This window comes from Melanerpes formicivorus, unplaced genomic scaffold (genome assembly GCF_026170545.1).
Source record: "Melanerpes formicivorus ecotype bairdi unplaced genomic scaffold, bMelFor1.0.p_v2 SCAF_278, whole genome shotgun sequence".
Lineage (NCBI taxonomy): Eukaryota > Metazoa > Chordata > Aves > Piciformes > Picidae > Melanerpes > Melanerpes formicivorus.
The window spans coordinates 189,486-256,362 of record NW_027142630.1 but is presented as its reverse complement, the minus strand read 5'-3'; the positions used below and the strand labels follow the sequence as shown (position 1 = coordinate 256,362).

At 59.8% G+C, this 66,877-nt stretch overlaps 3 protein-coding genes and 1 long non-coding RNA gene across 4 annotated transcripts; all 4 read right to left on the bottom strand.

Moving 5' to 3' along the window:
• Positions 1-9,784: 9,784 nt before the first annotated feature.
• LOC137458796 (hydrocephalus-inducing protein-like) lies at positions 9,785-26,120 on the bottom strand. The gene is made up of 16 exons (XM_068170059.1): positions 25,953-26,120; positions 25,264-25,505; positions 24,394-24,576; positions 24,054-24,173; positions 20,721-20,889; positions 19,888-20,126; positions 18,687-18,789; positions 17,882-18,086; positions 17,295-17,533; positions 16,261-16,412; positions 14,715-14,907; positions 13,946-14,051; positions 13,102-13,362; positions 12,345-12,487; positions 11,443-11,660; positions 9,785-9,974 (listed from the first exon to the last, which is right to left on the bottom strand). Exons 1-16 carry the CDS (start codon positions 26,118-26,120, stop codon positions 9,785-9,787), a joined length of 2,931 nt encoding a protein of 976 aa, XP_068026160.1.
• Positions 24,530-32,120, bottom strand: LOC137458789 (hydrocephalus-inducing protein-like). The gene is made up of 8 exons (XM_068170051.1): positions 32,051-32,120; positions 31,041-31,184; positions 30,629-30,766; positions 27,163-27,340; positions 25,953-26,083; positions 25,302-25,505; positions 24,714-24,890; positions 24,530-24,576 (listed from the first exon to the last, which is right to left on the bottom strand). Exons 1-4 carry the CDS (start codon positions 32,084-32,086, stop codon positions 27,296-27,298), a joined length of 363 nt encoding a protein of 120 aa, XP_068026152.1. The 5' UTR covers positions 32,087-32,120; the 3' UTR covers positions 24,530-24,576; positions 24,714-24,890; positions 25,302-25,505; positions 25,953-26,083; positions 27,163-27,295.
• A 15,106-nt stretch (positions 32,121-47,226) lies between these two features.
• On the bottom strand, positions 47,227-50,058 carry LOC137458791 (uncharacterized). The gene is made up of 3 exons (XR_010991962.1): positions 49,907-50,058; positions 48,485-49,077; positions 47,227-47,395 (listed from the first exon to the last, which is right to left on the bottom strand). It is a non-coding gene; the product is annotated as an uncharacterized lncRNA (long non-coding RNA).
• Positions 50,059-50,505: 447 nt separating this feature from the next.
• Positions 50,506-57,839, bottom strand: LOC137458795 (ubiquitin carboxyl-terminal hydrolase 36-like). Its single transcript, XM_068170057.1, has 14 exons — positions 57,578-57,839; positions 57,286-57,507; positions 56,471-56,581; positions 55,365-55,467; positions 54,712-54,779; positions 54,479-54,549; positions 54,033-54,115; positions 53,609-53,720; positions 53,168-53,308; positions 52,762-52,865; positions 52,387-52,474; positions 51,797-52,096; positions 51,305-51,430; positions 50,506-50,754 (listed from the first exon to the last, which is right to left on the bottom strand). Exons 1-14 carry the CDS (start codon positions 57,837-57,839, stop codon positions 50,506-50,508), a joined length of 2,040 nt encoding a protein of 679 aa, XP_068026158.1.
• Positions 57,840-66,877: the final 9,038 nt, after the last annotated feature.

The window sequence follows — 66,877 nt, the reverse complement described above, 5'->3', positions numbered from 1 at the left end:
GGAGACGGTGAGAGATCTGCGCGCCTTTCTGGGGATGACAGGGTGGTGTCGGCTATGGATCTACCAGTACGGGATACTCGCTAAACCACTGTATGATTTGTTGAAGGAGACTAAGAACGTCCTAGTTTGGACTCCCGAGGCAGAAGGGGCCTTCAAGAAGTTGAAGCTGGAGCTAATGAGAGCACCGGCCTTAGGTCTCCCAGATGTATCAAAACCATTCTGGCTGTTCTCCCATGAGCGGCAAGGGATGGCCCTAGGAGTCCTAGCACAGCAATTGGGACCACACAAGAGAGCTGTGGCCTACTTCTCCAAGCGATTGGATGAAGTAAGTAAAGGATGGCCAGGCTGTCTGAGGGCAGTGGCCGCAGTAATAATTAACATAGAAGAGGCCAGGAAGCTCACGTTGGGTCAAGAGATGACTGTGTTAGTGTTTCACACTGTGTCAGCTGTGCTGGAACAGAAAGGCAACCATTGGCTGTCGCCTTCCAGATTCCTAAAATACCAGGCCATCCTGGCTGAATCAGATGACATAACCATTCAGGTGACTAACATTGTGAACCCAGCTTCATTTCTAGAAGGAAGAGACCCAGCAGAACCCATCGAACATGACTGCCTGGAAACAATTGAAGCAGTCTACTCCAGTCGCCCGGATCTCAAAGAAGAGCCGTTCGAAGATGCAGACAACTGGTTCTCAGATGGCAGCAGCTTCGTGAAGCGAGGAGTAAGAATGGCTGGCTATGCAGTCACTACTACAGAAAGGGTAATTGAGTCGAACTCCTTGCCTGCAGGGACCTCAGCTCAAAAGGCAGAACTGATAGCTCTGACTCGAGCCCTGGAATTGGCGGAGAACATGCAAATTAATATATGGACAGACTCTAAATATGCCTTTTCCATTGTACATGCTCATGGAGCCATCTGGAAAGAAAGAGGACTGTTGACTACACAAGGAAAAACGGTCAAACATGCAGAGGAGGTTCTGCGATTGCTAGAGGCGGTCCAGCTCCCAGCACAAGTGGCCATAATGCATTGTAAGGGACATTTGAAAGGTAACACTATTCCAGAAATAGGAAACAGGAAGGCAGATACAGAAGCTAAATTGGCTGCCACGAGGACTAGGGAAGTGAAAATAACGGCCCTAATACCAGGAGAGCTGGATACCAACATCCAGCCAGATTACCAGGAATCAGATCATAGGTGGATACGAAGAAGGAAGGGCAAAATATTAGAAAATGGTTGGGGTCAATTGGAAACAGGACAGTTAGTAATACCAGGAAACGTGATGTGGCAGTTTGTAAAGGCAGAACATGAGAAGGCCCATTGGGGTCTAGATTCGCTTCACCAATATTTGCAAACCAGGATAGCAGGACCAAAATTATTTACTACTATAAAACACGTTACATCCCAGTGCGAGCAGTGTCTGAAAAACAACCCGAATACGGGAACCAAGGTACACCAAGGAGCCATAAATCGAGGTAAATTCCCAGGTGAAGTATGGCAAATTGATTTTTCTGAACTCCCAAGAAAAGGGGGGTTTCGGTATTTGTTGGTATTAACTGATACGTTTTCTGGGTGGCCTGAAGCATTCCCTTGCAGGACAAATAAGGAAAGAGAAGTAACTAAAGTACTGTTGAATGAAATTATTCCACGGTTTGGGGTACCGAAGAGCATTTCTTCGGATAGGGGTACACATTTCTGTGCAAAAGCAGTGAGAGCAATAAGCAAAGCATTACAAATCAAATGGCAATTACACACGCCTTACCGTCCACAGGCCAGTGGGCAAGTGGAAAATATGAATCATCTTATTAAACAGCAAATTGCCAAAATATGTCAGGAGACTAATTTGCAGTGGTATCAAGCTCTGCCTATTGCTCTACTGAGGCTGAGAGTCAAACCAAGATCAAAAGAAAAGTTAAGCCCATTTGAAATTTTGTACGGTAGACCTTATGCTATGCAAGTTGTGAATGGGGACGCTATAGGCCAAATCGGTGATCAGTACATTTATGATTATGTAATTACGGTGGGAAAACAGTTTGACAAAAATGCTACTGTGGTGATAGAGCACCAACCTAAACAACCTGATTGCAAATTGCATTCGTTTAATCCCGGTGATTGGGTGAATGTTAAGAATCTTTTAGTGAAACCCCTACAAGAGAAGTGGGAAGGACCTTTCCAAGTGCTGCTGACTACCTTCACTGCGGTTCGGATCAAGAAGCGACCTACGTGGATCCATTATTCACGAGTCAAGAAAGCTCTGGAGAACAAACCAGAGGAGCAGACGCCATGATCCTGACTCCACCTCAAACATTTACAACTCTGATCATTGGACTCTCGATAAGTATAGCTCTTCCCCAAGGCTCTGCCCCAATAGACCCATGGTCTCATGCACACCAGTGTATCCACCCGGAGAGGGGAAAGAAGCGACCCTATTTCGAGGTTTATGCCTTACGTAACAATCAGCCATACATGAGTAAAGTATGGCATCAGCCCTCCATGGTAGCATATAAGGGTGATCAAATCCAAATTGGGTGTCGAGAGCTTGACCCAGTGGAAGGAAACACAAGGCGGCTAGTATTAACAATTCGACCCTTGATGCCAGACTCTAAACATAACCTAATTACCTTTAGTCCAGTGAAAATGGGCAAGCCCACCATCTGGGTCCAGCAAAAGGGTCCAATTTCATGCCAGTGGAGTGACTTCAGGGAAGATCCACCCGGATTACAACCCCATAACTCGGTAATTTATAGAGAAGATTCGCTTGGGGAACTACATCCCCAAAACCTAACCCTTGACCTACACCCTCTTCTCTTTCCTGCGGGAAAGATCGTAGCATCTAATGGTCCTGAGGAAGGGAAAGCACGGTGTGAAATGGCATTTAGATTGGATCAATCAATGTCCTTCGTATGCGAAAGACAGTTGAAAATGCTGGAACAGGGTTTAGGCTTCCCTGGGCATGCTGTCGAATATATGGTGCAATTACCGGGGGACGTGATCCCATTTTATCCAGATTTAGACTTGCCCCAAGAAACCACTCTACCAATAGGATGTAAAATAGTACATAACCTAACCTTTATAGGGCCTCAAGTGATAAGAAGATCTAACGAACTAAAATTATTGTTAGACCCCACTTATTCCCTGCAAAAGGTGCAGATGAACATTCACACCGATGTTACACATTTGCAGAAGGATTGCCGACCATTTATACAGCAAAGCCTTAAGGGATGGAATGCATGGCTGGCAACTAGGTCTTATCACAGACGGGCGCAAAGAGATATAAGTGGATGGGTCGGCACTGGATTTGGAATACTAAATGCAGTGGATCAAGAGGTATTGGTGAACAAATTAAGTACTGTCACCACCAACTTAGGAAAACTCAAAGTGCCCCTGAGTTCATCTGTGCTTACATTAGCAGAAACGCAATCGCTAGCAGTAAAATTACTAACCATGGTAGCAAACCATACTGCAGAGGATTTTGTGAAGCTCGCTGATTATACAGGGGAACTTAGTAGAGACATTGCACTCGCTATCCAATGCTCTCAGACACAACAATGGGTACAATCAGTAGCGGCAGGAATAATGAGAGAGGGAATGTCAGGTACATTACCTCAAGAAATAAGGGAAACAATATTAAAGGACAATCACACTACACAATTTGAGAAGGACCACCAAGCCTGGTGGCAATTAGTAAATTTCACTTATGAGCCTCAACGAGATCACATTGAAGCTTATGTCCTCACCATCAGTACGGCAGAAGAAAGAGCTATCTTTCCTATCCTCACTCTAGGGACAATACATCAAGATGTCATTGTCAGACCAATAGACCACAATGTCTGGGCCAGTTATGATTATACCAAAAATAGGTGGCAATCAGTTAGCACAGAGGCATGTATTCCTAGAGGACAATTAGGCTATGTTTGCGAAAACGCTGTAGTAGAAGCAGAAGATTTATGCTTAGATGTCGAAAACAGTATATGTACCTTTGAAATGCTTTCACATAATAGAACACAATCACAAGTTTACTATATAGGGAATGGGTGTGCTTGCGTGAGGACAGCTTGTGACAACGTCACTATAGATAATTGCCAAGAGGAGACTAACAATACTAACTTCTGTGTGTGCAACTTCACCAAGATAGTGGGTTGTGATTTTCATTATACTGTCCCAATAACTACTCAACAGCTAATTAACGCAGATTTTAACCTATATCAAGAGATACCGAAATTACAAATAGGGATGGACGTCAAAATTCTTAAAGCGATGCTCGCACATCCTAAAGTGAAGAAATTGGTGCAAAAGGTGAATCAAACGACTAAACGAATGGTATGGCAGGTAGAACATAATTCAGAAAAAATAAAAGATGTCCTGACCGAAGTAGAACAAGTAGGCCAGCATCATTGGTGGGACATCTTTACAGGATACTCCCCAACAGCTACACAGGTCTTCAACTATCTGGTGCACCCAATGCTAATAGTAATTGTAGTTCTGTTACTATTAACTCTCACAAATATTTGTATGTGGTGGAGACTAAGAATCATAATGAAAAGGACCCAAATGGTTTGGGCTATGGTACGAGCGTATCAGCGCCCTATAGGATTAGAATTTGACGAAAGAATTCGTAAGTAATAAGAAAAAGGGGGGAAATGAAGCCCCAAAACAGATAGCTTTCGAGAAATAATGGGTTAAAACATAGAATGTGGAGCATTTGAAGAAAGCATAAACCAGATAGAGCAATAAATCGGCTAAGGCATGGGACACTGTGACAGAAAAAGGAGATAAGGAATAAAGACTGATAAGAACTGTTAGGGCAAGCATGATTCAGAGCCAACAAGGTCAAACTGACCCTAAGAGCCTTGTTAAGTCAGCAGAACCAAGCCAGGCACACCGGGAATTGACCAAATTAGGAAAGGAGTTCAAAAGTTTAAGGAAGAAGACTCATCAGGAGACCCCTGCCCATGATGAAGGCCACCGGAATGACCACCAAGAAGATCCTCAAAAGAGACGTCCCCGCCCACGCTCCGCCTACACCACGCCCCATATGAATATGTATGCAAAGATATGATTATGTATATGATCTGATGTAATACTACATCCAAAACTGTATAAAAGACATGCTTTTGTTACGGGAAAGGGAGAAATCCATTTAGTGATTTCTCCAACGCGTTGCCAATAAAAATACCTCCTGTCTATCTGACTTAAACTGAGTCTCTTAGGCAGTTATTCTCGCCTTTTGGGGCAAAATTCGGCATCAGAGGTGTCCCACAAAGTGTCACCTCTGGATTCCATGCCCAGAAGTCCTGCCCCCCTGGAACACTGCCTGCAAAGGTCCTTTCTTCCCTTTTCCCTTCCTCTCTCCTCCTGGGAAGATGTGCAGGTTCTTAGCTGAGGCCTGCTCAGCATTGGTGATTCTGCCAAGCAGGCCTGGAGCCGCTGAATTGGGGCCTGGAGCTGCCAGGCTGAATCTTGTGCTGCGGCACAAGCGGTGGGGGAAGGGAGGGGAGAGAGGCAATGGCAGGGAGGGGGCCGTGGAAGCCTGGGGGTGGGTGGCCTGGTAGAGAGAGAGGTCTGTGTGAAGCTTTGGCTTCATGAGCTTCTGTGTGGAGTCCAGAGCAGGGATTTCTGTGTATTTGCTCTGCACTACAGCCCTGGAGCAGTGGAGTTTGTGAGCAGCCTCTCCAGTGTAACTTCCCCATCCTATCCCCTCCTCTCTGGGAGCCCAAGCCCTTCTCTTGCCCCTTGTGCAGCAACAGAGCAACCTTCCTGCTCGTGAAAGCACCCCAGGCTCTCTCCAGCAGATCCCTGTCCCTCCTGACCTGGGCAGAGGCAAACCCACACCTGGGAACAAAACTCCCTGAGCAATGCTGCTGGCTTGGCTCAGGCCCTGAGGCCTGGCAGCACAGGAACAAGGGCACTCCTGAGCCACACAGGAGGAGGTTGCTAAGAGGATGTTTGGGGGGGCTGCACAGCTGCCTCCAGAGGAAGTCAGCCTTGGCTCAGAGCAGTTGAAGTGTAAAAACACCAGAGGGGGAAAAGCAGCCAGGCAGAAACTGCTGGGAAAGTCTGCCCTGGAGTCAGCTCTCCTGCTCCAGGCACCAGGGCATGGCAGTGATCACCGCTCCCTTGGCAGCTGAGATCTGGCCCAGCAGCAGCCTTTAGCAGGCCAGGCTTACCTAGCTTGTGTCCAAGGGAAAACTAAGCCCATGGCTGCTCCCCCTTAAGCCCAGGAGGGGCAGGAAGAAGCCAAAGGAACCCTGCCTGCTGTGGGCACTTGAGAAGCAAAGCCAGAGAGCCAAAGAGAAACCCCTGTGGAAAGAGAGCAGGAGAAAGCTGGAAGGCAGCTGAAGGCAGAGCTGAGAGAACACAGCCCAGGCAGTGCCAGCTGAATACCTCTTGGCAGGATGTCCTGGGTGGACAGGACTAGGCCCAAAACAGGTTTCAGTCAGAGCCCTAAGAAGCTGGGGGAGACAGACCAAAGGAAAGATGTCCCAGTACAAAGCTAGCCAAAGCTGTTTGGCAGGGATCCTGACCACTCAGCGCTGTGCTGATGCCCAGCAGGGGATGGGCTAAGTTTCCAATCGCTTTTCTGCCAGGGGTCAGTTGTGTTTCACAGCAGCAGCTCAACAGAGAGGTTCTTCAGTCACCCGGCCCCTGTTTGCCTTTGGCTCTGGCTCCTCTTCAGCCAGCCAGGTGTGTGCCACTCGCCCATCCCCCTCCACCAGCATCCCCCACCTGTACTACAGTTTCACTTTCAGTGTCAGGCACCGTGCTTATAGTTTCATAGTTTCATTCAGGGTTGGAAGGGACCACAAGGATCATCTAGTTCCAAGCCCCCTGCCATGGGCAGGGACACCCCACACTAGATCAGGCTGGACAGAGCCTCAGCCAGCCTGCTCTTAAACACCCCCAGGGACGGGGCCTCGACCACCTCCCTGGACAACCCATTCCAGGGTTTCACCACTCTCATGGTGAAGAACCTCCTCCTCACATCCAGCCTCAATCTCCCCACCTCCAGCTTCATTCCATTCCCCCTAGTCCTATCACTACCTGAGATCCTGAGAAGTCCTTCCCCAGCCTTCCTGTAGGCCCCTTTCAGATACTGGAAGGCGACAATTAGGTCACCTCGGAGCCTTCTCTTCTGCAGACTGAACAGCCCCAACTCCTTCAGTCTGTCCTCATAGGAGAGGTGCTCCAGCCCTCTGATCATCCTTGTGGCCCTTCTCTGGACACGTTCCAGCACCTCCACATCCCTCTTGTAATAGGGGCTCCAGAACTGGACACAGTACTCCAGGTGGGGTCTCACCAGGGCTGAGTAGAGGGGGAGGATCACCTCCCTCGACCTGCTAGCCACACTTGGGTCCTATTTGTACTGTTCCTTGGCTTTACAAAATTATACCCAGCACAGAGTTCTGGGTGATAAACATTCCTGCCCGCTGCTTCCAACCCCAGGTCTGGGACTGACTCACAATCTCCGGCCTGAATGTTGATTCACAGTGTCACAGGATCACCAAGGTTGGAAGAGACCTCAAAGATCATCCAGTCCAGCCTGTCACCACAGACCCCATGACTAGACCATGGCACCAAGTGCCACATCCAATCCCCTCTTACTATGGTAGAGCCAAACACTACATGGTTGGAAACTCATCCTGTACCTCCTGCTACTGCACCGAACACCATTCTTGGTCTGGAGAGACAAATCCTGTGGAGACATGGAACTCCAGAGAGGATTGAGTCAGACAACAGAACTCACTTCAAAAACAATCTTGTGAAGAACTGGGCCACAGAGCAGGCATGGGGTGGATATTCCACATCCCCTACTATGCACCAGCTGCAGGGAAGATTGAGCACTACAATAGTTTGCTGAAGACCACTCTGGGAGAAACATCTAGCAGCAGCAACCTGGCTGGTAAATAGCAGAGGCTCAGTGAATGGAGCTGGACCTGCACACTCAGGTTTGTCCCGAAAGGTAGAAGGTGATAGAGTTCCTGCTGTTAGAGAAAAGGATCTGTTAGGCAAAACTCTTTGGATATTTTCTCCTTCAGGAGAGGCCAAACCTGTCTAAGGGCTGGTTTCTGCTGAAGGTCCTGGTCACACTTATTGGGTAATGCAAGAGAATGGAGAAATTCAGTGCATTCCCCAAAGAAATCCAACTTTAGCTGAGAGAGTTTCAATTCAGAGTGTTGTACAGATACAACCTTGTGCCCAAAGGAGTAATCCATGAGGCATCTACGGAGCACGAACCCTAAGATCCCTGAGAGCCCTGAGTCACCTGAGAGTCCCTGCTCCTTTTCTTTGCTGCAATGCAGAGAGACAAACTGTTTTCTGTTTTCTTGGTGCCTGGTTTTTGGACTCCTGAATCATCTCCATCTGAAAGTATCCAGAATGGACTGTGAACTTTATTTACTCATTGTAGCTATTGTTTTAGATGAGATGGATAGTATTAGCAGCCACTGGAATTGTTTAGAAGGGGTGGAGCTCAGTGTGGTGAAGGCACATTATGCCCAGAATTATGCCCAGATATCGATACCTGTCCCAGCATGTGGACAAGTTCCCTCTCCTTTCATGAGGGGAACAAAGGCCGAGGCAGCACAGCCCACCGCACACACCCATGGCAGGGGATGCTGGTGCTAATACCAAGTATGGCATCATTCTAGCTTCACGCTTCCTGTAGGCTGCAGCCGATTGTTTACGGCATGCCCATTGGCCAAGTCTAGCCGCAAGAAACCTGTAAGTATTACCCCAACTTGTAAATACGTTGCCCTCTTTCACTTTGCTCTCTCTCCTTGCTCCAGCCTAACCTCATGCCATAGCCTTGCTCTTAAGCCTGCATCCAGGCAGGCCTGTTGAGCCTTGGGCCTAAGAGTATCTCCTGAGGAGTGACATACGCTGAGCGCCTGAGAAGCTACAGCCTTGTATTACCAGTCTCACAGGCCGGAAGACCCTGCCATGTCTTCAAGAGGACTGGACCCCTGAGGGTAAGATCTGCCCAGTTGCCAGGGAAGAGACTAGCCGAGTCCAGCAGTCCAAACATCTGCCTCAGCCTTAAGCAGCAGACTAACAAGCTGCACAACCCTGGGTGTCAGCTCAGAAAGCGGGACCAGTGCTTCATCGCATGCCTGCATGATGTCACTGTTGTGGGAGAGAAGAGGAGTCCATGCCCTGTGCTCCAAAGCTGGGACCACTCCGATAGGGTCCCGTCCACACCTTTGAGCCAAGCAAAGGGGAAGTCGCTGCTTCATGCAGCCGCACTTCCTCCCCAGGGCTGTCCACGCCGGCCCCGAAGGTCGTTGCCACAGGGCCGACCCCATCCTGGGACCAGCCCTACCGGCCCTGCCAGGCCGATCCCACAGGACCGCTCCCTGCCATCTGAAGGGAGCTGCCACAGTCCTGCCAAGGGAACCTGCCTGCCAGCTAGCCTACATTCCATCTCTTCTCTGCTGCCGTGGGAGGGAGAAGGCTGCCCCCCACTGTCACCATCTGGACCAGTCAGGAGCCAGCCCGGTGACAGCAGACTGCTACAACAAAGGACACAGTGAATCTTCCCCCGTGCTTTCCACTTACTCATTAACATTTGGTTCAAAGCACCCGCGTCTAGCAAAGTAACCTCTGATGCATTGTAATGTCTCTCTATATAGTTAGGCAGCTGCCAATGTCCCATGAACTCGCCATCTGGTGGACAAGCAGTGGAATTGCACCCTTCTTGAGATTCATAGAAATTAATTCTGTAAATATTCCAATGGAGTCCAAATGATAAATACTAAACCACTTATGGGATGTATTGCACAACTGTGCACTAGAATATGTACATCAAATAGTGGTTATTAATTATTTTAATAATTAATACTATTAATATTTCTGTGTTCCATATTAATAACCTCTTCATCACACCCCGAGCCAGTGACAACAGCGCTGAGGAAAATCTGCACCTCACGGCTGCTGCTCTCCAAGACAGTGTGAGCTGGTTCTGCCTCTGGCTCCAGCACCTGCAAAGAGATGAGAAGAGTCACTGAGCAGGGCCCTGAGTGCCAGGCTGATCAGGGAGCCTCCAACAGCAGCCACACAGAGGGGCTAGGAAGGACATTCCCATGGCTCATCCCATGAAGACAGCAGCAGGAGACCCTTCTGCTGTAGGCTGTGTGTCACCTGCTGGCCAAAGCCAGCAGCGCCAGCACTGCAAGCACACACGTGGGAACTGCCACTGGGTACCAGTGCCTGACCTTGCTTTTCCTGGCCCCTATAAACCTAGCAGCCTCCAGTTTCCCTCCTGGACGCTGTGGGTGGAGAACCCCAAGAATGAACAGCTCTGGAAACTCTTTTTAGGACAAAGGACTTTCCAGAGAGATGTCTGGTGTGGGGCAGCCACCACACTGCTGGGGGCTGGGAAGGGGCATTCGGGGGTGGGAGTGAACTCATTTGGAAAGTCTCTGACTGCTCTGCCTCTGCTAGGCAAAATGATTTGGCTTCCAGGTCTTGCAGTGGTTCAGCAGCTGGGGCAGAGTCATCACCCAAGAGAAGTGTGTTGGGCAAGGAAAGTCAAAGCAGAAGCTGCTGCTGAGATCCCCACAGCCAACAGCAGAGGGTGTTGGAGTTGGAAAAGACCTGGATGATTGTCGAGTCCAACCATCAGCCCTGCTCTCCAGACCCTTGGCCAGCTTTGCTGCCTTGCTCAGTGCAGACAACGCTCAAAGCTCAGCCCCAAGGTGCTGGGGGGCTCCGCAGCACACACAGCAGAGTGCTGCTACTGCTGCTCTGCACCCAAAACAAGAAGCAGGGGATTGAACTCCTTGGGAGTTCAAAGGCACTGAATCTAAACCAGATCTGAACTCCAGGGAATGGAGATCTGTTCAGTGCTGACCAACAGCTCAAGTGGGGGGCAGGAGGTTGGGGGGCAAGAGGATGAGGCCAGACTCTTTTCTCAGTCATGCCCAGTGACAGGACAAGAAGCAAGGGGCACAAACTGGAGCCCAGGAGGTTCCATCTGACCAGGAAGAGAAGATTCTTTGCTGTGGGGGTGCTGGAGGCCTGGAGCAGGCTGCCCAGAGAGGCTGTGGAGTCTCCTTCTCTGCAGAGATCTCAACCCCCCCTGGTTATTGTGATCCGGGCAAGCTGCTGTGGGTGTCCCTGCTTTAGCAGGGGGTTGAGACTGGATGACTTACAGAGGTCCCTTCCAACCCCCACCATGCTGTGCAAGTGGGTTCAAAACTGTGAGCTCCCATCCAACACAGACTGCAACACTTCAGCTCTTGGTTTAGGGTTTGCCTTCTTGTCCAAGAGACTTCCCCATCTTGTCTGAGCCCTCAGATCCCTGAGCAGCATCCTTTCCTCTAACACATCCTGCTGGTTCCCATTCAGGGGTGGATTCACTGTCAGGAGGAGCAGAGATGGAGATCTGCTGCCATCAGCAGACCTTCCTGTGGCAGCTCAGGGAGCTTTTGCTGTTGTGCTTCTTACCTTCTTCTTGACAGGCCAGGTGGCACCTGGGGCCCTTGTGGTATGCACCCACTTGATGGCATGCAGGCTGTCATCCCAGTCAGGGACCTCCTCTGGTGGCAGCGGAAGGAGATCCTGGACACCTGACACTTCACTGGGTGCTTTTTAAAGGTGACCTCAACTTCTGATCGCAAGGTCACTGTGATGTCCTTTGCACAGCCAGCATGGAGGTGTCCCACCTAGGGAGAAGCAGAGAGCCAAGACCAACCTGGGATCACTGGCAAGGACAGGAGAGGTTGTGGGCGTGGGGAGCAGCTGTGCCAGCAACACCTCTGTGAGGAGAGGCTGAGAGCCTGGGGAAGAGCAGCCTGGGAGACAATCTCTCAAAGCTTATCAAGAGCTAGAAGGTGGGGCACAAGAGGATGGGGCCAGACTCCTCTCAGTGGTGCCCAGGGACAGGGCAAGGGGCACAAACTGGAACCAAGGAGGTTCCATCTGAGCCAGAGGAGAAAATTCCTTGCTGTGAGGGTGCTGGAGCCCTGGAGCAGGCTGCCCAAAGAGGTTGTGGAGTCTCCTTCTCTGCAGAGATTCAAACACACCTCCCCGGCCATTGTGATCCTGGGCAAGCTGCTGTGGGTGCCCTGCTTTGGCAGGGGGGTTGCACTAGATGACTCCCAGAGGTCCCTTCCAACTCCCACCATGCTGGGATTGTGTCAAACTGCATCTTACTGAGGATTTATCTGGGTTTTGATGGAGAAGAACACCACCAAAAGATGCCATGTCCCACAACATGGCCCCAGCAAAGCCAGGGGTGGCATCTCCTAGGTGGCACTGAAAGGGGTTCTCACTGCTCCATGGTGGCTCCCAGAAAGCTGCCAGGCAGGGTCTGAGCAGCAGGGAAAAGCAGAGACAACCAAGCTCACCTGGGGGCAGAAGTGGAAGGGAGGCTCAGGCAGCCACTGGAAGCGCAGGGCCTGCCCCCTGCTGCGGTTGGCGATGGTGAAGGTCACGGTGCAGGGGGTGCCAACGGGACAGAACCCAAACTGGATGTGATCCCCTGGGTCAGCTGTTGGCAATGAGAGAGAGAGCTCTCAGCATGAGGGGAGAGCCCTCTGCCCCCCACAGACACACAGGACTCCAGCTCTACCTTCTCCAAGCCTTCCTTCCCCTGGGACATGCAGCCCAGGACATGTCTGGGCCTGGGCTGAGATCACAGCGCCAGCTCACCTCCAGATCTGCACCTTCCAGCACCCCCAAGTCCTTCTCTGCAGGGCTGCTCTGGGCCCAGCATGGACCCCTGAGGGACACCAGTCTCCATCTGGACATTGAGCTGTTGATCACTATCCTCTGGCTGTGACTATCCAACCAATTCCTTAGCCACCAAGCAGTCCACCCAGAGAGGACACAAATGATCAGATGTGCTCTTCACAGCACCCCATGGGCTGGCAGACCTCCTTTTAGAGCTCCTCAATCAAAAGCTGCTTCCTTTGAGCCCTCCCTGCTGGCCTGCAAACTTCTCCCTTGACAGGGCACCTTCCCTGGGGCTCCCAAGCAAGGCTGCTCTGCAGGCTACAAAAGGTGACAGCAGCTGGCTGCTAAATCTGGGCCAGCCCTGTGCTGCCACAAGGTGTGCCCAGCCCTGGAGGTTCCTTGCTACACCCTGGCAGCCTCTCCTCTTACCCTCCAGGCTGTCCTCCTCCAGGCTGCTCTCAGGGAGGTTCTGCTCCTCCCTGTCTGCCACTAGTCCCTGGATGTTGTCCAGGGTGAAGTCATCCTCATAGCCTTCCCCCAGCAGCCTGATGGTGGTCTCAGAGGGGTTGTCCAGCACGGACAGGTGGAGCTTCCCTTCCAGGCGTTGGGCCAGGGTGGGCTTGAAAACCACCTCAAACTCTGCTGTCTGCCCACGCTGCAGGAGCAGGGAAGCAGTGTGGGGCTTCCTCTCTGCACAGAGATGGACACCAGGGACAGGTGAGGCACTGCAAACATTTCCATGCTCCAGAAAAGGAACAGGAGCTTGAAAACCAGCTGTCTCTAAGCACAGCCTGGCTCACCAGTGCTTCCAGACCCTCCTCCCATGGTCACAAAGCTGTGACACTACCAGGGCCATCCCTGTTAGTTGTCTTAAGCTCAGCTCAGTGCTCAGCCCTGGCTCAAACTGCAGCCAGATAGCTCCTGCCTTAAGCACAGCTGAGTCAGAGTGCTTTGGGCTTTTGCTGGCTGGCTGTGGGCTCAGGGGCAGCCTCCCTTCAGGCTGGGGACTCCCCATATGCAGCACAGACCTCAGATGCTCCACTGAAGTGGTGTTAACCCCCCCAGGACTCAACCCACCACCTCCATAAGAATGGAAAAGCTTCCTAGAGCTTGCCAGGTAGAAATCAACCCTGCAAAGAGTCCATGTGCAAAAGCCCCAGAGAGCCCCAGGACACAAGCTATGGCCAACAGCTGCTTGCTGCTTGGCCAAGCCAGCAGCAGGACACAAGTTTTCCCTCTGTGAGTGACCACATTTCATGGGTGATGAATTCACCTTCCCCAGCAGAGTCCTCCATGCCCACAGCTTGGGAGAGGCATTTGGTGCTGGGCCTGGCTTTCAAGAAGAAAACTCCCTCTTCATCCAGCAGGTCCAGCAGCACCTGGGAAAAGAGCAGGACCAGACTGGGGTGGGCACAGCATGGCCCAGGGCCTGAGCCCACACTGCTGCTGTTCCACCACGGGCAGCCCAGCACGCTGCCCCCCTTCCAACACAGCTCTGAGCACAAGGCTGGAGCGAAACCAGCCCAAAGCCAGGCATCCAGAGACACTGGGAGGGGATGGAAACAGAAGCAGGCAGGACAGGAAGGCTCCAGCCTGACTCTCTGAGTTGTGTTTCCCTGAGAAGGTCCCAAAATCCCCTTTCCCAGAGGAACTCCCTTCCTGGCAAGCAGAAGTCAGCCAGGGGCTTCCAACAGACTTTCTGAGGCCCCTTCCCAGGCTGTTCCCTGAGGCAGGGAAAACACAAACCCCAGGGCTGGGTCAAGGCTGGCAAGGACAGCAGCAGAGCTTGCAAAGGAGGTGGAGGCAAAAGTGAAGGGCTGCTGAGGCACGAGCCTCTGCCCACTGCTTTGCCACAGCAGAAGCTCAGGAGGTCGTCCTCCTGCCACAGAGGGGCTCTGAGCACAAGCCAAGGCTTTCCTTTGGGCTCCAAGGGCACCTGCAGAGCAGTGGGGCCCCTGCCCACCCTCACCGGCTGCGCTGGGCCCTCTCCTGCCCAGCAGCAGCCTTGTTCCCAGAGCAGAGCTCCCTCAGCAGCTGCTCACCTGGGCAGGGACAGGGCCAGAGTTCTGCAGGAGCAGGGGCAGCTTCTCCCAGGCCCCCAGCAGGAGCCTCCTGAAGAGCAGCAGGGGGTTCCCTCTCCTGTCCTTCAGCGCCGGGCGCAGGACCCTCACCTCCGGCAGCTTCCCCTCGCCGCTGATCTCAAAGCTCAGGCTCTGTGCTCTCACTGCTGCAGGGCTGCAGGGGAGGGGCAGCAGAGCCACTGCTCACTTGGCAAGCAGTGGAGCCAGGGCCACCTGCTGCATTTCCCCTGCCTGGGGCTCCTGGCCCCCAGGACACAGCTCCCCCTTGCCCCTCTCCTCCCAGTCCCATCCAAGAGGAATCTGCTCTGCAGAGCCAGAGCCTCCCAGAGCACCAGTTCAAACCATTCCACTCAGAGGAGCCCTGCAGGGCAGCAGAGACATGAGGAGGTGACAGAGGCCATGGGGCAGGTTCCCTGGCTGTGCTGAGGTGAGACAGAAGCAAGGAGCATGAGCAGAGCATGGAAAAGTCTCCAAGGCAGAAGGGGCAAATCAGTGACCCCAGCAGGGAAGGTGATCTCCACAGAGGCTCAGAGCAGGAATTGCTCCTTAGGGCAGCAGACTGATGGATCCACTCCCAGCTCAGCTACTAAAGGGCTGGGCAAGGGCAGGGCAGGCCCAGGACACACACAGGGCCTAGAGCAGAAGAGCTGGGGTCTTTTAGAGGGGATCCAATGGCTCCTTTAGCATCAAAGATCTTCATGCACCCCAGGAGATCCACCAGATCACCTCCTGAGCACAGGAACAAGGAGGCAACAAGGGCAGCTGGCTCAGGGCATGGAAACAATCCTCTGTCCTTGGCATTCTCCAGCTCAGCTGAAGCTGCACACAGCTCCATTGCTTCCTGATTCATCCACTCCCTGTTGGCTCCTTGGCATCAGAGAATCCTGGAATGCTTTGGCTTGGAAGGGACCTTGAAAGCTCATCCAGTCCAAGCCCCCTGCAGGCAGCAGGGCCCTTGGCAACTCCAGCAGTTTGCTCAGAGCCCCAGCCAACTTGACCTGGCATGGTTCCAAGCATGGGGCATTCCCCACCTCTCTGGGCACCCTGGGCCAGTGTCAGTGTCCCACTGCCCTCACAGGCACTGCTGCAGGCTACAGCAGGGCACTGACTCCCCAGCTCTGCTGGATCTCGCAGCTACAGCTTCTGAGTTCTCTGCAGCATCTCTGTCAGCAGGAGAGGCTGAGAGCCCTGGGGCTGCTGAGCCTGGAGAAGAGCAGCCCCAGAGGGGATCCTGGAGGTGAGGGTGCTGGAGCCCTGGAGCAGGCTGCCCAGAGAGCTTGGGGAGTCTTCTCTGCAGAGATTCCACAGTCCCCTGGCCATGGGGATCCTGGGCAAGCTGCTGTGGGTGCCCTGCTCAGGCAGGGGGTGGGGCTGGATGATCCCTAGAGCTCCCTTCCAAGCCCCTCCCTGCTGGGATGCTGTAATGCTGAGTACTCTACCCAAGGCTACTCCAAGAGCTAGAAGCCATCAGGAAGGTCCCCTCCCAAGCTCTCCTGAGGTGAGTTACCTTGTGTGGACATCGAGGGAGGCCTCAAAAGTGCAATGGTAGCTCTTCACCTTCCGTGGAGTGAAGGTGACCGTGGCAAAGGCCTGGGAGCAGCTGGGCACGGACAGCCGGACAGGATCCACCTCAAACACCTGGCCAGAGTGGCTCTTCAGCTTGGGGAAGCCCAGAGAAGGCTGTTAGGAGGAAACTTTTCTCCATGTGCTGCTGTCTCACCCATACAAGGATCATGAGGAACAGCCCCAGACAGTGTGGCCCCCTTCTGGCTTCCCTAGACAGGCTCCATCTGTCTCAGGGGGGGAATCCAAAGCAGTGCTGCCCCAGGGGGCTGCCATCAAGCCCAGGAGTGCAAAGCTTGCTTTCAGCGCTGGTCAGAGCCCCAGCACACATGGGAAGTGAGGACTGCATGGAGAACCCTGCAAAGAACCTGCCCCTGGCCTTTAAAGAGAAGGGGCAAAGAGCAGGGAGCCTAAGGAAAGCAGAGAATGGCTTTGGTTGGAAGAGACCTTTAGGATCATCAAGTCCAACTCTGAGCCCAGCACTGCCAGGTCACCACCAAACCATGGCCCTCAGCACCACAGCTCCACAGCTCTGAAATCCCTCTAGAGATGGGGCTCCACCTCTGCCCTGGGCAGCCTGGGCCAGGCCTTGACAACCCTCAAGGGAAAGAAATTGCTCCTCATGTCCAACCTAACCCTCCCCTGGCACAACCTGAGGCCATGTCCTCTTGTCCTAGCACTTATTCCTTTTGAGAGGAGACCAACCCCACCCCAAAAGGGTCTGCTTGGAGCCCTGGCTCAAAGCTGAGGAAAAGCTCCTCCTCTGCCTGTGCTTCCAAGAGATGTTCAGAAGGGCTCAGGTCTCACTCCAAAGCCCCAGGGGCCTGGAGCTAAAACCTTGCCTGAGACACACTGAATGCAGCCCAGCTGTCACCTGCCCTGAGCTGCACTAGGCTGGGCAAAAGGAAGCAAGGAAGCTGGAGAACAAGGCAGATGCCACACAGCCTTCAGAGACTCCCCAAGGCCTCCTGTTCTTACCTTGCTGGGGCTGGGTTTGCTGGAGAGGAGCACATGGCAGGGGATTCTGTTCACATTGCAGATCCTGAAGCGTGCCGTGGCCTGGTGCCCAACCAGGAGCTTGGTGAAGATGAACTTGTTCTCATCTGTGAGGAACACCCCCTGCTGCTCCTGCACTGTCTGGAGGACCTGGCAGAGGTTGCTGCTGCTGCAGATCTGATGCCCCTCAAAGATGGACTCAAGGTCATCAGCCAGGAATGCTGTGAGCAGAGCAGAGGGAGGGCTGAGGATGGAGAATCCTTCCTGCTGAACTGCCCTGCCCCTGCTGGCCTCTGAGAAGCTCTTTCTGCCCAGGGAGCTGCAAACCCCAGCCTTGGCTGGGGGAGCTGCCTGTGAGGATGGAGCTCAGGCACCCTCAGTCTGAAAGGGTTTCTTTTGATCCTTCCATGCATCCCTCCCAGCCTCTCCCACTGGTGGGCTTGGCAAGAACCTCTGAGGATTCGCAGAGAGATGCAAGGTCAGGCTCAGGCTGTCTGCTCTGTCCCAGGACTGAGGCTGGGTGCCGAGCAGCAGCAGCCTGGCCACAGGAACCCGTGGGCAGCACTCACCTGGAAGGCAGGACTCGGCCAGCAGGGTGTAGGGGATGCCAAGAGGGTTGTCCCTGGGGTCTCTGTTGCTGATGTCGATGAGCAGCTGCTCCTGGCACGGCCCTGGCAGCTCCGCAGCACAATCTACTGTCACCAGCTGCTGCTCCCCAGGAAGGATGGAGCCAAAGGCAGGGGACACTGTGAACATGCCCAGGGTGAGGCGAGCCTGCAGAAAGAGTCCCAGCAGAGGCTGATGGCAAACAGCCTCACTCTGAGCATCCCAGCAAGGAGGACCCTGGGCCTTGGCCTCCAGCTGGGCCCAGGGCAGGCAGGGATGACACCACGGCCCAGAGCACAACCCAGGATGAGATGAACAAGCTAAGGAGATGTGCAGGCCTAGCCTGAGTGGCTTAGAGAAAGGAGTTGGGTTGTAAGGGTGAAGGTGGGAGCTGGGGTCCTTCAGCCTCCAGTGTGAAACAAGAGAGCAGAGAGAACTGTGAGAAACCATCAGAGAGGAGAGCAGACTGGGCAGAAGGCAAGGCAAGGTCATCTCCTGTCCCTGGACTGGGAGTTCAGCAGGGACACTCCACAGCTGTGGCACTCACAGCCTTGTTTTGGCCAGCAGCTACCAGGTACAGATCCCTTCCCCTTGGCCCCACAGCTCCAGGGCTGAGCAAGAGCACAGCATTGAGCAGCTCCTTCCTCTGCTCAGGGCTGGCAGAGGATGGGTCTCCCCCATGCAGCCCGTGTCCTGTGCTGTGGGCACAAGCCCCCAGCCTGGGCACAGCAGTGGAGGAGCCTGTCCTGGGGAGCAGGAGCCACCCACCTTCACAGAGGGCTTGGTTTCCTTTGGCAGCAAGGGCTTGCTCTGCTTGGCTGCAGCAGACCTTCCACTGGAGCTCCCCTGCTTGTGGGAGTCGGAGAACTTCCTTTGATGTGCACCCAGAGGAGAGAGCAGAGAACATCCCTCAGGCTGAGCTCCTCCTGCCCTTCTCCACAGCCAAACCTTCCTCCCCAGGGAAGAAAGTCCTCCTGCTCTTCACAGCCCCCTGCACCACCTGTGGCTGTAGCTGATGGGCAGAGGGGCTCCAGCAGCAGCTGCATGAGGATGAGCAGGAGGATTCTGTGGCATCTCTCTCCTCCCTGCTCACAAGCCAACTGCACAGGCAGACAATAACCCAGGGCTCACAGAACATGGACTTGTTTAGTTGGGAGAGACCTTTAAGGTCAGCAAGGCCAAGACTGACCCCAGCACTACAGGTCACCACTAAGCCATGGCCCTCAGCACCACACCTCACAGAGTCACAGAGGTGTTGGGGCTGGAACAGACCAAGCACCACATCTAAACGACCTTCAAACACACCCAGGCTTGGTGACTCCACCACCTCCCTGGGCAGCACATTCCTCTCCTGACCACTCTTGCTGGGACACAGTTTTTCCTGATGCCCAGTCTGAACCTACCCAGTCACAGCTTGAGGCTATTCCCTCTTTTCCTGTCACTAATTACCTGTGAGAGGAGACCAGCACCAACCTCTCCACAGCTCTGAAACCCCTCCAGGAGCAGGCACTCCACCACTGCCCTGGGCAGTCTGGGCCAGGCCTTGACAAGCCTCAAGGGGAAGAAATTGTTCTTCATGTGCAGCCTAAACCTCCCCTGGCACAACTTGAGGCTGTGTCCTCTTGTTCTAGCAGTTGTTCCTTGGGAGAAAAGACTAACCTCACCTGGCTCCAGCCTCCCTTCAGGGAGCTGTAGAGAGCCAGAAGGGCTTCCCTCAGCCTCCTCTTCTCCAGGCTAAACAATGCTAGGTGCCTCAGCTGCTCCTCACAGCCCATGTGCTCCAGACCCTTCCCCAGCTTTGTTGTCCTTCTCTGGCCACCTTCCAGCACCTCAATGCTCTTGGAGTAAGGGGCCCAAACCTGGCCCCAGGACTCACAGTGCAGCCTGGTTGTGTGTCCTGGCTGCCTGCCACACGCCAGCCCTGCTGTGGGGCCTCCTCCAGCAGGAAGGTTGCTGCAGGCCTTCTCACCTTTTCTTTGTGGGCTCAGCTGCAGCCTGCTCTGCTCTGCAGATGAGGAACTCGAAGGGCAGGAGGCCTCTGTTCTGCAGCAGGAAGCTGCAGGCCCTCCTGGTGCCGCTGGCCATGGCCCCGCAGTCGAGCAGCGCCGCAGGGCTGATGCTGTACTGGCTGAAGACAGCTCTGGCTGAGAGCCTCACTGGGATGCTGGCCATGGGCTCCCCTCCTGCCCTCAGCTTGGGCTCCAGCACCTGCAACCAGGGCAGGCCTTGGTAAATCCAGCAGAGCCCAAGCTCTGGCTCTGGCCTGTGGCCACAGCCCAGGTGCCCATCAGCTCATCCCCCTGCTCTGAAGTCCTTCTCCAGAACTGCATTTTCAGCCCCTCTTAGAATCATGGAATGGGTTGGCTTGGAGGAGTCATTGCTTCAATTTTCCTGCAGTCAGCAGGAACACCTGAGGGCAGAGCAGGTGCTTCAGAGCTCCAAACAACCTGACCTGCAGTGCTCCCAGTGATGGGGCAATGACCACCTCCCTGGCCAAGCTGGGCCAGGCTGGCACCACCCTCAGTGTCAGACATTTCTTCCTCCTATCCAGGCTGAATCTTCCTCTTTTAGTTTCAAACCATCACCCCTTGTCCTGTCCCAGCAGGCCCTGATCCAAAGTCTGTCCCCAGCTTTTGGATTGGCCCCCTCCAGCACTGGAAGGGCCAGAGCTGGCTTCTGAAAGCCTTTGCTGTGTGCAAATAACAGAAGGTTCCCCAGCTAAAGCTTGCTTTCCAGCACAGCCATGTCCTCCTGACCCCCTCAGCCCAGCTGTGCTCACCCTGCCTGCCCCAGGCAGCTCACCTGGCACAGCAGGATGGCTTTGTCCTCAATGCTGATCTCCCTCTGGGGGTGGAAGAGCAGCTGGACAGTGGCAGGGTGCTCAGAGGCAGGCAGCAGGCCCTGCTGGGGCTGCACAGTGAGGTGGGAGGCCAGGTCACGGCTTCCGGGGTCTGTGGGGCGCAGCCTGAACCTGGGGAGGGAAGGAGAAGAAGATCTCTGCAGTGAACAGCCCAGGGGGCAGCAGCACAGCCAGGACCTGGCATGGGACCAGTAAAAACCAACCAAAGAATTCTGCTGTGCTTAGGAGCCCCAGGCCCTGGCAGAGCCAGGCAGTGCTGAGTGCTGGCAGCTCCCCTCCACCCCCAGCGTTTTCATTCCTCCTCTGAAGAGTCTCCTGAAGAGAAAGGACTTAGCCCTGGAAGGACAGCAGCAGAGCTCAGCAGGGACTGGCCTCAACTTCAGGGGCACAAAATCCCAGACCCCCAGCATGGGAGGGCTTGGAAAGGACCTCTGGGGATCATCTGGTGCAACCCCCCTGCTAAAGCAGGGCACCCACAGCAGCCTGCCCAGGAGCACAAGGGCCAGGGGGGGTTGGAATCTCTGCAGAGAAGGAGACTCCACAACCTCTCTGGGCAGCCTGCTCCAGGCCTCCAGCACCCTCACAGCAAAGATTCTCCTCCTGCTCAGATGGAACTTCCTGGGTTCCAGTTTGTGCCCACTGCCCCTTGGCCTGTCCCTGGACACCACTGTCAGGAGTCTGGCTCCAACCTCTTGCCTGCCACAGGTCCTTCATCTCCTGCTGAGCATTGCTCAGCTCCCCTCTGGGGCTGCTCTTCTCTAGGCTCAGCAGCCCCAGGGCTCTCAGCCTTTGCTCCTCACAGAGCTGCTCCAGGCCCCTCAGCACCTTTCTAGTTTCTGCTGGACTCTCTCCAGTGGTTCCCTCTTGCACTGAGGAGCCCAGAGCTGGAGCCAGGACTCCAGAGGTGGTCTCCCTAGGGCAGAGGACAGGCAGAGGAGAATGTCCCCTGACCTGCTGGCCACACTCTTCTTACTGCACCCCAGAGCCCAGGGGCTCTCCTTGTGGTGCCTGCTGAGCTGTGCAGAACTGCTGGGCTGGGGCTGGATTCTCCCTGGCAGTGGAGCCTGGAGCTCAGGACAGTCCCAGTGGTCACACACACCATGAGGCAGCCAGCATGGGAACAGCTTCTAGCCACAGGAGCAGACTGCAGGCCTGGGCAGGTGCTGGCCCCAGGCACTCCCAGAGCAGGCAGCTGGACCAACCTGTATGCAAGCTTGCACTGCCCTTGGTTCCTCAGGGTCAGCACTTGCTTGGCACTCCCCAGGACCTCCAGGACTCCAAAGTTCACACAGCCATCTGCACCTGCAGGACACCCCCAGAGCGAGGGAAGGGATGGGGAGGATGCTGGAGCTGCTGCAGGCTGCACCCAGTCAGGAGACAGAGACTGGGAGAGCTCAGGTGGGACAAAGCTCTGCTCAGCAAGTCTCCAGCCTTGCAAGGTTTCTCTGCCTGCTTTGCTGCCCTTTGCTCTTCTCACTCTGAGAGGATCTGTAGGGCTTAGCAGCCAAGGAGCTCAGCCTCTACCTCCTTGCTTCCAAGCACAGATCAACCACTTGATGTGCTGTACTGAGCCTTCAGGAACTGCCAGCTGCTTGTTCCCACCCCTGGTGTTTCAAAGGGGCACACTTCAAGGTGTGAGAGAGGCAAGGCACTGTGTGACCTGACAGTGCTCTACTCCACACAGCTGGCAAGAGACCTGTGCCATGGATCCATGCCAGGCCTGCATTGCTGTCCCATCCCATCCCATCCCATCCCATCCCATCCCACCCCCCACTTGCCCCAGCAATGCAATGCATCTGAACTCCTTTGCTCTGGGGCCAGCCACTGACCTTCAGGCAGGGTGATGTTCAGAGCAACTTCTAGGCCTCAGCCACAACTTCAATGCTCTCCACCTGAACAACACCCTGGACATTCTCTGCAGCTGAAACCTGAGGCAGCAAGAAGCAAACCCTAAAGTCCTTCTCCTCAGTGTTCCTGCTAAACAAGAGGAGTCCTTGTCTCTAGCAGCTGTCTTTACCCAGCCTGGGAGGCAGTGTGATGTACAAACACCCACCTCTGCCTCCCAGGGGCTGACATTGCAGATGGAGAGCTGCTCGCAGTTGTCATCCTGCAGCACAGCCTTGGAGCTGGCCACAGAAAGGGCAAAGGCTGCAGGGGAGCTCTGTCAAGCAGCCTGAGAGAAAGGCTCATGTGGGACACCTTGCATGCTGCCTGTGTTCATTCCCTGCTTCCTTGGATGCCCAGCCCACACTTGGTGTCTCCATCCCAGAGGTGTGCACAGGCCACTTCAAGAGGCCTTCGACAAACCAGGACCTCAAAGGTGCCTGGCAAAACAGAAGCACAGCAGGCACCTGGATTCCTCCCCTCCTCTGCTGGCTTTCCCTCCCTGCAGGCTTCCCAGAAAAGTGTGGAGAGAGCTCAGCTTCTCTCTTCCAAAGCAGCCAGGAGACTGCCTGGGCCCAGCTCCTGGGTGAGCCTGAGGCTGAGGGCGGGAAAGCAAAAGGATTCCTTCCCAAGAGGAATCCCAGAGTTAACAAACACCTCCTGGTTCAGGTGTGGGACAGAGGTTGGTGGGAAAAGGTCAAAGAAAGGCAATGCCTCAGCCTGGCCAAATCCTCTTTTGGTTTTTAAACTCTTTTGATTTACCCTCCCTGGGGTGTCAGAATGCCACCAGCTCTCCAGAGCTCCCCTGGAGACAAACCTCCATTCCTAATGCTGAAAGAAGAGGGAAGTGAAAAACAGAAAGATGCCAGCAGCTGCAGGGACATTATTTTAAGGCCAGACTCTATCCAGCAGTGGGGATCAGGAAAATGGAAATCCCCTTTGCCCTGCCCTGCAGGTGCTTGTCCCCCAACAGCAGCTCCAACCATCAAGTCTTGCTGACACTGCAGATTTCACGGAGGGTTTCCAGTCCCTCAGCAGAAAAACTTCCTTTGCTCCTTCAGGCTGACCCACAGAGCTCCCAGCACTTGAAACAAACAGCACAAAGCTGCTGAAGCTGAGATGGGGGCTGACAAGTGACCCCAAGCTGCTTTCAGGCTGCAAGCAGCACCTGGCTCTGGCCACCAAAGCCCCCAGGGGGCAGGAAGATCAGCTCCATCCCCCCCAGCACTCCTGTGCCTGCTAGGTGCTCAAGTTGCCACAGCTGTGCTCCTTCAAAGCCACCAAACTCCCAGCTCTCTGCCCGGGCCTGCCCTGAATCGTGCCCCTGGGTGCATGTTCCTGGAAGCACAAGGTCCTGCAAGCAGCACAGCTGGGGGCTGGGCAGCACCTACCTGTCTCTTGCCTGGGCACACAGCAGCGGCCCCAAGTGGAACATCCCCGTGCTCAGGACATACTGCTTGGAGATGATGGCATCAGCTGCCTTGCTCTGCCTGCAGCCAGGAAACACCTCCCTGGCACAGAGAGAAGGAAGAGTTGGGAGATTCTCTGAGCACAAAACCTGCTCCCAAAGGCTGAACTCTTAGTGCTGGCCGAGGCACAGCACCGCTGCCCAGCTCCAAGCACGGCAAGAGATGCTGGGGGGCTCAGGCAGGTCCCAGGGGCACAAGGGGCAGAGTCTCAGCTCTGAGCTCAGGGGCAGCAGAGCGGGACGGCCCCAGGGGCCAGCCTTACCGTGGCTCCTGGCTGATGCTGGGGTACAGGCAGGTGCCCCTGCAGTGCAGCTGGTAGGGGCGCTTGGTGCCCAGCAGCTCCAAGTGCAGCCTCTGCTCAAAGCTGCCCAGCAGCGCGGAGCTGAAGTGGACCTGCAGCACCACCTGGCCCTGGGCAGGCACTACCCAGCGGTAGCTGCTGAGCCTGGCAGGGAAAGAGGAACCTTCAGGCACTGCTGAGGAGCAAAGGAGAGCAGGAGGAGCCATGGTGGAGCTGGGGTGGGAAAGCTCCTTGGCAAGCTGGCCCTGAAGCAGAGGGATCCCTCCTCCCTCACAGCTCACCTGGCACAGCTCTCTGGGGGGGGCAGGGTGTCCACGTCTGGGGGGTCCTGTGGCTGGTCCCTGGAGATCTCTCCTGCCACAGCCAGAGCTCTGCTTTCCCCTCACAGCCTCCTGGCTGCTGCTGCCTTTCTCCCTTCTCCAATGGCCTCTGGCTGGGGTGCCCTGCTCCTCTGAGGTCTTCACCCCAAAGGGAGAGAGCAAAGGGAAAGACAGCTGAGACCTGCCCTGAGAGCCAGCACTGCAGGGGAGGTCTCAGCAGAGCAGAGCACAGCACAGGGGCAAAAGCCTCTCCTTTGACCTGCTGCCCACATTGCTGGGGATCAGCCCAGGATAGGGCTTTCAGTGCCAGCTCCTCTCCATCTTTGCACCTCCCAGCTGAAGGTTTGAGGGGCAGAGCAGGGTTCTGCTGAGGCTTTGCCTCTCCTCTCAGACTGGCCCTGTGTTTCAAGCAGAGCTCTTTCTTCTGGACAGCCAGAAGGGATCTCTGCAGGCTTGGGCCCTGTCACATCTTCACTGCCCTGCCACTCTCACCCTTTTCCATCCCACCTGCCCCTTTGCCCCCATCCAGCCTGGTCCCTGTCCTGGCACCTTCACTGTGGGCACAGTGGGGACATCCACAACACTTTCAGGAGCCTCCTCCTCTTCTGGCCCTGTGGCAGCTGCTGGCAGGAGCACAAAGTGCTGGAGGACTTCTGCAGGCACCTCCTGCTTGGCTGGGCAGTGAACCACAGAGTAGACAGCAGGGGGAGGAATGGGGGGCCCTGAGGGACCCAGGCCCAGCTCATCCAGGACCTAAAGCAGAAGAGCAAACCTTGGTCATGCTCCTGTGGCCTCTATCCTCACACCTCCTGAAAGACACTGAGCTGTTAGGGAGCTCTGATTGATTGAGGTGGAGCACAGCCCTTGCTCTGCCCAGGGTGGGGAGCAGGCTCCAGAGCAGGGCCAGGACTACAGGTGGCACCTGCAGAGGAATCTGGCCCCATCAATTCACCCCCATGAGCATGGCCTGCAGGATCTCAGCCAGCTGCCAGGAAGCTCCTCCAGCTCCAGCAGGGACAACCTCCAGGGGTGGACAGCCCCTGGGGCAGCACTCAGCTGATGAGAGTCATGGCTGAGTGTGGGCAGGGAGGTCCCACCTGCTAGCAGGGCCCCAGGAAGCCTCTTGTGGGGTACAAGGGGATGCAGTGACACAAGGGGGAGAGGCTGGCTCCTGCCACACAGGGCAGCAGCTGTTCTCACCGTGGCAGCCAAGTCATCTGGGGTTGGTTCTGTGGCTGCAGCCTCCCCCAGGACAACTTCTCCATCTCTCTCACTGTCCTTGGCCATCTTTTCTTTCACCTTCCTGAAGGCCTTCTCATATTTCTCATTGCCTGAAGGCAGAAACCCCCCAGAGTGCAGTGTGGGCATCTGAGCTGGGCAGCCCCCTCCCCACACCACCTCTCCCAGAAACACTCCTCCAGCAGCTCAGGGCACAGCATTGGAAGAGACCTCGAGGATCATCCAGCCCAACCTGTCACCACAGACCTCATGGCCAGACCATGGCACCAAGTGCCACATCCAATCCCCTCCTGAACCCCTCCAGGGATGGGGACTCCACCACCTCCCCAGGCAGCACATCCCAATGACCAATGACTCTCTCAGTGAAGAACCTTCTCCTCACCTCCAGCCTAAACCTCCCCTGGCACAGCTTGAGACTGTGTCCTCTTGTTCTGGTGCTGGGTGCCTGGGAGAAGAGACCAACCCCTTCCTGGCTACAGCCACCCTTTAGGTAGCTGTAGAGGGCAATGAGGTCACCCCTGAGCCTCCTCTTCTCCAGGCTAAGCAACCCCAGCTCCCTCAGCCTCTCCTCACAGGGCTGTGCTCAAGGCCTCTCCCCAGCCTTGTTGCCCTTCTCTGGACACCTTTCAAGTCTCTCAATGTCCTTCTTGAACTGAGGGGCCCAGAACTGGACACAGGACTCAAGGTGTGACCTAAGCAATGCAGAGCACAGGGGCACAATGACCTCCCTGCTCCTGCTGGCCACACCACTCCTAATGCAGGCCAGGATGCCCTTGGCCTTCTTGGCCACCTGGGCACACTGCTGGCTCATGTTCAGGCAGCTGTCAGTCAGCACCCCCAGGTCCCTCTCTGCCTGGCTGCTCTCAGCCACTCTGAGCCCAGCCTGGAGCTCTGCCTGGGGCTGCCGTGGCCAAAGTGCAGCACCCGGCAGTGGGTGCCTATCCTCCTGCTGCATGCTGAGCTTCACCCCTGCCCAGCTTCCTCCCCCAGAGGAGCAGCTCAGCCCCAGCCAGCTGGTGCAAACCCAGCTCTGCAGGGTGGCTCCTGGGACACAGCCCACAGGGACTTGCAGAGCCTGGGGAAGCCACCAGTGCTGCTCTGACAGCCTTGGGGGTAGGCCCTGGGGGAAAGCCCAGGGGAGCATCCTGAGGAGCAGCCAGGCAGTGCTCACCTTGGCTGTTCCTGGGCAGGTGCAGGCAGAGCCTGGGAAAGCTTCCCTCTCCTTTCAGGCAGACTTCTTGCGGCTCCAGGTGACCCACTGGGAGCTGGAAAGCCTTGCAGAAGGCCCCAGGCGCTTCTGGCAGCTAAGAGACTTTCAGCACCTGCTGCTGGCCGGCTCCAAGGCTACCCTGCAGGGAGGGAATGCACCAAAGAGGCTTTGATGGAGGGGGTGATGCTCAGCCAGGTTCTCCTCTGGAAGACAGCAGACAGCAGCACCTTCTAGCTGTCTGGTTTCCAAGAGCTTGTCTCCTGCCCCAGGCTGCCAGGTCCCCTCCAGAGTGCCAGCGTGGGGAGAGCTGGAAAGGACCTCTGGAGGTCATCACTCCAACTGCCCTGCTAAAGCAGGGCACCCCCAGCAGCTTGCCCAAGAGCAGCATGGCCAGGGGGAGCTGGAATCCCTCCAGAGCAGGAGGAGGCCTTCCCTCAGCACAGCCTGGCCTTTGCTCAGCACCAGCACAGCTCTGCTGCTCCCAGGCTTTGCCTTCAGCCAGCAGGAGCCAGGCCTGACCAAGCAAAGCTCCAGCAGCAGTGCTGGGCAAGGCAAGGGAAGTGCCCCTGCCCTCTGCAGGGCCAGCAGCTCCTCTCACAGCACCTCAGTGGTGGCCACTAGGCTCCTCAGCTCAAAAGGGACAGGGACCTACTGGAAAGAGTCCAAGGGAGACTACACACATGCTGAGGGCCTGGAGCATCTTTGTGAGGCTCAGAGGCTGAGACTCCTGGGGCTGTTGAGCCTGGAGAAGAGCAGCCCCAGAGAGGGCCTCTGATCAAAGCTCAGCAAGAGCTAAAGGGCTTGTGGGGGACAAGAGGATGGGGCTGGACTCTTGTCAGTGGTGCCCACTGACAGGACAAGAGGCAAGGGGCATCAGCTGGAACCCAGGGAGTTCCAGCTGGCCAGGAGGAGAAAATTCTCTGCTGTGAGGGTGCTGGAGGCCTGGAGCAGGCTGCCCAGAGAAGCTGTGGAGTCTCCTATGGAGAGATGCCAACCCCCCCTGGGCACGCTGCTGGGGGTGCCCTGCTGGAAGGAGGAGGTTGGGCTGGATGACCCCAGAGGCCCCTTGCAAACCACCCCCCCTCCTGGGATCCTGGGAGTGCAGGTGGGTGTCCAGGGCTCTGAGCCCCACCTGGGACTCCCACCAAACCTCCTGCCTGTGCAGTTCAACTCAGGGTGCAGGAGCCTGCCCTGGCTCATGCTGAGCTCCAGAGAAAGGCCACAAGGAGGAGCAGAGGGCTGGAGCTGCTCTGCTATGAGGACAGAGTGAGAGAGTTGGGCTTGTGCAGGCTGGAGAGGAGAAGGCTCCCGGGAGACCTTCTGGTGGCCTTCAGGTCTCTGCAGGCAGCTCCAAGAAAGCTGGGGAGGGACTTTTGAGGGTGTCAGGGAGGGACAGGACTGGGGGGATGGAGCAAAACTAGACAGGGGGAGATTCAGGTTGGGTGTTAGGAAGAAGTTCTTCCCCATGAAGGTGGTGAGAGCCTGGCCCAGGCTGCCCAGGGAGGTGGTGGAAGCCTCCTGCCTGGAGGTGTTTGCAGCCAGGCTGGAGGTGGCTGTGAGCAACCTGCTGTGGTGTGAGGTGTCCCTGCCCATGGCAGGGGGGTTGGAACTGGCTGAGCCTTGAGCTCCCTCCCAAGCCTGACAATCCTGTGAGCTGCAAACACATCTCTGGCCACACAGCAGCAGAGCCTAGGACAAGATCTAGAACAGAAAGTGTCACTGGGGCTTCCAGAAGTGTCTCTGGCTTCCAGAAGAGCTGTCCCAGGCCAGAGCAAAAGGAAGCAGATCCAGAGGCACCTGGCTCTGGGTGACAGGACACATCTGCAGCCTTCCTCAGCTGCCCACTGCACACAGGGCTGCACTTGCAGGTCCCTGCTCCCCTTCAGGCTGCAGGGAGAAGCTGAGGAGTGGGCCAGGACCTGCCCCCTGAGCCCCCACTCCAGCACAGGACACAGCCAGAGCCAGCCCAGCCCCACTGCCAGCACCATCCACGCTGCCACAGCAGCACCAAGCAGAGCTGTGCCTTCAGAAGCTGGCAGGAAGAGGGCATGAGCCTGGCACCTCTTGCAGGAGGCAGGCAGGAGGAAAGATGGAAGCCATTTGGCTTCCTTTGCCCATGGCACCAAGGGCCTGAGAGAGGAATGCTGCTCCAGCCCAGAGACATCCACCCAAGGCTCAGGAGCTGAGGTCACAGAATCCTGGAAGGCTTTGGCTGGGAAGGGACCTTTCAAGGTCACAGAATCACAGGGCTTGGAAGGGACCTCTGGAGATCATCAGAGCAGGGTCACCTAGAGCAGCTTGCACAGGAGTGCAGCCAGGAGGCTTTGGAATGGCTCCAGAGGAGACTCCACAGCCTCTCTGGGCAGCCTGCCCCAGTGCCCCACTGCCCTCAACACACAGAAGTTCCTCCTGCTGTCAGATGGAACTTGGCTGTTGCAGTGTGTGCCCCTTGCCCCTTGTCCTCTCCCTGGGCACCACTGACAGAGCCTTGGCCAGAGCCCCCTGGGTCCCCTTGAAGGCTTCAGAAGCACTGAGGGGATCTGCCCTCTGTCTTGTCTTCCCCAGGCTACAAAGCCCCAAGCCCCTCAGCCTTTCTTCACCAGACAGATGTTCCAGTCCCCTCAGAGCCCTTGGCTGGACCCTCTCAAGCAGCTCCCTCAGGTCCTGACCAGCTCCTGCCCCCTGGGGACCACCACTCACTACAGAAGCTCCAGCCAGCCTCTGTGCCAGCAGCTCCTTCAGGCCTGCAGTGAGCAGGGACAGCTGCAGCTAGGGCAGGCTGCTGGGATGCTGCAAACTCCTCTCTGCACTGCTCCAGCCCTGCTCAGCCCTGGCCCCCTCACTGCCCCCCCAGCTGCTGCAGAGGAGCAGAGCTGGAGGGGTGAAGGAGCAGGGAAGGGCTGCTCCAGCTCCTGGCACAGGAGCTTCATGGCCAGGCAAGAGCCAGGCAGTCTCCTGGGCAGCCCTGGCAGGGGCAGGCAGGGCAGTTCCTGTCTGCTCCCACAGGAGGTGACCCAGGACAAGAGCAAATGCTCTCAGGCTGTGCCAGGGGAGGGGGAGGTTGGGCATCAGGCACAATTTCTTCCCCACAAGGGCTGTGAAGGCCTGGCCCAGGCTGCCCAGGGCAGCAGGCAGTCCCCAGCCCCGGAGGCACTGAAAAGCTGTGGAGATGTGGTGCCAAGGGCCAGGGTTTGGGGGTGGCCTGGCAGTGCTGAGCTCCCAGCTGGCCTTGAGGATCTGAAAGGGCTCTTCCAAGCCAAAGGATCCTGTGATTGCATCCCCTCAGCAGAGACAGCTCCCAGCCCTGCCTGCTGCTGGGACAGTTCCCTCCTGCTCTTCTCTTTCTCCCCGGTTTTCCCCTCCAAGCCCAGCCAGGGCAGGCTGGCACAGGGCCAGGGTCAGGCCCTTGTGCTGCCCCCATCCTCACCGTGCTGGGCACCACCAGGGGCACCGCGGGCAGGGGGCTGCGGGCAGTGCCCGTGCCAGGGCTCAGCACCACGAAGGGGAAGGGCAGCTTCCCACAGCTCTGCAGGGGCAGCTCCACCTCTGTGACCACGTCCCACAGCTGCAGAGAGGAGAGAGGAGTGGGCAGTTAGAGACAGGCCTGGCACTGGGCACCTCCTGCAGCTGGCACTGGGGAAGGAGCCAAGGGAGGCAGTGCAGCAGAGCAGCAGAGCAGAGCTGGACACTTGGCTCCCAGCTTCACCTGGGCACCCCCAGCCCCAAGGGACCTCTTGGCCCTGCACAGGAGCTGAGCTTTGGGGCCCTCCCAGCAGGAGCACACCAGCACACTGCTCCCTCTTCACACTCCAGCAGCAGCAAGGCCCAGGGCTGCTCACCTGAGCATCTGCAGGCAGGGGCTGCTGCTCCACATCACAGAGAGAGAAGGGCTGCCCTAAGGCCAGGACCATGCTGAGGGGCAGGGGGCAGATGTTCTTCAGAGACAGAGGCTGGGCCAGAGGAGTTAGGACATCCCCTGCTTGCTGCAAGCACAGGAGAGAAGCATCACTCACCCCCAAGTGCCCAGGGCCCTCCTTCCCCACCCGCTGCCTTTCCAAACCCTTCAGCCCCCAGAGCTCCCAACAGCTCCTCTGGACTCTTTGGATAGGTTTCTCCCCTTCTGGAAGGGCTTTCTCCAAGCACAGCAGATGCTGCTGCTGGCTGCAAACCACAGCACTGCCCAGGGGGAACAGCCTCAGCAATGTGCAGGGAACAGGCCCCTGAGAGGAGGCAGCTGCTGCTAAGAGATCCAGCCCATCTGATTGCAGTGGCCTGTCCTCTCCTGGGGACAGCAGCACAAGAGGAGTGCCAGTCACCTACACTCATGCCTCTAGGAGCCTCCTAAGGCCAGGGGTGCTGGGCAGAGGAGACAAGCAAGCAGGATGCAGCAGAGAGCCTGCAGGAGCCTAAGGCTGGCTTTGAGTATGCACAGCCAGCCAGCAACCTCCAGGCTCCTGCTGCCCCTGCTACAGTGCCAAGATGCTCAGGGGCCTGGAGCAGCTCTGGGAGGAGCTGAGAGCCCTGGGGCTCTTGATCCTGGAGAAGAGCAGCCCCAGAGGGGATCTGCTCAGTGCTCAGCAAGAGCTAAAGGGTGGGGGACAAGAGCTTGGGGCCACTCTCCTCAGTGGTGCCACACCAACAAGAGCAAAGCAGTGCTGCTGAGGCTGTTGCCAGCCCCAGGGCAGCAAAGAATGAGCTCAGTGCTAACAGCAAAAGCTTGGTCCTGCTGCAGTCAACAGCCAAAGCCCTGGGGACTCAGAGCAGCTCTCTCCCCTCCTCCTTTGAAGCCAAGCACAGCCACAGCTTCCAGCCAGCAGATCCAGGGCCAGGATGCCAGCCAGACACTCACCTTCTCCACCTGGAAAGTGATTGCTGTGGAGGACATCTGCAGGGCAGGAGCAATGAATTGGCAGCTGAGCTCCACCTGCAGGGTCTGGGTGCTCCTGGCCTCGCTGCCCACCGCGGCCTGGCACAGCAGCTGCTCCCTCACCGCCTGCAGGAGAAGCCACAGGGCACATGGGGGCTGCCAGCAGGGTGGCCAGAGGACAGCCTGCCTCTGCCAGCCACCAGCCACGGCCCTGCCACTGCCCCCCTCACTGCTGGTTTCCCCTTGCCCTCCACAGCTTGTGCTGCATCCCCTTTCTCCTGCACTCCAGTGGCCATCAGGCTGCAGCCAACAGCCACAAACAGCTCTGGGGAGGCTTGTGCTGCCAGGGACAATCCCTGCCCCAAAGGGTTCTTCCTTTGATGTGCCCCAGTGCTGAGCACAGTGCTACAGAAAGCTGGAGGAGCTGATGGAATGAAGATGGAGATGGAACTGGGCAGAAAAACAGGAGACAGAAAGGCCAAGGGCAGTCAGCTCTGCCTTGGAAGCTCAGTGGAAATGATTCCTGAGGAGGAACAACCCCTGCCCCAGCACAGCTGAGGCCTTGGCCTGCTGGGAGCTTGCAGCTCTGCAGACAGGGACCTGGGAGTGCTGCTGGAGAGCAAGTTGCCCACGAGCCAGCAAGCTGCCCTTGTGTCCAAGAAGGCCAAGAGGATTCCTGAAGGAGACTGTGGCCAGCAGGCTCTCCTCCCCCTCCATCCTGCCCTGCTGAGGCCACAGCTGGGTCCAGTTTGGGGCTGCCCAGTTCAAAGTAGTCAGGGAACTACTGAAGAGAGCCCAGTGAAGACTACAAAGATGCTGAGGAGCCTGGAGCACCTCTCTGAGGAGGAAAGGCTGAGACCTGGAGCTGCTGAGCCTGGAGCATCACAGAATCACACAGAAGCACAGAAGGCTCTGAGCTGGAAGGGACCTCCACAGGTCTTCTAGTCCAACCCCCTCAAAAAGAAGAGCAGCCCCAGAGCAGATCTTCTGCATGCTCAGCAAGAGCTAAAGGGTGAGGGGCAAGAGGATGGAGCCTGTGACAGGACAAGGGGCACAGACTGGAACCCAGGAAGCTCCATCTGAGCAGGAAGAGAAAATTCTCCTCAGCGAGGGTGCTGAGGCCTGGAGCAGCCTGCCCAGAGAGGTTGTGGAGTCTCCTTCTCTGCAGAGACTCCAAACACCCCCTGGACACTGGCAACCTGGCCAACCTGCTGTGGGTGCCCCTGCTGTAGCAGGGGGATTGGGCTGGATGATCCCCAGAGGTCCCTTCCAACCTCCCCCATGCTGGGATTCTGTGACCCACAGGAATCCCCCCCCAGGCAGATGCCTTCAGGTCAAGGAGGGATCACTCCCCACTAGGATGCCTCCTGCCCTCCTTCCCAGAGCTGCTTTGGAAAGAGACCTCCCCAGGACAGAGCTGCCTTGCATGTCCCAGCAGAGTCCTCTCTCAAGCTGGATGGGCTCACAGCCAAGCCTTGCTCTGGACAGCTCCTGGGATCACTTCTCCACTGCTGGCTCTTTCCTCTGCTACAGCACCACAACCCAACTCCTCCCAGAGCTCTTGGCTCTGACTGCAGGGCCAGGCAGGCACAGCTGGCTGCACAGAGCCCCTGCCAGCTTTCCAGGGAGACATTCTCACCACTGCACTCAACAGCTTGGTGCCTTTTGCTCCTCCTCAGCAAAACCTTTGGGCTCAGAACTGCATGGGGACAGCCCCAATACAGCCACCCAGGTGAGCAACGAAGTCTTCTTCAAGCCACTCTTGAGGCAAGCCTTTAGAACACCCTTCAAAACATGAACATCAGCAGGAGCTTCCTCTAGAGCTGTTCCACAGAGAATCATCTCATGGCTTGCCTTGGCTTGGCAGGGACCATTCAAGGTCATCCAGTCCAAGCCCTCTCCACTTCAACCTCTGTGCTGCTGGAGCTCAGCAGTGCACATCAGGGTGCAGCTCCTCTGCAGAGCTGCATTCCCCTGGCAGAAGGCTCCAGGCAGGAGGAGGCCCAGTGACCCATCCAAGGGTGCTGGCAAGACCTGGCTGCCCTTGGCACAGCAGGGCTGGCTGGGAGCCTGGGGCAAGTGTCACTGTTCCCAGGAAAGCAAGTTAAGCTGCCAGTTGCAGTGGTGCCATGGGGATGAACATCCCTGATCAGCAGAGCTGGCACTGGGCTCCTGCCTCTCCTCCAGCACTTGGTGCCAGACAAGGCCTCTGCCCATCTTTGTCTGCAGAGGAGAAATGCTGCAGCTCCAGCCACTGCCTGCCCTGCTGGCTTCCCCCAGACACAGGAAACCTGCCCTCCTGCCTTCCTTTCTGCCTCTGCTCCCAGGCTGTGAGTCACTTCTTCTCTCTGCCCTTCCCTCCTGCCTCAGCACCTGGCACCTTGGCACCTGCCACAGCAGCAGCTGCCTTCAGCCCCTGCTTTGGTAGCAGCAAGTGCTGCAGGATGGAACACAGAGCAGCCCCAGCCACTGATGGTGGCCAGCAAGGAAAGCAGAGGACTCTGCCAGGGGGAACCTGTGGCCTTCAAACACTCTCTTGCTCACATTCTCAGGCCAGTGCCAGGGGGCTGCAGGACAAGTCCCAGGGGAGGTGATCTGATGGGGAAGGCTCAGCCCTTGTGAGGGACCTCACCTGGGGAGTGCTGGAGAAGCCTTACAGCATCACCTCCATCGTTTGGCCTGGCCTCAGCTCCATCCTCTTGGGCCGAAGCTGAAACACAGGGCAGGCAGCAGGGGGGCCCTGGGAGGAAGCTTTGCCCTTGGTGCTGCTGAGGGAAGGCAGCCAACGGCGCTGGCCAGGCAGGGAGCAACCTCCCACGGTCCAGCGGAGCCGCTGGCTGCGGCGGCCTCGGTTGGTGACCCTGAAGCTGTAACAGCAGGGAGCCAGGCTGCAAGAGGAGCAGAGATGGAAAAGATCAGGAGAGCTGCTACTGCCCAGCACTCACCCAGCTGCTGCTGCTGCTGTCTGACCACACAGCTGGCAATGGAACCACCTCTGAACTGCTGACCTAGCTCAAACCTTCAGCGGGAGCCAGCCCTTGCCTACCCCTGAGCTTCTCCCCACCCAGCAGCAGCTCTGGTTGTGCCCAGCCAGGGAAAGCTTCCTGAAGCACATCCTCTCAGCTGCTGTGGGCAGAGCAGCACCAGCCCCTGCTGCTTCACACTCAGCAGAGTTGTAGCAAAGGGCTGCCTGAGGGTCAGGCTGGATCAGACCCTGAGCTGGCCTGACCTGGCTGCAAGCCCCTATGACAAGAGGGATCTGGAGGTGCTGGAAGGTGTCCAGGGAAGGGCCACGAGGATGAGCAGAGGGCTGGAGCACCTCTCCTGTGAGGACAGACTGAAGGAGTTGGGGCTGTTCAGTCTGGGGAAGAGAAGGCTCCCAGGTGACCTCATTGTGGCCTTCCAGGATCTGCAGGGGGCTACAGGAAGGCTGGGGAGGGACTGCTCAGGCTCTCAGGCAGTGATAGGACTAGGGGGAATGGAATGAAGCTGGAGGTGGGGAGATTCAGGCTGGAGGTGAGGAGGAAGTTCTTCCCCATGAGAGTGGTGAAGCCCTGGAATGGGTTGTCCAGGGAGGTGGTTGAGGCCCTGTCCCTGGAGGTGTTTAAGGCCAGGCTGGATGAGGCTCTGGCCAGGCTGATCTAGTGTGGGGTGTCCCTGCCCATGGCAGGGGGGTTGGAACTGGATGATCCTTGTGGTCCCTTCCAACCCTGACTGATACTGTGATACTAAGCAGATGGAGGAACAGCTTCAGGCCACTGCAGCTTCCCCTGGGCAGCTGCTGCCTCAGTTGGCTTCCTCTGCAGATGCCAGCGGGGAGCTGCAGGGTGTGGACTCCTCAGGGCCTGCCCATGGCAGGAGGGTTGGAACCAGATGATCCCTTCCAAACCAAACCATTCTAGGATCCTATCTGGTGGTCAGGGCACCACTGGCTTCGCTGGTGGGGGGCCCTGGCATCCCTTTCATGCCTCCATCCTTTAGGAAGCATCCAGCCCTCATCAGCCTCTGCTGACCAGAGCAGCTGGGGTTGTGTTTGAGACAGAGCACTGAGCCTAAGAACATGGATCACCAGGAGTGTGGCTGAGAGGAGCAGGGCAGCCAGCCCAGCTCTGGCTGCTGAGGAAGCAGAGCCACAGCCAGAGATGAACAACCAGAGCCAGACAGAAACCCAAGGGAATGTCCCATGGGGATGGAAAGAAAGCCCAAGTGCAGCTGGGCAGACATGGCCACCCTTTGCTCCAGGAAACCCCTCCAGGGATGGGGACTCCAGCACTGCCCTGGGCAGCCTGGGCCAGGCCTTGTCCCTTAGGGGAAGAATTTGTTCCTCATGTCCAACCTAAACCTCCCCTGGAGCAACCTGAGGCCATCTTCTCTCCTCCTATCACTTGTTCCTTGGGAGAAGAGACCAACCCCCACCTGGCTCCAGCCTCCTTCCAGGCTCTTGTAGAGACCTGGCCCTCGGGGGGGATCGCTCCTCGGCTGGGCTCAACCCTCCAGCACCAGCCTCTGCCAGACTGCAAGACAAGGCAGAGCCCAGCTGAGGCCAGGAGCCACAGCCCTCGGTCTCTTGTGGGCTGGAGGAGCAAGGATGTGAGGGCAGCAAACCAGAAGGGCTTCCTTTGCCTGCAGCTGAGCTGGGGGGGCTGCAAGCAGCACCTCTGCAGGAGCTGACACCCCCCTGTGCCACCCTCCTCTCACAGACTCCCCTCATTAGCCACCACCTCACCAGCCCCAGAGACACTCGGCCTCAAGAGAAGGTTGTTTCCTCCTCCAGCCTCCTTGCAGGGAGTGCTCCCTGGCCAGCAGGACATGCACTGGCATGCAGATCTGCAGCTCCCAAGGCTCCAGCGTGGGGGCAGTGGGACATGCTCCACATTTCAGGGCTGTGCTTGGGACAAGAGGCCCTGCTCAGCCCAAACCCTGCAGCATCCCTGGAGAGGTTTTGCCCTTTGGAACAGGAGGCAGCAATGTGCTGGCAGGCTGGGCACGAGCCAAGCACATTGCATTGGGCAGGAGCCAGGGGGAGGCAGCTGGAGTTTCCAGCCTGGCAGCCCTGAGCTCTCACAGGACAGCTGCTAGAAATCTCCCTCTTGGAGTTTCCAACTAGCCCTCTTGGCCTCTCACTACAAGTCCTAGTCAAAAGTCTGTCCCCAGCGTTCTTAGAGGCCTCTTTAAGCACTGACAAGCTGCAAGAAGTTGACTTTCCTCCAGCAAATCCCAGGGAGAAGATCAGAGAGTCACAGAATGCTTTGGCATGGAAGGGACCTTCAACTAGTTCCAAGCCCCTGACCTGGGCAGGGACAGCTTCAACTAAAGCAGCTTGCTCAGAGCCCTGTCCTCAGTTCAAAGCTGAGGGACCTGGCATTGCTTAGCCTGGAGACAAGGAGGCTGAGGGGAGACCTTCTGGCTCTCTACACCTCCCTGAAAGGAGGCTGGAGCCAGGTGGGGTTCAGTCTCTCCTCCCAGGTACAAGCGATAGGACAAGAGGCAATGCCTCCAGTTGCACCAGGGCAGGTTGAGGGTGGCCATGAGCAACAATTCCTTCCCTTGAGGGCTGCCAAGGCCTGGCCCAGGCTGCCCTAGGCAGGGGTGGAGTCCCCATCCCTGGAGGGATTTCAAAGCCTTGGAGCTGTGGTGCTGAGGGCCACGGTTCAGTGCTGAGCTGGCAGTGCTGGGCTGAGGCTTGGCCTGGAGGATCTGAAAGGTCTTTTCCACCCCAAGGCATTCTGTGATCCCAGAGCTCCAAACCCATGACTCCCACAGCCAGAGACCTTCCACAGAGGAAAGGGAGAGCTTGGAAACAGGCTCCAGGCTCACTGCTGCTCAAACCTCTCCTCAAGCTCTGGGCTCCTGAGGGCTGCCCCAGCTGAACCTGCCCCCACAGCCAGGCTCCCCTGGCCACCTTCTGATGGAAGATCTTGCTTGCTCTCTCAGGCAGCCAGCTGGAAAGGCTCCAGAGGAGAACTGAGCCCCGGGTGGCCACAGAGCAGCCATTGCCACTGGAAGCCTCTCCAGATACTCAGCACCTCTGCCTGGAAGGCTGCAGGGATGGGGCTCTGATTGCAGAGCTGCAGACACCGGGAGGCCTCCTGCAGAACTTGGATGCTGCCAAAATCGACCTGGCTGGGCTGCACAGAGACAACTGGGCCCTCTCCAGTGCTCACCAAAGAGACCTTCTGCTCCAGGGAGGAGAGAGGAAAAACACCATGGGGAAAGCTGGCAAGGGTCAGACAGCTCTGGGGCTGCTCCTGCTCGGGGGAGAGCTCTGCCTGCTGGAAGCTGGCAGTGTTGGAAGCCTGAAGCAGGAGGCCTGCAGCAAGGGTGGGCTCTGGAGGGACCCCAGCTGAAAGCCACAAGCTGCTGTTGTCAGGGGGAAAGAAAGCAGCCTGCCCAGGCTGCAGTCTCTCCAGCAGCTCTCCTTCCTCTGCCCTGTGCCTGCTCCCAGCCCTGCTGCTGCTCAGCCTTGCCCCAAACCACTCTCCCTGGCTTCTGCTGCTGCACAGCCAGGCTTGGGCAGCAGCTTTTGGAACACTCCCAAAGCTCCCCCTTGACCAGCAGCCCTAGCTGGCACCAAGCTGGCTCTGCAGAGGAGAGATCATGGAAGCTGCTGCTCTGCTTTGTGCTCTGGGGTAATCCTGGCACCACCTGAGGAACAGAGCTGATGGCAGCACTCCAGCAGCCTTTTGGTCTCTTGAGCCAAAGCAGTGTTCTTGCAGAAGCAGCAAAGAGCACTGGAGGTGGCAGCTGGATGCCTTTGCTGCAGCACCTTCTCACTCATTCCAGAGCCAGCCTTTGCTTCAGCAGCACTCTGGGCTGTCCCTGGCTGCTCCTCCCCAGGACCCCCAAGGCAGCAGCAGTTGTTGCTCCTCTCCTAAGAGCAGAGGAGGAGAGCCAGGGACAGTGCTGGCTCCTTCCCCCATCTGCCCTGTCCCCAGTGCACTGCTGTGGCACACACTCTGATCACCCTCCCAGAGGGCACCACGCTGCCTCTCCTCTCACCCTCACCCAGTGCCAGGGATCCCTGTGGTACAAGCCCCCTTTGCCCTGCAAGAAGCCCTGTACACCTCAGGCTCCAGCAAGCCCTGTGGCACGGAGCAGGCCCCTCCAGCACTCCCCAGGGGGTGTCCTGCACGCCCAAAGACGGCCACACGGGCAGGAGTGTGCTGCTCTCCTGGCACCTGGGCCCCCAGGGTCAGTGGCACCTCCACGGAGCTGTGAGGCTGAATGAGCCCACAGGGCACGGGGCTGGAGCCCAGCACAGCAGCATCCTCCTGGTGCTTCTGGCAGGGGCAGGGGCACAGAAGGGGCTGGGCTGAAAGGGATCTTTCAAGCTCCTCCAGCCCAAGCCCCCTGCACTGAGCAGGGACAGCTGCAACTGCAGCAGGCTGCTCAGCACCCCTGACAGCCTGGCCAGGCTCCAGGGAGGGGCATCTCTCACCTCCCTGGGCACCCTGGGCAGGCTCTCACCACCTTCAGAGTGAAAAATATCTTCCTCTTATCCAGTCTACATCTCCCTCTCTTAGTTCAAGCCATCCCCTCTCCCAACAGGCTCTGCTCAAAGCCTGGCCCCAGCCTGAAGCACTGAAAGGCCACCAGGAGCTCTCCCTGGAGCCTTCTCCTCTCCAGGCTGAGCAGCCCCAACTCTCCCAGCCTGGCCTCACAGCAGAGGGCTCCCAGGCCTCCCAGCATTGCTGTGGCCTCCTCCAGCCCCACTCCAACAGGTCCCTGGCTGTGCTGAGGCCTCCAGAGCTGCCCCAGCACTGCAGGGGGGGCTCAGCAGAGCACAGCAGAGGGGCAGAATCTCCTCCCAGCCCCTGCTGCCCACACTGCTGGGGAGCAGCCCAGGGCACAGCTGGCTCTGGGCTGGTACTGCACAATGCCAGCTCAGGAGCAGCTTGGCAGCCCTCAGTATCCTCAGGGGCTTCTCCATAGGGCTGCTCTCCAGCCTGGGTTGATCCTGGCAATCAAAGGTTACTGCAGAGGGAACTTGTAGAAAAATGTCAACCCTTAAGGTGTGCACAGCAGCAACTCACAAAGAGTTTGAAATCCCTGGCAGGAAGGCACAGAATGAAAGGCAAGACTTGGATGGCCTCAGCATCCTCAGGGGGTCCCAAAGCTGCTGCACTCACAACTCTCCCTGCTTGGGCTGGCAGAGCAGCTTCTCACCACCCTCTGAGTTCTCCTGCATGACAGCACCCCAGAGCCAGAGCCCAAACTGCTTCCCAAGGAGCTGAAATTGCTGCCTGAAGTTGATGCTCAGGAAGGTTCCCATTTCCCTGCTTCCTGAGCTTACATTTGGGCAGCTGAGAGAGACTGAATCTTGGCTCTCTTGATGGGACTCAACAAAGGTAAAATCACCTTTGCTGCTTGCCCAGGCAATGGCTGATGTGTATTGGGAGCAGCCACTGGGATGCCTCTCAGGAAGGTGCAGAGATAAGCAGACTGCAGCTGTCCTGGAAACGGGCAGAGGCCACTGCTATCCCTGCTCTCTGGAACACACACCTCTGAAAAGCTGTTCAACAGATCTGAGCAACTTCTGGCTCAGGAGAAGGCCAAGGCAGGAGAAGGCAAAGACAGGAGAAGGACAAGGCAGGAGGAGGCCAAGGCAGGAGGAGGCCAAGGCAGGAGGAGGCCAAGGCAGGAGGAGGCAAAGGCAGGAGGAGGCAAAGGCAGGAGAAGGCAAAGGCAGGAGAAGGCCAAGGCAGGAGAAGGCCAAGGCAGGAGAAGGCAAAGGCAGGAGAAGGCAAAGGCAGGAGAAGGCAAAGGCAGGAGAAGGCAAAGGCAGGAGAAGGCAAAGGCAGGAGAAGGCCAAGGCAGGAGAAGGCAAAGAGAGGAGAAGGCAAAGAGAGGAGAAGGCAAAGAGAGGAGAAGGCCAAGAGAGGAGAAGGCAAAGGCAGGAGAAGGCCAAGAGAGGAGAAGGCAAAGGCAGGAGAAGGCCAAGAGAGGAGAAGGCAAAGGCAGAAGAAGGCCAAGGCAGGAGAAGGCCAAGGCAGGAGAAGGCCAAGGCAGGAGAAGGCCAAGGCAGGAGAAGGCAAAGGCAGGAGAAGGCAAAGAGAGGAGAAGGCAAAGACAGAAGAAGGCAAAGACAGGAGAAGGCCAAGACAGGAGAAGGCCAAGACAGGAGAAGGCCAAGGCAGGAGAAGGCCAAGGCAGGAGAAGGCAAAGGCAGAAGAAGGCAAAGACAGGAGAAGGCAAAGAGAGGAGAGGGCAAAGACAGGAGAGGGCAAAGACAGGAGAAGGCAAAGACAGGAGAAGGCAAAGACAGGAGAAGGCAAAGACAGGAGAGGGCAAAGACAGGAGAGGGCAAAGACAGGAGAGGGCAAAGACAGGAGAGGGCAAAGACAGGAGAGGGCAAAGACAGAAGAGGGCAAAGACAGAAGAAGGCAAAGACAGAAGAAGGCAAAGACAGGAGAGGGCAAAGACAGGAGAGGGCAAAGACAGGAGAGGGCAAAGACAGGAGAGGGCAAAGACAGGAGAGGGCAAAGACAGGAGAGGGCAAAGACAGGAGAAGGCAAAGACAGGAGAAGGCCAAGGCAGGAGAAGGCAAAGACAGAAGAAGGCAAAGACAGGAGAAGGCAAAGACAGGAGAAGGCAAAGACAGGAGAAGGCCAAGGCAGGAGAAGGCCAAGACAGGAGAAGGCAAAGACAGAAGAAGGCAAAGACAGGAGAAGGCAAAGACAGAAGAAGGCAAAGACAGGAGAAGGCAAAGACAGAAGAAGGCAAAGACAGGAGAAGGCAAAGACAGAAGAAGGCAAAGACAGAAGAAGGCAAAGACAGAAGAAGGCAAAGACAGGAGAAGGCAAAGGCAGGAGAAGGCAAAGACAGGAGAAGGCAAAGAGAGGAGAAGGCCAAGAGAGGAGAAGGCAAAGACAGAAGAAGGCAAAGACAGGAGAAGGCAAAGGCAGGAGGAGGCCAAGGCAGGAGGCAGGACAATGCTGCTCTGAAGGAAAACGGAGAGCATACCAGGAGAGGAAAAATGACAGAGACCCTGGAAGAAGCAGACCAAAAGGAACCCTCTCTCCATGTCCTAAGTTCTGCCTGCTACAACTCATGGAGCTGCAGAGGCTGCTCAGAGGACAGCAATGACCTCTCCTCTACAGCCAAAGCTGCAGCACCCTTCCTCCACAGACCCAAACTGTCTTGGGGGGTGAGGGGGTGCCAATAGAATTCCTCTTCTCTCTCTCCCTATTTTCTCTCTCTCTCCCCTTCTGATCCATCCACTTTATTTGTGTACTACACAGTCTAGCTGTTGCTATTTTGGCCTCCTCTGTGCCTCTAATTTCCTAACACAGGAATATTCACAAGAACTGAGGCTCTTTCCCTCTCCAGACCAAGACAGTGGGTTCCTGTTCCCAGCAAACCTGTAGGATGGACTGGAAAGCATCAAGGTCTCTCTCTCCCAAAGCCCTTTGCTCCCCAGCACAGCCTAGCTGAGCCCTGGGGGCAGGAGGTGGGTGGGGGTGATGCCAACCTGAGGCAGCAGTGCATAGCAGCCTGGCAGGTCGCTGTCCTTCCCCAGGGGCAGCAGCTGCTGGGCAGGGAGCTGCAGGCAGCAGCGGCCGAAGGTCACCACGGGCTTGGGCACTCGCAGAGCAGGAACCACACAGCTGGGCAGAGAGAGGGCCAGAGGCAATGGAGACACTGGCAGAGGAGAGGCTGCTTGACCCCTCGTGTGGCATGGAAGGGAGCAGAACACAGCTGCCTAGAGCAGAGTGGCTGCAAATTGCCACCAGCAGCCTGGCCTGGAGCAGCAACCCCGTGGCCAGCAGGAGCAGGGCAGGGATTGGCCCCCTGGGCTCAGCACTGCTGAGGCCACCCCTCACATCCTGGCAGCACTTTAGGGCCCCTCACTCCAAGAAGGCCACTGAAGGGCTGCAGCAGGTCCAGAGAAGGGCAACACAGGTGGGGCAGGCTCTGGAGAACAGGGCTGGGCAGGAGCAGAGCTGCTGGCTGGGCTGCTTTAGCCTGCAGCAAAGGAGGCAGAGCAGAGCCCTCCTGGCTCTCCACAAGTCCCTGCAAGGAGGCTGGAGCCAGCTGGGGCTTGGGCTCTGCTCCCAAGGCACAAGTGACAGCACAAGAGAAATGGCCCCAGGCTGTGCCAGGGGAGGGGCAGTGCCAAGCAGCCACAGAATTGCTGTGCCCTCTAGGAAAAGGCTCAGGGCCAGGCCTGCCCATTCTGGGCAGATGCTCCTCCAGGGGGCTGCCTGCAAGCCCTGCTGCTCCCAGCTCTGCCTGGGCAGAACCAGCTCATGATGCAAGGCTCCTCCTGGGGAGCTGCAGCCAGCAAACCACATGCAAGGGGCTGGAGGCAGCAGGAGAGCCAAAGGGCTGCAAGGAAAGTGCTGGTCCCTGGCTGTGAGGGGCAGTGCCAGCAGCTCCTGGCCCACACCATCCACATCCAGCACCAGAGCCAGCTCATACAAGCCCTGGGTGTTGGAGCACAGGGTGAGCTGGGGGGAGAGCAAAGCCCCAAACACTTCAGCACCCCCACAGCTGCTGCCTTTCCATTCCCAGGCCATGGGAAGCAAGGGAGGCCTTGGCCCTGGTGCTGCTCCATCTGCAGAGCACAGGCCCTGGCAGCACCACAAGGCTGCTGGCAAGAGCTGCTTGCAGAAGTGCCTGTGGCAGCTCCCAGGCCATGGGTGAGAGGAATGCAGGCCCCAGCAGGCTGCCACTCAGCACTGCATGGCCAGGGAACAGCAGCAGTGCAGGGCAGAGCTGCTGCCTCCAGCAGAACCACTCCAGCTGTGCAGGGGGAAGCTGCTGCAGAAGCTTGGCCCAGCAGAACCTGCTCAGCTCACAGCCACCACAGCTTCTGCAGTCCCCCTGCAGAGCACTGCAGGGAATCCAACTCATCCTGCCCACAGCACAGGAGGAAGAAGAGCAGGCAGAGAAGCTAACTGCTTCCTCCAGCCACATCTCTCCCTGCAACAGCCTCCTGCTGCCCTCAGCCTTCCTCTGCCCAGCTGCAGGCCAAGGAATCAGCCTAAGCAGCTCTGAAAGCCTCAGCAGTGGCTTCTGGCCTGCAGCCTGGGGGGCAGGAGCTGCAGCTTCTGCCTGCAGGCTCCAAAGGCTGCTCCTTCAGGCAAGCCCCAGAGCAGCACAGCTCCCAACAGCCCAGCCCTGCTGCAGGGCTCTGCCTGGCCTCCCCCTCCCAGCCAGCAGCACTGAAGCCCTCTCCCAGAGCAGGGCAGCCTCAGCCCCAGCTGCTGAAGCCCCTCTGGCCCCACTGCTCCCTACCTGGATGTCCTGGAAGCTCAGGGCAGGGATGGTGCCTCTGCCAGGGCTGATGGTGAACTCACAGGGCCTGAGGCACCTCCTGGCTCTCTTCTTCCAGGAGGGCAGAGAGTTGTCCAGCACCTGGGCAGTGCTGGGCACGCTGGGCTCTGCCACACCGTCCCCGGGCACACGGAGGGTGAAGGCCACAGGCAGCAGGGAGGTGTTGGTCAGGCGACAGAACAGGCTGGGAGGGAAGCCTAGGAGAAAGGACACAGCTCTGCACCTCTGCACACAGCTCCCCTGCCTCCTGCAGGCAATCTCCTGACATGCTCAGGCTGCCCTTGGCCTCTGGCTCTCTTCCCTCTGAGCTGCAGCTGCCGCGGAAGCCAAGCAGCTCTGTGCTGGCACTGCTGGGGGACAACAAGTTCCCCATCGGGCAGCCAGGGGCCCTCCTGGCCAAGAAGGCCAAGGCTGCTCTCAGCAGAGGGTGGCCAGCAGGGCACAGCAAGCACCAGGAGCCTGCAGCTGCAAAGGCCTTCTCCAGGCCAGCAGCTGGAGAGGACTCTTCTCCTCTTGGAGCCCAGGCCGCTGCCTGCTGGCATCCCTCTGGCTTTGTCTGCTCACAAGGAAGCCAAGAGACAGGGCAGGGATGGAGGGAGGGGAGGCTGCAGCTCAGCAAGGGCCAGCACTTCTCTTAGCCAAGTCCCTCAGCAGGAGGAAAACAGAGAGGCATCCTGGCCAGGCTGAGCACAGCTCTTCAGTCAGCCCAGAACTGGCTTCCCAGGCAGAGCTGAGAGCCCCTCAGGGAAAAGCCTTCTGGGAGCCTGAGCTGAAGCAGCAGAACCTGCAGCTCAGTGCTCAGGCAGCAGAGCTGGGCCTCTGCTGGGCAAGGAGAAGGAGCCAGGGCTCTGAGCACACCAGGGCCTGAGGCAGAGCTCTTTCTTGGCCACATTCCCTGGCAGTGACAGCCAGTGGCCCTCCCAGCACCAAGCAACATCTCACCCTGCAGCTCAGGGGGAAATGGTCTCCAGGCCTGGCAACATTGACCCACAGCAGCTATGGGCTAGGCCAGAGCTTCAACTCCCTGCTCCTGCAGTCCCAGCCCCTGGGCCCTGCTGGGGCTCTCACAGCCATCCTGCTGCCAAGGACTGGCAGCCTGGGGCTGATCAGACCATCAGGGACCCCACAAGACCCTGCTCTGCCAGTCCTTTGGGCCTCTGTGCCCTCAGGATGGCAAAGCCCTGCCCAGGCAGCCTGCAGCCCTGCTGGAACCTCCTGCAGGCTGCTCTGGAGGGCCACCAGTGCTGGAGGCTCTGAGGCTGCACTCTGGGGCTGCAGAGCCCTCGGGCTGTGCTCCAAGGCCAGGCCACACTCACCCCAGGAGCCGTCCCCGAAGCGCAGGCAAGGGACATGGAAGCGCAGAGGGGGTGCAGAGACACAGCCCCTGGGGGGACACAGCAGAGGAGGCCTTGGCTTGGCTGCAGAGCACTGCAGAGCCTGCAGCTTGCACTGCTGCTGGCAGGCTGCAAAGCTGCTCTCACAGCACAGGGGGCTGCACTCAGCCTCTCACCTGACAGCCAAGGGCCCAGGCTCAGGGGATCCTTCCACACTGCACCTCAACTCCTCTCTCAAGTGCCCCAGGACAGGGGGACAGAAGCAGACCTGCAGGAGTTGGAACTCCTCTGGCCAAAGGAGGCCCTGGCAGGGGCAGGAGCTGAAGCAGGAGCCCAGAGCTGCAGCTGCAGGAGGCATGGATGGCTCCTTTGTTGTGCAGGATCACCTGCAAGACATCCCATGGCAAGCCCTGAGGAACCTTCTCTCCTTCCAGGAGGCTGATTTGTGTCCTGCCCAAGCACCTCCCTGCAGGGTTACACCCCCCTTGATGGGGGCTGAAAAGAGCCCAGCCCCAGCTGCTCTGGCTGGGCAGAGAGAGACTTGGCTTTCCCCCTCCCAGGAGGAGGGGGCCCCTGGCTCCAAGGGGCTCTATGCCACTGCCCCTCCCTGCCCAGCAAGCCTTGCTAGGCAGGGCAGAGCTCTGCTCCTGCTCTCTCTTTCCCCTGCACAGCCACTGCTGCACAGAAGGCTCCCCAGGGCTGCTGCATCCCCCCCCTGCTGCTCCCTGCTGCATCCACACCTCCTGAAGAGCTGCAGCCACTGGCACCAAGGGAGTCCAGTGCCAGCTGGGGCTGCCTTTGGATGCTTTGCCCCCTGCCCTTCACCCTATCCCTTTGGAACCTGCCCTGGGACTGAGATCTACACAAAGAGAGTGGAACAAGGACCTTTTCTTCTGCCCAACAGATTCCAGACCATTTGCTATCCTGAGCTTACCTCTCCTTTCTCCTGCCTGATTTGCTTGACCTTCCCAGCCAAGGGAGAGGGGGAGGGAATCTCCATCAGCTTCCATTTGGGCTTTTGGCCTGCAGGTCCAGCCCAGAGCAGCACAAGCTGACAGCTGGCAAAGGCAGAGGATGCTGCCTGCTGCTGCTTGGCAGAAGCCAAAGGGGAGTTCAGCCTTTGGGGGTTTGATGCCAAGCAGCCAGGACTTCATAGAATGGATCCTGGAATGGCTTGGTTGGAAGGGACCTTCCAGCTCATCCAGTTCCAACCCCCACCAGAGGCAGAGACCCCTCCCACCAGCCCAGGCTGCTCCAGGCCTCATCCAGCCTGGCCCTGAACACTTCCAGGGAGGGGGCAGCCACAGCCTCCCTGGGCAGCCTGTGCCAGGCTCTCCCTCCTCTCACTCTAAAGACTCTTCCTAAGCTCCAGGCTCAAGCTGCCCTCCCCAAGCTTCACCTCATTCCCTCTCATCCCCCCTCCCAGCCCTTGGCCAAAGTCCCTCCCCAGCTCTCCTGGAGCTCCCACAGCTCCTGGAAGGCTGCTCTGAGCTCTCCCTGGAGCCTTCTCTTCCCCAGCCTGAACAGCCCCAGCTCCCACAGCCTGTCTCCACAGTGGGACTTCCCCCCAAGCCCTGCCAGCCCCTGCTGCTCACCTCAGAGCTGTTGCTGGAGCCAACCAACAGCTGCCCAGGGTCCAGCTGCTCAAGGCTGAAGCAGAGCCAGGGCCCTCGGCCTTCCCCTTGGATGTGCAGAGGCAGCCTGGCCTCACAGCCTGGGGGGAGAGTTCCATTGGATGACTCCTTGAGGCCTTGAGGTGGGAAGGGAGCTTCCAAGGGCAGCCAGCCCAAGCAGCAGCACTCAGCAGAACAGCTGCAGGCACAGCAGGGAGCTCTGAGCCCCAAGCAACCTGACCTGAAGTGGTGCCAGCAGTGGGGCACCTACCCCTCCCTGGGCAACTGGGGCCAGGCTCTCACCACCCTCAGTGTCAAACATGCTGGAGGTCTGAGGAGGTCAGCCAAGGGGCTTGGAGGAATCAAGGAGCAACAGGAACTGACTGCCCACTTAAACATCCTGGGCTTCCTCTTCAGGCTCACAGGGACCTGGACTCTGGGCCAGTGTCTGCCCCGGGGGCACAGGGGATCCCCCCTGGGGGCACAGGGGGTCCCACCCCGGCAGAAGAGCCAAGGGCAGCCTCTGCTCATCTCACTTGTCAGCTGGAGCAGCACTTGGATCCTTTCTACAAGCTCCAGCCAGCTCCAGTGCTCACTGCAGGGCTGCAGCACCACAGCAGCACCCAGAGAGCACAGCAGGCTGCCCAGGAGCCAAGGGCAGCCCCAGGCACAAAGCAAAGCTCTGCTGCAGGCAGAGACAACACAGCCCCAGGGCACCTGTCAGCAAGGCTCTGCCTCAGCATCAGCTCTGCTGAGCCAAGGCTGTGGGCAGCATTTGGAGGTCACCTTGGCTCCCCACTTCCTCCTCAAGGGCCTGCTGAGGCTGACACTTCTCCTGGGGCCTGCTCTTGGCTTCTCCTGCCCCAGGAGGAGTTTGACACCTCTCCAAGGAGGCAGTGAGCGCTTCCTGCCCAAGCCCAAGAGCCTGAAGAGCCAGCAGAAGCAGAGAACCTTTCTGGCTGGAAGAGCTCTTTCAGCTCCAGTCCAACCATGCTCCCATTGCTAGGGCACCCCCAAACCATGGCCCTCAGCACCACACCAACCCCCCAGGGATGGGGACTCCACCACTGCCCTGGGCAGCCTGCACCAGGCCTTGACAACCCTCAAGGGCAAGAGATCCCAGCCTAGAAAGCAGCCAGGGCCAAGCAAAGCCTGGCCTGAAGAGCAGAGCAGGATGCTGAGCTCCTCACCTCTGAGTGCTGAGGCTGTAGGGAGCCTCCTTGGCTCTCTTCCTGCCCTTGGCTCCTGCAGCTCCTCCCAGACTCTGCTCTCTGGGCAATCTCCGCCGGCTCTGGCCACTGGCCTGCCCCCTGCCCCCTCAGCCTGCTCAGGGCTATCTGAGGCAGCTCTCTAATTTGAGGAGTTGCTGAAGGAGGAGACTAACTTCTAAGCCTTCTTCTGAGGCTCTGTGAGCAGCACCACTCAGCCCTTTGCCTCTGCTGCCTGCTGCTCTGCCTCTGCATGTCTCGGCTTCTGCTTTGGCTTCCTTCTCCCTGCAGCTCCTCCTTTTCTTCCCCTCCTTCTCTTCGCCCTCTGCCTTATCCTCAAGATGTCTTTTCAGCCTTGCTTGCTGCTTGCTGACTCCAGACACCTTTGTGCTGTCCCTTGCCTGGGGGGCAGCACGCTGGGGAGGACTTGGGCAGGGTTGCTTCTCCTCAGCTTGCACAGCAGGCTGAGCAGGGCCTTTAGCTGCCAGATGAGCTGTGGCAGCCCTGTGCTGCTCAGCAGGGGCTGGAGCTGGAGCTGCAGGAGATGATCCTTGCTGAACACCCAGAGAGGCAGCCTGCAAGACAGACAAATCCACCACTGGGCTGCCTGGCACAGCTCTGACTCTGAGCTGCTCAGATCCTCTCTGCAAACCAAAGCCACCACCAGAAGTGTCTTGAAAGCTGTGAGGCTCAGCCCCTGCCCTGCTAAGGAGCCCTGCACTGCTCATCACCAGCACTGCAGCCATGGAGCCCCCTTACAAAAGATCCAATCCAAGCCCAGTGCAGAATCAGGGCTCCAGAGCAGCACTGCAAGCTGTGGCCCTTCACACAGGGCCTCACTGCAGCCTTCCTGCTTCTCCCCAGCCCTCCTGCTCAAGGCCACTCAGCTGCCCAGCCCCTGAGACACTTTCCCTCTTGTGGCCCTTCTGAGGTGCTTGGCTTTGCCTCCAGCTGCCAGCACAGCAAACTTTCAATGGCAAAGGCAAAGCCCTGCAGCTTAGCTGCCATCTTCAGAGGCTGGCATCCAACCAGCCTGGCCTGAGGAGCAATGGACTTGATTGCCAGCAGCCAGGCCTCCTTGTCCTGCCACAGAGCAGAGCTTTGAGGAAGCCTGGCTTGCTGTGAGCCACAAGAAGGGCTGGAAGAGGAGGATCACAGGCAGGGATCATTGGGGAGGGAAACTCAGGACCTTTTTTTGCCTCCCTTTTGAGTGCAAGTCTTAGTTTTGAGGTCACCACGTCCTGGCCAAGCTCCCCAGATGAACTGGCACTGCTCCACTCCTCACAGAGCTCTGCTTCCCAGGCAGCAGCACCAGCTGAGGGCTGGCAGCTCCCAGCACAGCCAAGTTCTGTCCCCAAGAGCCTGAGCCCCCCCCAGCAAAGTGTCACCACCTGTCCTGCTCACCTGTGCTTGGGCCTGCTCCAGCTCTGAGAGCTTCTGCCGCAGCTCCAGCAGCTCCTTTTCCTTCTCAAGCACTTGCTGCCTCAGCAGCTGCTCCTGGCTCAAAGGCTGTGCTGGAGGAGCAGAGGCAGCAGCCCTGGCACAGGCAGGGGCAGTGCATTCCTCTGGCTGGAAACAGAACAGAACCTGTGACACTGCACATCCTGAGGGAGCCAGGGAGCCCTGGAGCTGCTTTGCTTAGAACAAGGTCACCCAGCCCCAGCCTCAACCTAACACCCCCACGGCCCCCATGCTCAGCTCACTCCAGCTCCCTTCCCTGCTGCCACCCTCCAGCACTGGAGCTCACTCTCTGCAGCTGTTAGGAGCTGCACTCTTCAGGCACAATGGAACCAAACTCATTTGAAACCTTTGCCCCCACTCCAATTTGCTGCTGTGACAGGGGGACGTCGCCTAACAGCAGTTCCTCCATGGCCACCCTCCAGAGCACAGGTTTGACATAGGCAAAGCAAGCCCCCCCAGTGCTCTGCATTCAGGAGTGCCTCTGCCCTGCCTCCACAGCCCAGGCCCTGCACTCCTGAGGCACTGCACTCTCACCCAGCAGCCTACAGACAAGGATGGCTGCTCTGGGACCCTCTGTCCGTACAGCAGGCGCACACACTGACCAAGGGAGCTGCAGGCTGAGGGCTCACAGGGCTGCCAGCAGCACTCCCAGCTGCAGGCAGAGGTTTCACTGGCCAAGCAGGATCTAAGGACTTGACTCTGACATCCAGGGCATGCAGCTTCTCCAGGGGGAAAACCCTGTCCCACGTCGAGCGCAAGAGGAATAAACTCTTGCGAGTCTCTGTGTCCCCCTGCAGCAACAAAACCACCCCAGGGCTCCCTCAGCTCCTGCCACACACAGCCTGCAGCTTTGCTGCCAGAAGGAAGGCTGCATGGCTGTCCTGTTGCTCTCAGCACTTGGCATCTCAACACACTGGCCTGGTGTGCAGCAGCTCTCAGCAGTGCAGCTCACACTCCCATGCCAAGGGAGTCAGGCAACAGCCTCTGAGGCAAGCAATGAGCCCAGGGGCTTGTGCTCAGCTCTCCAGCCCCTGCAGGACTTTGCCCCACCAGATGCCAGAGCAGGGCTAGCACTTCCAATTCAGCCAGCTCTGCTTCAGCTCAGCTGCACCCTCAGACCCATCTGGGAGACACAGATCCAACCTCCTTGGAGGCTCAGGGCCCACTTGATTGCTTCAAACCACCAGCAGGGACCATGGCCCTCAGTGCAGAGCCAGGACAGAGATGCAGAAAAGCCAAGCACTTGGTGTGCTTCACCACCCAAGCAAAGCCACCCCTGGGCACAGGGCTCACTGCCCAGCCACAGCTTTGGCCTACAGAACTCTTCTGAAGTGCAGAGACCTTCTCAAAGACAGAGAGAAAGGTTTCCACCAGGTTTGGGGCAAAAGCCTGCAGGTATGCTCCTCCCACGTTCTTGATGATGGAGTCCAGCAGGTAGAGAGCAGGGAGCTTCTGTGCTGGAGGAGCCTGGAATCATGAGAAGAGAGGGAGGAGTTGAGACAACCAAAGCACCTCTGAAGCATTGCAAACCCAGGGATTGCCAGGCTCAGACACCTCAGAGCCAGCACTTCAGCAGGGTTGGAACACTGAGGTTTGCTCGTGCAGGCCAAACCAGCCCCTGGGACAGGCTTGCAGACAGCTTTTAACCCCCAGGCTTCTGGGCAGGCTGGAAAGCAGCCCTCGGCCCCCTGCTGCCCTGCTCTGCCCCTCTCCTGCCTCACAGCAGGACATCTCCCCAGGCCCTCCTCGCCCTCCAGCCCCCCCCAGCCCGCTGGCTCCAGCTGCTCCCCCCAGCAGCACAGCTAGGAGCAGCAGGCAGGGGAACTTCCAAACCTTGGCCGCTTGTGCCTCCACCAGGGCGGCAATGCTGCTGGCAAAGGCCACCTTCTGCTGGGCCAGGACGGTCAGCTTGCTGATGTAGGACTTGCTGCTGCGTGTCAGGCCCTGCAGCTGTGCCCAATAATCCTGGCACACAGCTGGCACCTCTCTCCTGGCTGCTGGGCACTCAGCAGGCAGCTCTGGCAGGCTGGTTCCGCTCAGCAGCTCCGACCCCATCCCAAAGGCGCTGTGGGCTACAGGGCCTCCCACCTCCTCCAGCCCAGGCAGCTGCTTCCCTGGCAGCAGCTCTGCTCTCTAGACAGGGAGAGCAGTTCAGTGACAAGTCCAGGAGCCAAGGACACGCAGACCCTGCCCTCCCCAGCCCTCCCCAGCCCCACACAGGCCTTGGCTCTGCAGGATGCCTCCTGCAAACCCTCCTGCCCTGCGCCTGCCTCCCTGCCAGGCTGCAGCCCCCCTGCCCTGGCAGAGCAGAGAGAGGGGCAGCAGCTCCCAGCACCCAGGAGCACTGGCCAAGAGCAGCCTCCAGGGCTCCCCTGGCCCACCCCTGCTGAAGACAGGAGCTCCCTGCCCGCAGCTTTCCTGACCTCCTCTGGGACGCTGCCAGTGCGGCCGGGCAGGCTGGAGGCAGCCTTGGCAATGGGCCCCTGCCAGCTCTTCCTGAGGCTGGGGATCCTGGGGAAGGCAGAGAAGGGCTGGCATGAGCTGCCAGGGGCTGAGCCTCTCTCAGAGATGCAGAGGAGAAAGAGGAGCCAAAGCTCTGAGGGCATGAGGTGCTCTTGAGGGAGAGTGAAACCGTGACAAGGGGCTGGGCCCCTCCCTGCCACCCTCCTCCCAGCCAGGGCATGCACAGGGCATTGGGGTACCCGGGCCAAGCTCCTGCCCGCAGCCAGCCCTGTGCCAGCCCTGTGCCAAGTGCTGGGAGCAGGGGGCAGAGGGGCCAGCAGGCAGCAGACACTCACCTCTGGTAGAACAGCAGGTAGGCCTGCTGCTGCTGCAGGACCTCTTGGGGGGCTGCGGAGCCGACCCGCTCGTCGTCCGCTCGATACCACTGCCCATCGCTGGCCTGCAGCAGCAGAAGAGAGAGCAGGGCTGGGCTGTGCCCAGGCACCTTCCTGGCAGCAGGAGCAGCAGGAGCAGCGCCCGTGGGCACAGCTCCTCTCCCCACGAGGCAGAGGAGGCCCAGGGCAGGCCAGGGGGCTCTGCCAGAGCTGAACCTTCCCCCCTCCTGCGGCACAGCACAGCCTGTACCCCGCAGCCAGTGCTCCCCACCACGCACATCTGCTGAGCACCCTCCTTGCTGGGCCTACAGGGACCCCCCAGCACCCCCCAGCCCTGAGGGGGTGGCACCACAGCTCCTGGGCTCACCTTCACGTAGCAGTAGTAGTGCCCTGCGTGGCAGCTGTGCCCAGAGTGCAGCAGCACCGCATAGAGGCTGTACAGGACGGGGTCCCTGCGCCGCACAGACATGTAGGGGCGGAGGTTCAGCAGCATGGGGTACCGCACCTCCTGCAGAGACAGGAGGGCTCAGCAGCCGGCACAGGCCATGGCTTCTGTGCTGGGGCAAGAGCAGCACAGCTCTCCCAGCAGGGCCACCTCTCCAGAGAAGGGCACTCAGCCTCCTGGTGCAGAGGGGGTGCTGAGGAAGGCGGCAGGAGGAGCCGAACTCCGCCTGCAGCGCACAGCGGGGGAAGGGCTGCAGGAGCGCGGCACAGCTCCCGCTGACCACAGCAGCACCTCCCGGCCTGCTCTGGGCAGCAGCACCTGGGGCCAGGAGAGAGCCTCAGCCCTGGGCTGCCAAGCGCTCACCTTGGTGATCTTCCCTGCGGCGTAGGGGGCAAAGCGCTTCAGTGCCACCGTGAGGACGTTGGGGGCTCGGTGGATGCTGAAGCGTTTGCTGGCCGACACCTCCTGCTGGCACCTGCACAGGCAGAGCTCCAGCTCTTCAAGCTGCTGCGCCAGCCAGCTGCCTGCCAGCCCTGGCCGGGCAGCAAAGCCCTTGGCACTGACCCTGCTGACAGCAGCCGCTGCTCCAGGGCCCCTGCTCACGGCCACGGCTGCCGGCCCAGCTCCTCCTCACCACAGGAGGCAGCCTTCGCGGCAGGCTTCCACGGCCACGGCCCTCAGGGCTGAGCCGCGGAGCAGGCAGTCGAGCCCTCCCGCAGCCAGCAGGGGGCACACCTGCTTGCCCCCAGCACAGCGCCCCCCGGCCGCCCGCAGCCCCCAGCCTCACCTGCCACACTTGTAGGCGTTCTCCCCGCACAGCAGCTCTGCCTGCACAAACTGCCCCAGCGCCTGCACCACGCTCCTGGCCTCCTGCAAGGACAGAGCAGAGCTCAGGCCACCAGTGGCCTGTCCACGCCACGGCCCCGAGAGAGCACACCCAGCGTGGGCACAGGGCCACAGGCTGCAGCAAACCCCTCAGCCCCACCAGCTGGCAGCGCCCAGCACCACGAGGGGCAGCTGCAGGGGCCCCAGCACCACGCAGCCTCACGCCCAGGCACCGGGCACTGCCCTGCCAGACACAGCAGGCAGCTCAACAAGGCAGCGGCTTCCCTCTTGCCTGGGCTGTGCCTTGGCACCGGCAGGCTCAGGAGCCCTGAGGGCAGCGATGCTGCAGCTGCAGGAACAGCCCCAGGAGAGCAGAGCTCCTCCCCAGCCCCCACCCTGCCGCCCTACCCCGATCTCCAGCGCCAGGTCCAGGCAAGGCTCGTAGCTGTCCGAGGTGCTCTTGCACTCCAAGCACGTCACTGCCAGAGAAAGAGCACTGAGCGCAGCCTGCCAGGGCCCTGCACCCACCCCAGCAGCTGCAGCTGGGCATCTTCTGCACACGCTCAGCAGTGCTCCCAAATGATTCCTCCTGCCGGGCAGCCCTGAGAGGCCCAGGCCAGGAGCTGGCAGCCAACACTCACCACGGGACCGCAGGGAGCCGCCGAAGATCTGCTGAACCAGCGTCGGGGCCTGGCTCTGGCCATCCAACCTAGGCACAGGAGCAGCAGGGCTCACACCGCCCCTCCCCCACGCCCGAGGGCCCCCTCCCCGTGTCCTCAGCACAGCTCCCCCCGCTGCGCTCTGCCCAGCACACAGGCTGCAGAGCTCCAGAGGCAGAGGGAAGTCGCAGCCTCTGCCAGGCTGCTCTCCCAGGGCCACAGCTCCAGGGCTGGCACCAGGCTCCCAGGGGCACCTTCCTCCAGAAGGAGCAGAAGCTGCCGGCCGCGGCTCAGAGCTGTGCGCTGCAGACTGAGGCAGCGCAGGGCCCAGAGGAAAGCTGCTCACCCACAGCCACAGAGCTGCACCTGAGCCAGCTGCACCCCGGGTTCCCGGGCAGCTGGCACAGGATCCAGACCCACAGCAGCCTCAGGAGCGGGGGAGAGGGCCACAGCTAGGCTGGGGCAGAGGAGCCGGGAGAAGGGGGACTGTGGCACAGAGGGGCAGAGAGCTGGGCCATCCAGTGCGGCCCCTGCACTCAGTGCCTCCCTCTGGCAGTTCAGCCTGGGGCACAGGGTCAGCCCTCCCACGGGCACGGGGCACTGGTGAGGGCACAGGGCAGGAGGGCCACACATACTGGGCACAGCCGTTCCTGCAGGCCTGCTGCATGGCGTCGATGCTGTAGCGCAGGAACTCGTGGGCATCCTGCTGCTGCCGCAAGCAGAGGTGCTGGGCAATGTCTGCAGGAGGGGCAGCAGCCAGCCTCAGCATCTGCTGCAACAGATGCAGCTCCTCCCTCCCTCCCTGCTCCCCCGCAGCCCAAACCTGCTGTCAGACTCACGGCCACGGGAGGAGCCCCCCGCAGCCCACGGAGCCCCCAGCCCCTGGCAGGCTCCCTGAGTCACCTCAGGAGAGCTGTCTGCCAAGAGCTGCTCCCAGCCCACAGCTGCTGCTCCAGCATCAGTCCCTGCTGCAGGGCAGGGCAGGGCAGGGCAGTGCAGGGCAGGGCAAGGCAGGGCAGGGCAGGGCAGGGCAGGGCAGGACAGGGCAGGGCAGGACAGGGCAAGGCAGGGCAGGGCAGGGAAGAGTAAAGCAGGGCAGGGCAGTGTAGGGCAGGGCAGGGTAGGGCAAGGCAGGGCAGGGCAGTGCACGGCAGGGCAGGGCAAGGCAGGGCAGGGCAGGGCAGGGAAGAGCAATGCAGGGCAGGGCAATGCAGGGCAGGGCAGGGCAGGGCAAGGCAGGGCAAGGCAGGGCAGGGCAGGGAAGGGCAGGGAAGGGAAGGGCAATGCAGGGCAGGGCAGGGCAAGGCAGGGCAGGGCAGGGCAGGGCAAGGGAAGGGAAGGGCAATGCAGGGCAGGGCAGGGCAAGGCAGGGCAGGGCAGGGCAGGGCAGGGCAAGGCAGGGCAGGGCAGGGCAGTGCAGGGCAGGGCAAAGCAAGGCAGGGCAGGGCAGGGCAGGGCAGGGCAAGGGAAGGGAAGGGAAGGGCAATGCAGGGCAGGGCAAGGCAGGGCAGGGCAAGGCAGGGCAGGGCAGGGCAGGGCAGGGCAGGGCAAGGCAGGGCAGGGCAGGGCAAGGCAGGGCAAGAGAAGGCAGGGCAGGGCAGGGCAGGACAGGGCAGGGCAGGGCAGGGCAGGGCAGGGCAGGGCAAGGCAGGGCAGGGCAGGGCAAGGCAGGGCAAGAGAAGGCAGGGCAGGGCAGGGCAGGGCAGGGCAGGGCAGGGCAGGGCAGGGCAGCCTCCCTTACTCTTGAGGTTCCGGATGAAGGACACCGGCTTTATGGCCTGCCCACTGCTGGCAAACGCCTGCCCCACATGGTCCTGCATCAGGCACAGCATGCAGAAGCCTTCTTGGCGACCTGGAGCAGCAGAGCAGAGGACAGGACGTCAAGGACAAAGCCAGGAGAGATGGAGGCAGGACAGAGGCTGCAGGGATCTCTCTTCCAACAGTGCTCAGCCACGCTCAGTGGTCCCTAGGAGCTCTGTGCTGCAGCACAGCTCTTGGGCATCCTGGGTACACAGGGGCCAGCAGACCTCACCCTGGCTGATGCCATCCCACTCACAGTACCACTGCAACAGCCCTCCCCCTCCCCCCCCCCCCCCCCCAGAGGAGAGAGCGTCCATGGGGATGGAAAACAGCCACAGGCACTCTCCGGAGGAGGGCACAGGTTGGCCCTGAGGGGCAGGTCCCAGCAGAGCCCTACAGACAGGGCTGTGAGCCCTGAGAGCTCCCCCTGCTCCCAGCTCCGAGCCTCCCACAGCAGCTGCTGCCCGCAGGCAGCCTCCTGCCCTGCCCTGGCTGCAGCCAGCAGAGGCAGCACCTCGCCGGTGCCAGGCTGCAGAGCTGGGGAGCACCGCTAGGGCCAGGAGAAGACAGGAAGAGCCTCTGGTGGAGACAGGGGCAGCAGGGACAGAGAGGGCACAGCCCAACACTCGCAGCCCCTGCCAGGGCCACCTGCAGAGGTGCCGAGCGCAGGACAGGCAGGCAGCTCCCGCTCCCCACGGGCACCCTGGCACTGCCAGCCTGGCACCGCCAGCCGCCCGGCCCAGGCTCCCCACTCACAGCTGCGGCCGTGCTCCTCGGAGAGCAGGTAGTTGGCGAGCGGCGCCGTGTGGCTCAGGCACTGCAGCGTGGCGTTGAGGAAGCAGCTGCGCCCCAGGTTGTGCAGCCCAGCGCCGACCCCGCAGAGCCGCTCCCACCGCAGGGACAGGCGCCCCACGGGGAAGGGCAGCTGCTGGGGCACGGGGACCCCGTCCCCTCCTGCTGCTGGGGCTTGCTCACCGTCTGCAGGGAGAGGGGCGCTGAGCCACAGGGCTGAGGAGCACCAGCGGCCCCCTCGGCCCTCTCTACCTACCCTGCTTGCTGGTCAGCTCCTCCTTGGGGCTGCCGCCGTGGCTGCCAGCCTCGACCCAGGGCTCCAGCTGCTTCCCCCCGGGCTGATCCCCCTTGCCACGACCGGCACGCTCAGACTCTGCCTCCTGCTGCCACAGCTCCTTGGGCGAGGCAGCCGGCGGCCAGCCCGGAGCCCCTTCCTCACCCAGCCCCAGCCGGCGCCTCTTGGCTGCCGGCGCCAGCCCCTCCTCCAGCTCCTTCAGCCTCCGCATGCTGTGCACCATGGCGCCACGCTCGCTGGCCTCGACTCAGCTGTCCCTGGCCACTGAACTCCTTCCTCCTCCTCCTCCTCCTCCTCCTCCTTCTCCTCCTCCTCCTCCTCCTCCTCCTCCTCCTCCTCCTCCTTCTCCTCCTCCTCCTCCTCCTCGTGTCCCTCGCGCTCGGTGTCCAGGCAACAGGCTGAGGCAGAGCGGCGCTGCTGATTGGCTGCAGTGCCAAGGGGGGGCGGGACTTGTCAGGGCGTGGCCGTCGGGCTCGGCGATGCCCATTGTGTGCTGGCACCGCGGCACAGCCGGGGGGGGCCTGGCCCTGTCCTGCTCCAGCCCCTGGCCCTGGCAGGTGCTGAGGGCAGTGGCACCAGGAGGGATCTGAAGGTGGCCTCGCAGCAGCTCCTCTCCTCCCCTCCTCCTCTCTTCCCCTCCATTCCCGGGGGCCCAGGGGATCCCTCCCTGGCTGAGGAGGGCTGCTGCAGACCCCAGCTAGTAGCTTCCCCTGCTCCTTGACCAGTGGGGTTCTTGTGCTGGTTTGCAGTTGTGAATATATCTCAACACTGTAACTCCTGGAGAGTTTGTACATATTCCTTGCACCCCATTGCAGATTTCCCTTTGCCTATACATACAGCTTTCCTTTGCTTCCAGCTGGGCTGGGCTGGCAAAGGTAATGTTGGGGGGGAATTTCAACCACAGGGAAGAAGGAGCAAAGATCATTGTCACATTTGATGCTCAGAGTTTACATCTGACTGGAGGGGAACAAGCCTTTGGCTGTCAAAGACCCTTCCAGACTTGCATTCCCAGTTACAGCTCTCCTTCAAAGTAAGCACAAGCTGTTCTCCAGGGCAGTATCAAAGCTAGGAGGAGAATCCAGGTGTGTTCCTGAACACCTCCTGAAGTCCATTCAAGCCAGCAGCTGGAAAACCAGCAGGGAAATCCAGCTTCTGGGTGATAAAAATGCCACCACGGGTCTGTTAAGGAAGCACAATCCACAGCACCCTCTGCCCTTGCCAGGCTGTGTCCCTCTGCCTAGATCTGCAGTTGAATTCATTTCTGACTCAGCAGTGGGGTTTTGTTTGCACTCTGCTGTTCCCTGCTCTGCAGAGGAGTTGGGGTTTTGTTGCAGACAAATGACTTGCATGTGCCTAAACAAAAGCAGGAACCACTCCCAGAAGTTTGCTTCTGCCTGCTGGTTTTTAAGGCACTGATTTGATTTGGGTTAAGCTAACCAGGCAGGAATTACAACAAGAGACTTCTCTTTATTCCCCCCCCCAAGATTAGGTATTACACTTATCAGATTGTGGACAGGTTCTGTTTGCTTGCAAATTCCCCCAGGGTGCTCCTGGGCAGCTTGAGTGCAGTGTAGAGCATTCAGAAAATGGCAAAGGCTAAACCACGAAACAGCTTCACCCCACTGATCAAACCAGAGGCCAGGCAGGAGCTCAGGGAGAGCCAAGGAGAGCGCAGGTTGTGCTCCCGGGGATGGAGCAGGAACTGGGAGATGCTCCCTAGGTCTCTGGCCGGCAGCAGGCTCCAGAGCTGCCGCTTTGTAATCTGATTTGCGGATCGTGTGGCACAGCCCAAAGGGAAAGGCCCTGCCAGAACCAAAGTGTCCTCAGGCACGGCTGCCACGAGGCCAAACTCCTGCGGCAGCCCTGTCGGAAGGGTGCGAGGCAGCCGCAGCTTGCCGGCAGGCAGCCAGGGAGCAGGGCCCCAGGGCAGGCAGGGCCAGGGAGAAGCCAGGACCCAGGGCTGGTGTCTGCAGTGCTGCCGCCAAGGCAGCGAGGCCAAGAGGAAAGCAGAACATGGGAGTGAGCAAGAGGAAGGCAAGAGCAAGAGAGCCCCCACAGCTTGCTGCTCACCCTGCTTAAGCTGTTCAGAGACAATGTGTCCCAGGCCAAGGCACACTGGGTGCCAAGCACCCTGCTAATCATAGTGCCAACCCCAAGCGCACTTCCCCCTCCAGCAGCCTTGACCTGTCCCAGGGGAAGGCAATTTCCTGCCTTTGTCTTTCCCCATTCAGACCTCCACTGGTGGAGATGGGGGAAGGAGGGTTTGGAGCGCACTGTAACAGCCACATCCGAGCAAACTCCTTCTTTTAGGTGCAGTGGGGCTTAAACCCGAGATCCAGCTATAGATTGGCCTAGTGACAGAATGGTGTCAAAGCAGCTGCTCTGCTGCATAAGCAGAGGAAGGCACATTTTCCCCTGGGTGACATGTGTAGACCTCTAGCAAGACAGTTCCAGGGCCTCAAAATGCCAGAAGAGGTGAAGAGAGCTTATTCTGTGAGCCCCACCTGCATCTGTCACAATCCCCTCCCAGAGCAACCTGGCAGGGCCAGTGCTGACCTGGAGATGTCACCTGAGGGCTGTGGGGGCAGGCAGGGCCCAGGCCAGCAAGAAGAGAGCAGAGACAAGCCCAGATGAGTGTGGAGTCCTGCCTGTGGGCTGGCATCAGCTGGGAGCCCTGTGCAGGCTGGGGAGCAGCCTGGTGCAGAGGGCCCTGGGGGTCCTGCTGGACAGGATGTGAGTGGGAGGCAGCAGTGCCCCATAGCAGGAGCTGGGTTTGGGGCTGTGTCCCCAGGGGCATTTCCAGCTGAGGCAGAGCTGGGAGCATCCCCCCAGTGCTGCTGTTGAGGAAGGCTGCTCTCAGGGCTCCTCCCTTTCTCCTCCCAGCGTTTGCCTACGGAGCAACAGGAGCAGGGAAAACCTACCCCATGCTGGGCTCAGAGAAGAGCCCTGGCATCATCTACCTCACCATGGAGGAGCTGTACAGGAGGCTGGAGGCTAGGAAGGAGCAGAAGAGCTACCAGGTCTTGGTCTCCTACCTGGAGGTAGGCTGTGCCCAGCTGTGCCCCTCCTGCTGCCAGGCCACCATCTCCAAGGTCTGGGCTTGTAGTGCCAGGGCTACCCCTGTGCTGCCAGCTGTGCCCAGGGCAGCCCCAGACTGGAAGCAGGCTGCCCCTACCCAGTCTGCTGAGCTGGTGCTGCTGGTCTGCCCCCTCTGGAGCTGGGGGCCACAGGGCACAGGGCAATGAGGGCTTCCTGGCTGCAAGGGCTTTGGAGGAGCAATGGCTCAGTGCCTGACTGGTGAAGCCTCCTGAGCTGTCCCCTGCCTTAGGGCACCTTCAGCTGCTCCTGCTGGCTCCAGGTGCCAGAGGTGCTGTTGGGTGGGCAGCAGGCCCTGGGGTCCAGAGCTCTCTGCCTGCTGCCCTTTGGGGCCCCAAGCCTCAGCCTGAGCTGGAGCTGCCTGCTGCAGGTCTACAACGAGCAGATCCGTGACCTGCTGGAGCCCAAGGGCCCTCTGCCCATCCGGGAGGATCCTGAGAGAGGAGCTGTGGTTCAGGGTCTCTCCATCCAGCAGGTGGGGGTGGAAGCAGGCACAAGGTGTGGGCAGCGCTGCGCCTGCCCCAGGGGTGCCAGCGGGCACTGGGGGACCTGGAGGGGGGAGGGGAGGGCTGTGGGGACCCGGGGCAGGGGCTGCGGGGACCCGGGGCAGGGGCTGCGGGGACCCGGGAGTGCCAGCCGGCTGGGTGCTGGCTGGCAGCAGCGCTGAGCCCGAGGCCAGAGGAGCCCTGCAGAGCCGCAGGAGGCCTCAGCCTGTGTGCCTGTGGCCGCTCGGTGCCCGTGCCGGGGCTGCGCCGATCCCTGCCCTCTGCCTGCTCCCCGCCAGCCCAGCTCGGCAGAGCAGCTCCTGCAGATGCTGCTCGGGGGCAGCAGGAACCGCACGCAGCATCCCACCGATGCCAGCGCCTCCTCCTCCCGCTCCCACGCCGTGCTGCAGGTGAGGGGTGGTGCTTGGGGCAGCCCCTGGCACCGCTGCCCGGAGGGGGGCAGGCGGCGATGCTGTGCCAGGGCCGGCGTGCCAGGGCTGCTGCCGCGGCTGCGAGCGGCGAGCCCGAGCGCCCTGCGGAGCTGCAGCCTGCCCTGCCTGTGCCCTGCCAGGTACAGGTGAAGCAGCAGGACCGCGCCGGGGGCCTCGCTGGGGCTCTGCCGGTGGCCGAGATGAGCTTGGGCGACCTGGCCGGCTCGGAGCGAGCCGCGGTGGCCAAGAGCAGGGGCGAGCGGCTGCGGGAGGGAGCCAGCATCAACCGCTCGCTGCTGGCCCTGCTCAGCGTCAGCCAGGCGCTGGCTGGGGCCGAGGGAAGGCTGCCGCCGAGGGGCCCTGAGCGCCGTCCCCAGGGCAGAGCTGCCGTGGGCTGAGCGTGGCCAGGGCTGGGAGCCGAGGGCCAGCCCCTGAGCGGAGCCTCGCTGTGCCGGGCAGGGCAAGCAGAGCCACGTCCCGTAGCGGGACAGCAAGCTGAGGCGGCTGCTGAAGGGCTCCATCGGCCGCACCCTGATGCTGGCTGCCCTCAGCCCCTCGCCGCTCTGCTGCCAGGACACCCTCAACACCCTCAGGTGTGCCAGCAGGGCCAAGGAGATCCAGGTCTCGGTGAGCACCTCGCCCCGCGGCCGGCAGCTGCTGGGGCTGCCCGGGAAGGAGCCTGGGGCAGGCTGCTGCCTCCCTGCCGCCTCCCTGCTGCAGCCGGGCTGCCTCTGGAGCCCCTCTCAGAGTCGGCTGCAGCCGCCCGGGCCCCACCAGCCCAGGGCAGGCTGAGGAGCTGCCCCGCTGCCGCCTCAGCAGAGGGGAAGGAGCTGTCCCGGGGCTGCTCTCAGCTCCGCTCCTCCCTCCCCGCAGCTCAAGAGCAACCTGCCGAGCCCGGACTCCCACGTCTGTCCGTACGGTGTGCTGTGTGCGCAGCTGAGAGCGGAGGTGAGCTGCCGGGGGCAGGGCTGGGCTCTGTCTGCAGCTCTGCTTTGCCTGGCACCCAGCCTGCTGAGCTGCTGGGGCTCAGGGCATGCTCTGAGCCAGGGCTGCCCCTTGCTCACAGGTGGCAGAGCTGCAGGCCAAGCTCCGTGCCTAGGAGGATGCTGCCCGGGGGGCACAGAGCCAGGCGCCAGTGCTGCTGCCTGCCCTCAGCTCCAGCCTGCTGCAGCTGCCCAGGTGAGGCTGCTGGGCAGGAGGGATGGAGCCTGGGCTGGCACCTTGGGGTCCCCCATGGCCAGGAGCTTGCAGAGTTTGGCTGCTGGCTGCAGCCCAAGTGGCTGCCAGGACGCAGCTGAGCTGCTCTGCTGCTGTGCCACAGCCTCTCCACTGCCCAGCTGGAGTGAGGAGCCTGGCAGCCCCCACAGCTGGGGGACAAAGGCCAAAGCTTCCTTGGGCTCCCTCCCAAACCTTGGTAGGCCCAGGGATGGCTTCCCCAGAGGCTCTTCCCTGGCTCAGGGGCTGCTGCTGTGACTCCTGCAGGTTGGAGGAGGCTGTGCCCAAGGTGTGCCTGGACCTGACTGGTGGGGAGAGGGCTGGAGAGCAGCAGGAGCTGGCAGCTGGGTGTCCTGCTCCCTCGCAGCTGGCCTTGGAGGAGGTGAGAGGAGGGCTTGGCCTGGTGAGTGGGACCCAGCAGGCAGCTCAGGTACCTTGCTGGGCTGCACTGGGCAAGCTGGGAGCTGAGCTGCTCTGGGAGGTCTGGGCTCAGCAGGTGCTGGGCTGTGGAGTGCTGGAGAAAGCTCTGAGCCTGGCAGGGAAGGGGCAGCTGGGGGCCCAGGCTCAGCTCAGCTCTGGCCTGATGCTGCTCTGGGGGCTTGCTGCAGGCTGCAGAGGAAAGGTCTGCCCCAGCCAGCCAGCAGGCAGATGTGCAGCAGGAAGCAAAGGAAGCAGCCCTCCTCCTGCAGGGCTTGACTGCCAGCCAGCCAGAGGGGTGAGTGTCCTTGTGCCCCCTCCCTGTGCCACTTCCTCCTGGCTGCTCAGAGAGTTTCAACCTTCCTGTGGTGTGCAGCCCCCTGAGGGTGCTGGAGGTGGGGGAGGGCCCAGGCCTTGGCTTACAGAGCAGTGCCTGCCCTCTGAGGTGGGATTTGGCTCCTAGAGAGCCAGTCCCAGGGGAGAAGCTCCCCTGGAAGGGTCAGCAGGGAAGGTTTCCAGGCACAGCAGCTGAGAGCCTTCAGTGCCTCTTGCCAGGCCTGGAGCTGCCTCCCCCAGGGCTCTGCTGCTGCCTCTGCTCCCCGAGGTGCTGCCCTGGCAGGGCTGCCCTGGCACCACCTGCTGCTGTCTCTGCCCCAATCTCCTGGCAGAAGGAAGCTCCTGGGGAAGGTCTCCCGAGGGAGGCTGCCTGTGCTGTGTGCCTGAGGCCCAGCACAGCTCTGGGGCTGCTGTTGGGTGCCCTGCAGCCCACAGGTGACCTCCCAGCCCAGCTTCTGCAGTCCCAGCCTGGGGATCCCTCAGCCTCAAAGCTTGCCTGCCCCAGAGCTCCCCCCAGGCTGTGCCCCAGCTGAGGAGGGGGCTCAGAGGTGCTGCTGGTGGTGCTGAGCCTCTCTTGGGTGCCAGTGGCTGAGGTTCAGCCCCTCACTGCTCCTTGGCTCTGTCTCTCTCTGCCCCAGGGCTGCAGCTGCTGCCAGGAGCCATGACCTCAATGTCACCTACCAGGTCTGCAGGCTGCCAGCCTCAGCCAGCAGCCCTGAGCCCTTGGGCTGCAGGGGCCTGGAGCCCCCAGGCTGGCAGCACAAGCAGGATGCCCTCTCGGTGCCCAAGTGAGTGCTGCCCTGGGGCCTTCCCTGTGGCTTTGGGGATCCTGCCCTCCATGGCTGGGTGACCCCTGTGTGGATGGCTGCAGCTCTGTGGAGGGCAGAGGGTGGGCAGGAGGCACTTGGCCAGCAGGCACAGGCTGAGCTCACCTGGGCACGGCTGCACAGGGCAGAGAGCATTCCAAGGGAAGCTTTTCCTGCTCCTGCTCCTCCCTTTGGCCCTGGAGCATCCTCCAGATTGCTTCAGGAGTGCTGGCTGGCAGCAGGTTGGGCATCTGCTCTGCTGGCAGTGAGGGTCAGGGCTGTGCCCTTGGGGGGTTTGGGGATTTGGGGGTGGCTTTTGGCTGGTGCAGCAAAGAGGCTCTGGCTCTTCTGGAGCCCTGTGGCTGTGCAGAGGCTGAGCCCCACCTGGCCCTGCTGGTGCAGGACACCCCCAGGGAGACCTCCTTGCTTCTGGGGCTCTGCAAATAGCTCAGAGTGAGGAGAGCTGGACATGGGGACAGGGCAGGGCCCAGCCCCGTGCCAGGGGCAGTCAGGATCCCCCCTGGCACTAACCATCCCTGCCCTGGCTGCAGGCCCTGCACGCTGGCCTGTGCCACACAGGCACCCTCTGTGCCCAGGCTGCCTGTGGGCTGCAGAGCCTCTGCCCTGAAGCAGAAGGCAGCTGAGAGGTGAGAGAGCTGCCAGCAGCTGCCTGTGCTCCCCACTGTGGGGCCAGCCCCATGGCTGCAGCTGCACCTTGCCTGTGGCCTCTGGGCTGCAGGGAGGCCTCTGCCCCGAGCCTGGCTGGGTGCCAATGGCCTCTTTGCCCTCCTCAGAGCCCTTTGCCCCCCCGGGGGTGGGCAGCAGATCTGTATCCCCCAGCTGCACAGCAGGCACCGAGCTGCCAAGGCCTCTGCCCCCCAGGTGAGGCTGCCCTGGGAGCCACTCTGCCAGGAGTGAGCCCTGCCCCGGGGCAGGCTGCAGCCTGCTGCTGTGCCAGCCCCGTGCCAGCTGGAGCAGAGCCCTGCCATGGGGATGGTTGGTGCTGGGGGGTGGCTGCAGCCTGCTGCTGTGCCAGCCCTGTGCCAGCTGGAGCAGAGCCCTGCCATGGGGATGGTTGGTGCTGGGGGTGGCTGCAGCCTGCTGCTGTGCCAGCCCTGTGCCAGCTGGAGCAGAGCCCTGCCATGGGGATGGTTGGTGCTGGGGGTGGCTGCAGCCTGCTGCTGTGCCAGCCCTGTGCCAGCTGGAGGCACAGCCCTGCCATGGGGATGGTTGGTGCTGGGGGTGGCTGCAGCCTGCTGCTGTGCCAGCCCCGTGCCAGCTGGAGCAGAGCCCTGCCATGGGGATGGTTGGTGCTGGGGGTGGCTGCAGCCTGCTGCTGTGCCAGCCCTGTGCCAGCTGGAGGCACAGCCCTGCCATGGGGATGGTTGGTGCTGGGGGTGGCTGCAGCCTGCTGCTGTGCCAGCCCTGTGCCAGCTGGAGCAGAGCCCTGCCATGGGGATGGTTGGTGCTGGGGGTGGCTGCAGCCTGCTGCTGTGCCAGCCCCGTGCCAGCTGGAGGCACAGCCCTGCCATGGGGATGGTTGGTGCTGGGGGTGGCTGCAGCCTGCTGCTGTGCCAGCCCTGTGCCAGCTGGAGCAGAGCCCTGCCATGGGGATGGTTGGTGCTGGGGGTGGCTGCAGCCTGCTGCTGTGCCAGCCCTGTGCCAGCTGGAGCAGAGCCCTGCCATGGGGATGGTTGGTGCTGGGGGTGGCTGCAGCCTGCTGCTGTGCCAGCCCTGTGCCAGCTGGAGCAGAGCCCTGCCATGGGGATGGTTGGTGCTGGGGGGAGGGCAGGAGAGCAGGGAGCTGCCAGGGCCTGGGTGTGCCCCAGAGCTGCCTGCTGCCCCTCTCTCCTCTCTCTGCGGCCCCAGAGCATCCTTCAGGCCCTCTGAGCAGCAGCGCAGCAGGAGCAGCCCCAGAGTGCCTCCAGCCCCGGCTGAGAGCGCAGAGCCCTGGGGGATGCGTGGGCAGCCCTGGGCGTGCCCCGTGCGGGCCCTGGTGGGTGCCCGGTGCTGGCTTCTCAGCGCTGCTGAGGGGCAGGCGGCGCTGGGCTGGCCGCGGGGGCTGGGCAGGGCCGGAGCTGCCGGCAGGGAGCTGGGAGGAGAAGCTGCCAGGGCAGGGCTGGGGCTGAGAGCAAAGATGGCGCCCGGGCCCCGGCGGCCCACGGCTCCCATGGTGCTCTGCGCGGGCGGGAGGGGGTGGGGCTGTCGGCGTTCAAGAGCCAATGGGAGGCTGTGTTCGGGCACCGGCCAATGAGCGCAGGGGGCAGCTTTTGAAGCCCTGTGGCGCAGGCGGCGGTGAGTGGCGCTGGGGCCCCCGGCAGCGACGAGGGATAGGGATGGGGACGGCTGCGGGGGGCGGGGCCTGGGGGAGGGAGGGAGTGCCTGCTGCTGTGCCAGCCCCGTGCCAGCTGCTGTGCCAGCCCCGTGCCTGCTGCAAGGCAAAGCCCTGGCATGGGGATGGTTGGTGCTGGGGGG

Excerpts from the sequence above, each read along its gene's own strand:
- LOC137458796 (XM_068170059.1), bottom strand. The coding sequence starts at position 26,120 with ATGCCCACACTGCACTCTGGGGGGTTTCTGCCTTCAGGCAATGAGAAA. Across the intron at positions 24,174-24,393 it reads AGCATCAGCCAGGAGCCACG|GGAGGTGTTTCCTGGCTGCA; the intron begins GTAAGGCTGGCC and ends TCTCTGTGCCAG. Across the intron at positions 17,534-17,881 it reads GGCCGAGTCCTGCCTTCCAG|CATTCCTGGCTGATGACCTT; the intron begins GTGAGTGCTGCC and ends CTCTGCTCACAG.
- LOC137458789 (XM_068170051.1), bottom strand. The coding sequence starts at position 32,086 with ATGTCCTCCACAGCAATCACTTTCCAGGTGGAGAAG. Across the intron at positions 31,185-32,050 it reads TCACTTTCCAGGTGGAGAAG|CAAGCAGGGGATGTCCTAAC; the intron begins GTGAGTGTCTGG and ends CTGTGCTTGCAG. Across the intron at positions 30,767-31,040 it reads CCCTGCCTGCAGATGCTCAG|CTGTGGGACGTGGTCACAGA; the intron begins GTGAGCAGCCCT and ends TCCTCTCTGCAG.
- LOC137458795 (XM_068170057.1), bottom strand. The coding sequence starts at position 57,839 with ATGGTGCACAGCATGCGGAGGCTGAAGGAGCTGGAGGAGGGGCTGGCG. Across the intron at positions 57,508-57,577 it reads GGAGCTGACCAGCAAGCAGG|ACGGTGAGCAAGCCCCAGCA; the intron begins GTAGGTAGAGAG and ends CTCTCCCTGCAG. Across the intron at positions 50,755-51,304 it reads TTCTCTCTGTCTTTGAGAAG|GGGGACACAGAGACTCGCAA; the intron begins GTCTCTGCACTT and ends TTGTTGCTGCAG.